The following is a 72089-nucleotide window of genomic DNA, read 5'->3' on the forward strand; positions in this document are numbered from 1 at the left end:
AAAAATAAACACTAAAATTGATTTTCTTTGAATTTCTAATAGGAGAGTTCAGTTTGACTGCTCAGTCATGTCCAACTTTGTGACCCCATGAACCGCAGCACGCCACGCCTCCCTGTCCATCACCAACTCCCGGAGTTCACCCAAACCCATGTCCATTGTGTTGGTGATGCCATCCAACCACCTCATCCTCTGTTGTCCCCTCTCCTCCTGCCCTCAATCTTTCCCAGCATCAGGGTCTTTTCAAATGACTCAGCTCTCCACATCAGGTGGCCAATGTATTGGAGTATCAGCTTCAAAATCAGTCCTTCCAATGAACACCCAGGACTGATCTCCTTTAGGATGGACTGGTTGGATCTTCTTGCAGTCCAAGGGACTCTCAAGAGCCTTCTCCAACACCACAGTTCAAAAGCATCAATTCTTCGGTGCCCAGCTTTCTTTATAGTCCAACTCTCACACCCATACAGGACGACTGGAAAAACCATATCCTTGACTAGATGACCCTTTGTTGGCAAAGTAATGTCTCTGCTTTTTAATATGCTGTCTAAGTTGGTCATAACTTTCCTACCAAGGAGCAAGTGTCTTTTAATTTCATGGCTGCAATCACCATCTACAGTGATTTTGAAGCCCAGAAAAATAAAGTCAGCCACTGCTTCCATTGTTTCCCCATCTATTTCCCCTGAACTGATGGTAGTGGATACCATGATCTTAGTTTTCTGAATGTTGAGCTTTAAGCCAACTTTTTCACTCTCTTCTTTCACTTTCATCAAGAGTCTCTTTAGTCCTTCTTCACTTTCTGCCATAAGGGTGGTGTCATCTGCATATCTGAGGTAATTGATATTTCTCCCAACAATCTTGATTCCAGCTTGTGCTTCCTCCAGTTCAGCGTTTCTCATGATGTACCCTGCATATAAGTTAAATAAGCAGGGTGACAATATGCAGCCTTGACGTACTCCTTTTCCTATTTGGAACCAATCTGTTGTTCCATGTCCAGTTCTAACTGTTGCTTCCTGACCTGCATACAGGTTTCTCAACAGGCAGGTCAGGTGGTCTGGTATTCCTATCTCTTTCAGAATTTTCCACAGTTTATTGTGATCCACACAGTGAAAGGCTTTGGCATAGTCAATAAAGCAGAAATAGATGTTTTTCTGGAACTCTCTTGCTTTTTTGATGATCCAGCAGATGTTGTCAATTTGATCTCTGGTTCCTCTGCCTTTTCTAAAACCAGCTTGAACATCTGTAAGTTCATGTTTCACATATTGCTGAAGCCTGGCTTGGAGAATTTTGAGCATTGTTTTACTAGCATGTGAGATGAGTGCAATTGTGCGGTAGTTTGAGCATTCTTTGGCATTACCTTTCTTTAGGATTGGAATGAAAACTGACCTTTTCCAGTCTTGTGGCCACTGCTGAGTTTTCCAAACTTGCTGACATATTGAGTGCGCACTTTCACAGCATCACCTTTTAGAATTTGAAATAGCTCAACTGGAATTCCACTGCCTCCACTAGCTTTGTTCATAGTGATGCTTCCTAAGGCCCACCTGACTTCACATTCCAGGATGTATGGCTCTAGGTGAGTGGGAGTGATTGCACCTTTGTGATTATCTGGGTTGTGAAGATCTTTTTTGTACAGTTCTTCTGTGCATTCTTGCCACCTCTTCTTAATATCTTCTGCTTCTATTAGGTCCATACCATTTCTGTCTTTTATTGAGCCCATCTTTGCATGAAATGTTCCCTTGGTATCTCTAATTTTCTTGAAGAGATCTCTAGTCTTTCCAATTCTATTGTTTTCCTCTATTTCTTTGCGTTAATTGCTGAGGAAGCCCTTCTTATCTCTCCTGGCTATTCTTTGGAACTCTACGTTTAAATGGATATATCTTTCCTTTCCTCCTTTGCTTTTTGCTTCTCTTTTTTTCACAGCTATTTGTAAGGCCTCCTCAGACAGCCATTTTGCTTTCTTGCATTTCTTTTTCTTTGGGATGGTCTTGCTCCCTGTCTCTTGTACAATGTCATGAACCTCTGTCTGAACGATGATGATGAACGATGGTTCATCAGGCACTCTGTCTAGCATATCTAGTCCCTTAAATCTACTTCTCACTTCCACTGTATAGTCATAAGGGATTTGATTTAGGTCATACCTGAGTGGTCTAGTGGTTTCCCCCACTTTCTTCAATTTAAGTCTGAATTTGGCAATAAGGAGTTCATGATCTGAGCCACAGTCAGCTCCCAGTCTTGTTTTTGCTTACTGTATAGAGCTTCTCCATCTTTGGCTGCAAAGAATATAGTCAACCTGATTTTGGTGTTGACCATATGGTGATGTCCATGTGTAGAGTCTTCTCCTGTGTTGTTGGAAGAGGGTGTTTGCTATGACCAGTGCATTCTCTTGGCAGAACTCTGTTAGCTTTTGCTTCATTCTGTACTCCAAGGTCAAATATGCCTATTACTCCAGGTGTCTCTTGACTTCCTACTTTTGAATAACGGGCTTCCCTGGTGGCTCAGTGGTAAAGAATTCACCTGCCAATGCAGCAGACATAGGAGACATGGGTTCAATTCCTGGGTTGGGAAGATCCCCCTGGAGTAGGAAGTGGCAACCCACTACAGTATTCTTGCCTGGAAAATTTTATGGACAGAGGAGCCTGGTGGGTTGTGGACCATGGGGTTGCAAAGAGTCAGATGTGAATGAGCACTCATGCGAAGTATCATTGAATACACCTACTGCTGTGGCCCAGATTCGATCTCTGGTTGAAAAAATGAGATCCCAAAAGTCACATCATACAGTCAAATGGGGGAAAAAAAAAGGAAGAAGGTCCTGGGTCCAAAAATTTGACAGTAGCTGATCTAAATTGTAAATCAAACAAAGTACATCTTCTAGTTAATTAAATGAAGCCTTTTAAAAGGGGCCTTTTCAATGAAGCTTCAGTATGATGCTACAAAATCTTTGTGACCCTTTTGTCTTTCCCAGTTATACATAATTATTCATAGCAGTAGTAAATCCAGAATTTGAATCCAGGCAATTTGGCTTTAGAATGCATGCTTTTAGCCACTAAATCATTTTATTTGTAGAGTAACATGTAAATATAAATAAACTGAAATATAAATTGCTGCTTTCTTGGAAAACATAGAGCAAACAAAAAGGTAAGATTTAAAAGAATGAAACGTTCTTGCCCATGCATCCAACCTTACTGTGGATCAAATGGGTCAATTGGGGCTGCTTAATTTTTAACTCCCTGGAATTTTCCTAATCTTATTAAGCAAACTCATGAATAAAACTCTAACTGGTGACCCAAACCCTCAAAAAGAGAGTACTTCTGTTAGCAATCAAGTTTTTTTTTTTTTTTTTTTTCAGAAGGAGCAGTAGGGTTCTTAGAAATATTAAAAGATAGTGGAGGGTCCTGGTAGAAAGCACGTTTTCCCCCCAGGGAGCTTGCTTTCATAGTGGTGTAGCATAGGTGCTTAACTGGAGAGGTTGTATTCATTTGAAGGAGTGAGAAATCTTTTGACCTGTTTTGTGAGGCTGTTCTGTGCAACTGCAATGGGATGGGGGCAGACTGGTGCACAGCATGGTCTTTCTTGACCTCTTTGGCGTTAAGCTTACAACCTGAAACAGAAGAATCCACTGCACTTAATATGTGTTAACATCTGAACATACAGGTCACTAAGTTGCTTGTCTTTTAAATGGAATTAACATATGGAAAATCATGGGTCATGAAATGGTGTCCTCTTTCACAAAGACAAGGCCAGAGCATTTGACACTGAAACTTCTCAGATGAGTGAATTCCATGTCCCCCTTCCTCCCAGGAGGTAGTCAAACAAGAAAAGACTTCCTGAAATCTGTATATTCTCAGGGTTATTGAGCTTTGCAAAGCAGCAAAAGAGATCCAGGATGTTATCAACTTAGTCATCAAAATAAAAACAACAAATTAAGAGTGTTGAATGCGCTAGAATGGGTGTTGAAATCAAAGGAACACTATAGACCAAATAACAGAAACAAATGCATTCCAGTATTTAAAGAATGATAACAATGGCATTTTCAACTGAATGAGGAGTGTTGGAGTTGTTACTACTTTCTTGAAAAAAATGTTTTATCTTTACCTCAAGACAAATAATAACACAAATGGGTTAGAGGCCTAAATTTATAAACAATATTTAAGTGAATATTTATATTCTTAGGATTGAGGGGCTTTTCTAGGCGTGAATTCTAAAATATAACATAAAGCAAATGCTTGATGTAATTCACTTTATTACAGAAAGAAAGAAAAGGAAGGAAGGGAAGAAAGGGAGGGAAGGAGGGGAACATTTAAATCAAACCGAGAAAACTACTGATGTATTTTGTATTCTAGTACAGTTATAACAACATTACTCTTATTAACAAATGCTATAAAGAAATGATACACAAAAGAAATGAAAATAACCGGTGGATACACGAATATAGCATCAATCTCATTAGCAGTCAAAGAAATGCAAACTAAAATAACAAGATACCAATTTTGTTCTTTTAGATTGACAGATATTTATTTTAATTTTAAGTACATAATCTTAAATTTTGGAGAGTATAAAGAAAAGTCCACACCTTTATACTGCTGAGAGGCATATAAAATTGCATGGCCATTCTATAAGGAAATGTATCAATATGTATACAGAATATGTATACAGAGCCTTTAAACAGAACCTACAGTTTAACTGAACAAATCCACTTTCATGATTTCACCCTACGAAAATTCATTAATATGCTTACAAAGTGTTTGAAGGAAAATCTTTTATCTTAAATGACCTTTCAATAGGGGAATTGGTTAAATGAATTATAATACAAAAGCATAACAGAAGACATTGTCACATATAAAAATCATAGCAAAGTTGTCTATTTTTATCATTTGAATTGATAGTCAAAATATACTTTTATGTGGATAAAGAAGTTCAAAATGGTACATACTTTATGGTTGTAATTTTGGAAAAAATATACGTATAAGTCAAAAAAAACACTACTCCAAAATGTTAATAGTGGTTATTTTTGAGTAACTTTTAGTGATTATTTTCTTTTGACCTAAAAATCATTTTATACCTTTTCTTCAGTGACTATGAACTACTTCTATTTCAAAACACTTCAAAGACAAAGTATAGCTCCAATAGTAATTTATAAAAATAAACTTGGTTTTAAAGAAGTTTCAGATTTACAAAAAATTGTGAAGATAATCTGTGAAGTTTCCATATGCCTCACATCCATTCCCTGCATGGTCAAAGATTAAAACAACAACAACAAAAACACTCCTTTTTTTTAGTATTTGTTGGGTTTCTCCACTGTTCTCTTCTTTATTCCCCTTTCTGTAGTCTTTGCAAGGAAATTAAGCACAACCCACCCTTGAGCAGGGGAGTTGTGCTCACTTCTGTGAGTGTAGAACATCTACGTAAATTATGTGGAGTTCTTCTGAATGGAAGATTTGTGTTTTCATTTTTTGTCATTTATTTATATCAGTATTGACTAGAAAATTATTCTATACTTTGGGTTATAATCCAAACCTTTTTTTCTTTTTTGCTTAATTTATTTCAGTTTTGTCAGTTGGGAGGTTTTTCAGTTGGCGCTTGGTCTTCTTGACATACTACCATCCTGTGTGTGTGTGTGTGTGTGTGTGTGTGTGTTCGTGTGCATGAGCACTTTCCTACTTTCTGACACAGCAGAGTGCTCTGGGCTCCTTTGCATTTCTTACTCCAGTTCTATAATTGCCATTTCTTTAAGGAACCTGGCTCTTCTTATAGGGAATTGATATCAGAAGCCATGCAAGCCCTAGGTGTGCTTGTTGCTATTGGTATATTATTGTAAGTCATCTCCTTTGACAGAACAAGGAAATGCATGAGTGTGGCAACTCCTGTAAATACACAAATCTGTATCTCCTTATATAACTCATATGATGAATTCATATGATGGTTCCCTAACCATTACCACTGCATGAATTATTTTAGCCTCCTCCACTTACCATAACCTCCCACTACAACCATGAGACCCCCATCCCCAACTCCAGCCATCCACAATCCAATTTCTATGAGAAACAATGTTATCAACTACAACACTTACATACTGTTCTTTTGGCCTTTATTCTAACCGACTCTACCCATTTCCAGAGTTACTTAGGTCAGCATCTTTTTCTTCTTTTAAGAATTTTTCTCCTTCTTTGTTTTTGTCTGTGCTGAGTCTTTGTTGCTGTTCTGGCTTTCCTCTAACTGTGGTAAATGGGAGTCACTCTCCAGTTGTGGTGCTCAGACTTTTCACGGCGGTGGCTTCTCTCTTTGTGGAGCACGGACTCTAGAGTGCTTGGTCTTCAGTAGTTGGGGTGTGCGGGCTCAGTAGTTACAGTTTCCAGGCTCTAGAGCACAGGCTCAATAGTTGTGGTGCATGGGCTTAGTTCTGCAGCAAGTGGAATCTTCCCAGATTAAGGACTGAACCCATGTCTCCTGCATTGGCAGGTGGATTCTTTACCACTGAGTCACCAGCAAAGCCTAGCATCTTTTTATTCCTCTGCCTTCAGTTCAGTTCAGTTCAGTTACTCATTTGTATCCAACTCTTTGCAACCCCATGGACTGCAGCATGCCAGGCTTCCCTGCCCATCACCACCTCTGGAGCTTGCTCAAACTCATGTCCATTGAGTCAGTGATGCCATCCAACCATCTCATCCTCTGTCATCCCCTTCTCCTCCTTCCTTCAAGCTTCCGCAGTATCAAGATCTTTTCCAATGAGTCAGTTCTTAACATCAGGTGACCAAAGTATTGGATATTCAGCTCCAGCATCAGTCCTTCCAATGAATATTCAGGCCTGATTTCCTTTAGGATTGACTGGTTAGATCACAGTTCAAAAGCATCAATTCTTTGGCACTCAGCTTTCTTTATGGTCCAACTATCACATCCATACATGACTACTGGAAAAATCATAGCTTTGATTAGACAAACCTTTGTAGGCAAAGTAAGGTCTGTGCTTTTTAATATACTGTCTAGGTTGGTCATAGCTTTTCTTCCAAGGGGCAAGCCTCTTTCAGTTTCATGGCTGCAGTCACCATCTGCAGTGATTTTGGAGCCCAAGAAAATAAAGTCTGTTACCACTTCCATTGTTTCCCCATCTATTTCCATTGTTTCCCCAACTATTTGCCATGAAGTGATGGGACAAGATGCCATGATCTTAGTTTTTTGAATGTTGAGTTTTAAGCCAACTTTTTCACTCTCCTCTTTCACCTTCATCAAGAGGCTCTTTAGTTCCTCTTTGCTTTCTGCCATAAGGATAATGTCATCTGCAAATCTGAGATTATTGATATTTCTCCAGCAATCTTGATTCCAGCTTGTGCTTCATCCAGTCCCACATTTCACATGGTGTACTTTGCATATAAGTTAAATAAGCAGGGTGACGATATATAGTGTTGACATACTCTTTTCTGCCTCAGTGACTGTCATTAATATCTTTGTAATGCAGTTAGATTTATCTTTTACAAGCTGCATTCCACTCTGAGATTTCTCAGCCTCCTAAGTGATTTTTTAATTTGTATACATTAAAGCTCACGATGTACTATGAAATCTGAGTTTTGATAAATGCAACAAATGATTTGATTACCATCTTGATACTTTTGCATTTTCCAAGGCTACTCAAATTATCTGTTTCCTCTTGTATGAGTTTTGACCAAAGAATTGACTATTTCATCTAAGTTATTTGATATATTTAAAATTACAAATTTACCACTTTTCACTGCTTTTGCTTTATTCCACAAATTCTGATAACCTGTATCTTCACTTTTATTTGATTAAAAACATTTAAAAATTTATCTTGAGATTTACTTTTTGATCCATCTGTTATTTAACTGTGTGTTTCGAGAACTTCCACGGTGGTCCAGTGTCTAAGACTCTGCTCTCAGAGCAGGGAGCCTATAGGTTTGATGCCTGGTTGGGGAACTAGATCCCACACGCTGCAACCAAGGATTCTGCATGCTGCAATGAAGAAGATCCTGTGTGCCACAACTAAGACTTGTTGCAGCCAAATAAATAAGTAAATATTTAAAACTGTGTTTTTAAATTTCCAAACATTTTGGAGTTTTCCAGTTATCTTTCTGTTATTGATTTCTATTTTAGTTCCATTTGTATGATTTCTATTCTTTTGAACTTGCTAAGCTGTATTTTATGGACCAAAGTGTAGTCCTGGCAAATGTTTTAAGTGAATTTAAGGAAAATATTTATTATGACTCTGTTGGTAGAGTATTCCATAAATGTTAATTATATCAAATTGGTTGATAGTGCTTTTCAGGTCAATTATGTTATTATTGATTTTCTGCCTGTTCGACATATCAGTTACTGACAGAGGGGAGATTTAAGGCTCTAACTATAAGAGTGGATTTGTCTATTTCTCCATTCAGTTCTATGTTTCTGCTTCACTTATCCTGATGTTCCCTGTTACATTTATATACATTTATAATTGTTATGTCTTTTTGGACATTATTACTATGTAATGTTTCCTTATCATTATGTAATTTCCCTTCTTATCCCTGAAAATGTTCCTTGTTCTGAAGCCAGTTTTGTCTGGAATTAGCATAGCTGGAGAAGGCAATGGACCCCACTCCAGTACTCTTGCCTGGAAAATCCCATGGACGGTGGAGCCTGGTAGGCTGCAGTTCATGGGGTCACTAAAAGTCGGGCATGGCTGAGCGACTTCACTTTCCCTTTTCGCTTTCATGCACTGGAGAAGGAAATGGCAACCCACTCCAGTGTTCTTGCCTGGAGAATCCCAGGGACGGGGGAGCCTGGTTGGCTTCCATCTATGGGGTTGCACAGAATTGGAAATGACTAACGCAACTTAGCAGCAGCAGCATAGCTACTTCAGATTTCTTTTAATTACTATTCGTATGGTATATATTTATTCATTCCTCTCTGAGTCATAGGGCTCCCCAAGTGGCACTAGTGGTTAAGAACCTGCCTGCCAATGTGGGAGACATGAGAGACACAGGTTCTATTCCTGGATTGGGAAGATCCCCTGGATGAGGGCATGGCAACCCACTCCAGTATTCTTGCCTAGAGAATCCCATGGACAGAGGAGCCTGGCAGGCTATGGTCTGTAGAGTCTCAATGAGTCGGACACAACTGAAGCGACTTAGTAAGCACTCACGCATCTGAGTCACATTTATTCCTTTCTTTGTCTTTATTTCCCTGTGATTTGAAAGAAAGATTTCTTTCTTCTTGAAGAATACGTGTGGGGTTAAATCTCTTGCTCAGCTTGCTTGGGAGTCCATTGTCTTGCCTTTGCTGAAAAAAAAAAAACCAAATCAATATAATGGTTCTCACTTCAGAGTTGGAGTCAAGATTAGGTCGGAGGGAAAAGGAAGTAGAGAGTATGTCTGCATTTGCCCACTCCACAAAGGCCGGTATTCCTGGAGTTCCATATTCAGACACTAATGAGTCTTTGTGATTGAATAGTTTTGGCTCCGATTACCCTTTCCTTTGTGTCTGTCCAGAAAGACAGTTGGAAAGCTTGCCAACAACCACCACCACCACTCCAAAACTGGCATTTCTTTTGTAACCATTACCTGTGGTCTTCCATGTCACCATCTCTGGAAAAAAACACAGAAATAAGTATCATTTTTAGGCACATAAGAATTTGCCTTTAAAAAAGCCATTTATTAATACTCATGATCTTATTTAGTCCAATAAGATGGGAGGTTTTTGTTGTTGTTTTCTTTTTGTTTATTTCCTTTCTCTCCTTCCTTCCATTTTCTTCATTTAATATCAGAATGATTCAGATAATTGTGAAGTTAGTTCTTTTAATTATACCATTATTTCACTTTTTTTTTTTTTTTGGTGAAACTTGAGAAACAATGAGCTAATTAATACCAAATTTGTGGGATAATCAAGAGGAAGAATGTAATTCTAAGACAATATTTTCCATAGTTGGACTGCCTAAAATGTGAAAGCATATTTAAAACAAACATATCTATTTCTGTTCCTTCACTTTGCTCTGTTGTTACATTATAACATTTTTAAAAGAAATGTGCAATTCCTGACATTTTCAAGAGACCACCTAGCCTGCAGGTATTGCTGTGGAGTCTCCATTCCGCTCATACTATTACAAATATCCCGTGAGGTGAACGTTGCGTATTCCTCACATTTTGGTTACTGCTTTTTACAAAAGTGTCCGTAATGAGGAAATCTGGATGTTCTCTTGCAATTTCTGTGTGCGTGTTTGTGTATGACAGGGAAAGAAATTAGAGGTTAGATATCCCTGCCTTGAATACTTACTCTAATGAAGTTACAACTGTGTATGTTTGGCACACATGGGAAGCAATCATGCTGAATAAGAGGCTATACAAATTATAGTTTTGCATAAATGAATAATTTCATATATGTTGATAATTCATGCACTGTCAACTGATCCAAAGAACACTGATGCTTTCCAAAGTTTTTTTCCTCCCCTTGCTTAGAGGGATACGATTAGAGCCTTTTGTTGATATGAGAGGAGAATAAAACAAATGCCCCTCCTCACACACTACCCACAACTTGACAGACTGTAAAGTTGACCTCAGTGTGTGCCTGCTCATGTGTCTCGGCAGACCAGCACAACACCTACTAGTTCTTCTCCTCGTGGGAAGACTGGGAAATGTTACCAGATGAAAGCATATTCTATTAAATGTGGTCTTTAGCTAATTTCACCAGATAGCATTATGGTGTGTTATTGTTCATGGTTCTGTTAGGGAACCATTGCCTGCAACCACCTACCCTAACCAGGTGGGATAATAACCACTGGCAGTTACCTCACAAGAGGTTCTGGAAAAGAACATGGAATTGGCAAGTTACTGCCAGCTGGAAGAATTCAGGAAGGGCCAAAAAGAGGAAGGAGTCCAGCTCATAATATGCACTGCCACTTTTCCAGAAAACTTTGTGCTGGAATCCATCTTGTCTGAGAGATGTGCATGCCACCAGGAGGTATCCTGAGTCAGACCAATATGGCACAAGCAAGATGATTGACCAGAGACCAATTTATAGTAACCCTATTACCATAAATCTGAGACTGCAAGTCACATGGCAGAGCTGTTCTCCTGAGAAGTATTTCATTATATATCATCACAAAACACTGATATTCACTTTTAGCTCATTTTTGAGGGCGCTAAGACATGGAATATTGGCTGTTGGCCACTCTTCATTTTTGTGAGCAGTGTCCCCTGAGGACACCTAAAAATATGTGGAAGTGACTTTACAGAGGTCTAGAAGACCCTAATGCTAGGAAAGATTGAGGGCAGGAAGAGAAGGGGACAACAGAGCATGAGATGGTTGGATGGCATCACCGATCCAATGGACATGGGTTTGAGTGGACTCTGGGAGTTGGTGATGGACAGGGAGGCCTGGCGTGCTGCGTGCGGTTCATGGGGTCGCAAGAGTCGGATACGACTGAGCAACTGAACTGAATTGAACTGAGAAGTCTCACATTAGTAAAGACAGTAATGATTGAATTATTGCTGTGAATCTGAGTTCATTCATTCCTACAGAAGGGTAAACACTGAGAAAAGGTAGGTTATACTTTTATGTTTGAGCTGCTCCTAATCATATCCTCTAATTTCAGTGCCACCTTCAATGTTCCCCATAGGCTGAGGGATATCAACCTGTGTGCACATGTTTAAATAAGGTTACCTCTTAGTCCTGATATATATAAGCTGGAAACATGATAATGGAAAATTTTAAAAATGAATTGAAGACAGGAAGCACAAAATATTAAGGAAGATAAGTGATCTATTTATAAACAATATATTTTTCTTACATTGATCTGTGTGATTTGGACTAGCCTATGGTATTTTAGAATCATGGTCAGTATTTTTAATATAAATTGTGCCCTGACAAGCAATACAGCAGAGCTTTTGAAGAAGAATTTAAGCATCATTTGCAAAGTCCTTGACCCTATAAGAATTAATCAGCTAATTAATCAATTAGCTAATAGCTACTATGTATCTTTCAAGAGCCCTGTTCTGCTCTTCCATATTCCATTAAGAGATCATACTGGTTTCTCCCTTGATTTCATTTTTGCCTTTCATCTCTGTAGTAACTTGCATGAGGCATCTATGCATAACCTGTCCAGCTATGATTGAATATCTGGTTTCAATGTTTTGCATTTTTTTTTCCAAGTTAAAAATTAAAGGCAAATTCCTGAGGATGGAAATATTGGGAAATGACTACAAAAATAAATAGCTCCCATGGGGCAAATCTTTAAAATCATACTTTTAATTAGGGGCCCAATCATTCATAGCCTCTTTCTTGCAGTCCACTAGTAAATATTACTTTTACAACCTGATTAAATACATGACTCTCATGAATGAGTCTAATTCTTCCTCAGATTTCAAGTGAGAGGGGTCTGAAGGTCGTTCTCACAGATGAAAATAGCTTCCACTTGCCCAACTTGTTGTATTGCACTATGTTGCTGCAGTGAGAGAAGGGACCAGTAACATATTAATAGCAAAGCTTTTCCCACATCCCTGGAAATCAAGACAACCCACCAGATTTTTGCACCCAAGATGAAATTTGGCTTAAAAATTGAAATAAGAATCACTGAGGCAAATTTGTTCCCTCCTATCTGAACAGTCCTATAATTAACAAGGAGAAGAGAGATAAATACATATTCTCCCAGTTCAGCCCCCAAATATAGGCTTTTCTCACAATTGGTTTGCTTGTGTAACTGCCAGACCACAATCTAAGAAGGGCCTCCATCCTGCCATGGAATAGTTTCGTGTATTTAAATCCATTTTTCCATAAATAACGCTTCATTTTACCAGATTCGTTCCTTGTACCCTTTCCACTGTGAATCACAGAATTGGATTTAAATATGTTTCAAGGTTTATCTTGGTGTATTTCTTATTCACAAAGCCGAAGAGCACATAAGAGGCAAAACAGAGCATTTTGGCTGAATCTCCACAACAAAAATACATAAAGGTTTATTGTAGCAACTGACTAAATAACATGGGCCAAAGACTCAAACTTTAAGTGCTAATTGTAAGTGCTTTAACATATTTTTCCCTCACTAACAATTAACACTTACTTCAGTATATCCTTCCCTGCTTTAAACATATGAATGGGCGTAACTGTTCCTTTTCAACTGGCAGCTGTAACACCAATTTAAAAATCTAACAAGTGTTTCCAATACCACTTCCAGTCTTACCATTACCAGCTGGATCTTGAACTGGAGCTTGTGCCAAATGTTTAATTTAAATAAGGATGTCTATCAAATCTGGAGTGTTTGAACTTGGAGTGTGCATTCTCCTTTCTTATGAAAAGTCCTAAGGCCTGGGGCCCCAGCTCTTCTTGTGAAACTGCTGTCTGAAATGTGCAGTGAGATGAGATATTTGAATAGCATCCTGTCCATCATGCTGTGTGGACTCATACTCTCAGTCCTGCATTGGTATCTCTGACAGCCTACTGCTTTCCCTTTCCAGTCCAATAATATTTATTTAAGTGTTGGAACTGACTGAACAGTTGAGGCTTGGAGACCAGTTCTATTGGGATTAAATAACCAGTAAAAGATTTCAGCAAAGGGAAAGGAAATATAAAGGGTGAAAATTATTTTACAAAGAAAAAAGCATTAATGAAAGACAGACTTGCTTTCCAGATCATACTTTTTTCTAAACCCATTTGTAAACTATCTTTTCTGTTAATAGTTCTTAGATTGTATTGTCTACTACTGTTGAAACCTGCAGATTTTTCAAGTTCATAGAAGTCACTTTACAGTGGAATAGTATTTGACATATATTTTTATATAATATAATAATATATTTATTACTAATAATTTATTATTTATAACAATCTATATTTCATAGTTTTTATACTACCATATTTTTATAAGATATACTTTATAATTTTTTATACTGTAATATCTCCAATATTTAAGATCTGAGAAAGTTAGGATGCTTTCTTTGATTTTTTTACCTAAAAATCTTTTGGGAAAGATAAGGAAAATGTTGGCTCTGATAATTGGAGATTTTGATGCTGGATGAAAAGGATAAGTCTAGTTCTGGAATCAGACTGTGTAGCCTGAAGCCTGTTTCTGTCATAGGCACTAGATGTGTGACTCAGAACGAGTCACTACATTCCCCTTTGCTTCATGTATAACACGCATACCTACCACTAAGAGTATGTAAAGATCTAAAGAGTGATATATTAAAACCTTAAGTATGGCATTTGGTATTAGCTAAGTGCTTAACGTGTGTGTGTGTGTGTTTAATCGCTAAGTCCTGTCTGACTCTTTGTGACCCCATGAACTGTAGCCAGCCAGGCTCCTTTGTCCATGAGATGTCCCAGGCCAGAATACTGTAGTGGGTTGCCATTCTCCTTCTCCAGGGGATCTTCCTGACCCAGGGATGGAAACTGTACCTCCTGTGTTGCAGATGTTACAGGCAGATTTTTTTTTACTACTGAACCACCAGGGAAACCCAAATGCTTAATAAATACTAGCTATTGCTCTGATTATGTCAAGTTATGAAACATGATGATTCTTTCACCTTGAGAGAAGCCCATGCTGAACTGGTCGTACCTGTAGGACTTGATATATCTGGAGATGAAGGAAGGCAAGAGAAACAAATGGATAGTCAAAATACCAAGTACTATAAACTAGAATTGACAATGCATCTTGGGCACCAAAGTAAAAAAGCTCATTTAAGCATATATCATGATAATTAAGCTTAGTGTATCCTTTCACTAAAAATTCATTGACCTTTAGGCAAAGATGTAGGCATATTAACTTTAAATATGTGCACGGGGGCATACATAGAAAAATAGAGAAGGAAGGCAGACTGGAAGTTTCCCAGTGTATTAATGCTGGATTTTATTTTCTATATAAAGGCATAGTACTAGATCGCCAGATCTTATAGAAGCAATAAAATTTTTTTGTGTGTAATAATTCAGTGATGCAGCCATTAGCTCAGTCTATCCTGAACCAAACTGATTTTGGGCATGAGATTTTAGAAGAATTACTGAACCATTAAGAAACTAGAGACTATCAACACACGGTTAAGTTGTAAGGGTGATGAAGACTATCCTCTTGTCTCCATTTTTTACTACTAACTACTCTTTTGTAGTTTTCTTCACTATTTCCTGTCTCCTCTTTATTTCTTTATTTTCAAGTCTTCCAGGAAGTTCTCAACCCTCATATGTCTATCAATTCTGTTTCAGTAATTTAATCCACACTCACAGCTTCATTAGCAATAACCACTCTAAAATCTAGATATGAATTGACAAATGCCTGATAGATTCAGACCTTTCTTATGGAGTAATGGCATTTTATCTTTATCATAACTAATATCCAAATACACTAGCTTCCCTGGCAAACTAGAGCCTTTGTCTAAATTTCCTGTTTCTGCAAATGGCACAGGCTTGTTGCCTTAGGAACTAACTATAACCTTTGATTTTTAATTTTTCTATCCTTTCCCCATCCAATCCATTGTCAAACCTATAGAATTTTTCACAATATCTTCTCCCATCTCCTCCTTTCCATTTAAATGTCATCATTCTAATATAAGTCTTTATGGATACATTGGTAATAGCTTTGCCTCCTGGACAAGCTGCAAATGAGAGAGCTGATAAGACATCTGATTCAATTTTGGTCTTAATCTATTCCCTTGTCCCCAATCTTATTATCAAACTCATACTCTTGAGGCAGTTACAGGAACTGCCACAGTCACGGTGGTTAAAATTCTGCCCTTCCTTTGCTTAAAATCTTTTATAACTTATTGCTTATCTTAGAAGTCCTAAATATTTTGCACATCACACACATGATACTGCAAGTTTACTCAAGTAATAAATTTCCATGTGTTATTAAAGGAATGGAGTGATAAATTCTTCCCTTTCTTCCCCACTCAGGAAAACATAGCAAAATGCCATTCAAGGATGGGAAGGATGGAACTGTCTGTGAATCCTCCCTTAGAAAAATAACAATTTAACTGATGAAAGTTTTTCGGAAAATAAATAAAGGCATATAGCAAATGGAGAAACATTCATTCACGAAAATCTATTAACCCTCAATTAGAACAGCAAGAATTTGTAGCATTTGAGCTATAATCCAAAACATATAGGAAAATAGGAGTAGAAAAGAATTACTTCAGCTTAATAAAGAACATCTTCAAGAATCATACAGGTAACAAACATCATGTATAATGTGAATGAGTCAATGCTTTCCTCTAAAATCAGAAACAAGACAAGATATTCATTTATACCTTTCTTATTCAACATAATACTAAAATTCTGGCAAAAACATCAAGATAAGAAAAGGACATAAAAAGCTTATGGATCAGATTTAGCAAATCTCAAAGTATGTGTGCATGTGTATATAACTTCTATGTGTATATACATGTGTATGTATATATACGTGTGTGTATCTTCTAAAACCATGTATATACACCTCCTCCAACTAATAAATTAGTTGAGCAATGTCTCAAGATATATGACTAACATACAAAAATCAATTATATTTCTGTATATTAGCAATGAGTTTACAGGCACCAATATTAAAAATACAGTTAGTAACTCAGAAGGAGAAAAACAAACATATTTGTGTATTAATGCATACACGTGGAATCTAGAAAAATGGTATAGATGATCTTGTTTGCAAAGAAGAAATAGAGGCACAGACATAGAGAACAAATATATGAATACCAAAGCGGAAGGGAAGATGAGTAGGAGATTAGGACTGACACATACTCACTACTGATGTTATTTATAGAATAGATAACTAATATGAATCATGGTATAGCACAGGGAATTCTACCTAATACAGCGTGGTGACCTAAATGAAAAGGCAAGTCCAAAAGGGAGGGGATATATGTATATGTGCTTCACTGGTGGCTCAGCTGTAAGAAATCTGCCTGCAATGCATGAGACAAGCAGACGCAGGTTTGATCCGTGGGTCAGGAAGATCCTCTGGAGGAGGCCGTGGAAACTCACTCCAGTATATTTGCCTGGAGAATCCCATGGACAGAGGAGCCTGGCTAGCTACCGTCCATAAGGTTGCAAAGAGTCAGACACTACTGGAGAGACCGAGCGTGCATGCACAGAGCTGATTCACTTTTCTGTAGAATAGAAACTAACCCAATACTGTAAAGCAACTGTACACCAGTAAAGTTAATTTTTTAAATTTGCATAAAAGTAAATATAAGAGTTTTGGGAAAAAATGAAATTAAACAATACACTGTTATTTACAGTCACTCAAAAATAATGGAATAAAGTGCAAACATAACAATACATGTACAAATATTGTAGCTGAAAACTGCAAAATGCTAATGAAAGAAATCAAAGATCTAAATAGATCTCATCTGACCACATTCATGCTTGTGTTCATGGACTGGAAAAACTCAACCAAATGCTGGCGAAGGATGCGGAGAAACTTGGTTATTTGTATATTGCTTATGGGACGTAAAATGGAATAGTCCCTTGGAAGAATATTGCAGCTTTAAAAAAAAAACAAACTTGCAACTACCTATGACTCAGCAATTCCGCTCCTTGCCTTTTATCTCAGAGAAATGAAAATTTATGGTCACACAAAAACTTGTACATGAATGTTTATAACAGCTTTATTCATTATAGCTCCAAACTAGTGACAACCTGAAACTCTTTTAGTGGGTGAATGATTAAAGTGTGGCATATTTCTACCATAGAATTGTATATACCAATAAAAAGAAATAGACTATAATACACAACAACCTGGATTATTCTTCAGAGAGTTATGATGAGTAAAAAAAAAAAAGCCAATGCCAAAAGGTTATGTACTGGGTGATACCATTTCCATAACATCCTTGAAATGATAAAGTTATTGGAATGGAGAACAGATTTGTGTTTGCCAGGGTTGATAAGAAAGAGTCAGGGGTGAAGGGAAGTGGGTACGAGTGCAAAAGGACACCATGAAGGATCCTTGTGGTGATAGAAGTGTTCTATTTGACTATTAATGTCAATAACCTTGTTGAGATATCACATTGTAGTTTTGAGAGATGTTACTATTGGCTGAACCTGTGTAAATGAAACATAGGATCTCTACATTATCTCCTACAGTTGCATGTGGATCTATGATCATTTCAGAATAAGAAGTCTGTTGTTAGCATTATTTACTCTGGCCCCACTGGGTCTTAGCTGTGGCATGCAGGGGCTTATCTCCAGTTGCGGCCTGGGGCCTTCTTGTTGCAGTGCATGGGCTGCGCTTGTTGTGGAGCACGGGGGTCTAGAGTGTAAGCGTTTCCATAGCTGTGCTGTTGGGACTGTAGTTGTGGCACACAGGTTTAGTTGCCCCAAGGCGTGAGCAACCCTAGTTTCCCAACCAGGGACTGAACCTGTGTCCCCTGCATTCTTAAACACAACTACCAGGGAAGCCTCAGAATGAGAAGTGTATTAAAAACATTTCACCTAATCCAGGTAGGGCTTTCCTGGTGGCTCAGACAGTAAAGCATCTGCCTGCAGTGTGGAAGACCTGGGTTTGATCCCTGGGTCAGAAAGATCCCCTAGAGAAGGAAACAGCAATCCGCTCCAGTATTCTTGCCTGGAGAATTTCATGGACAGAGGAGCCTGGCAGGCTATAGTTCACGTGATCGCAGTCACACAAGATTGAGTAACTAACACTAAATCCAGGTACGTAACCAGGGGCCTGTAAACCATGAATAAAATTACAACTTTCATTCGTTAGAAACTGTAATCATTAAAACTGAGAAAGAATTGAAAAAAAGAATTGGCAGTTGAAATGAAAATGAATAAAATGTCTTATAGTCAAAGATAAAGTAACACAACTTTTTTTTTCTTTGTTACTTGCTTGCTCTATGTGCATGTGTATTTGTATGTATGACCTCATGTGTATGGTTGAGTGCGCTGTATGAATTTCTTCCAACACCACCAACAACAAAAAATTAAGAAATAGAGGAGAAGAAATACAAAGTTAGAAAATGAGCTTGAAATTGTCACCTCTTGAAGACTAAGGCACTCATTCTTTCAGTAGCTAGGAATGTAGGTTGATTGCTCCCAGCTGTGTCCCCTCATTGAGCATTCTCTTTGGTCTAAGGAAGATGCTTCTTCCAAGGTTATGCCTGGGTAAGCCCACATCCAGTAACTAGCTGATGCCTGGATTTAGGACAACTCTGAGATGGTAGCCCAGCATGAAGTGCCCATTTTTTCCCAGGGAATCCGAACTAAAACAATTGATGCCAGATCTGCTCCAAGAAAGCCAACTGTAAAATGGGCTTTGAGGTCTCCATCACCTACCAGTTGACTGACAATAAAAACTCCATCACTGATAGCCCTTGCCTTCTATCAGGATGCAATTATGAGCTGGAATGTGATACTGATGGAAGGAGATGGACTGAATGGTCCAATATCTAAGGTATATATGAGGTAGAGAAGTACTAATTGCATGTATTAAGGAATTAAATTATAGTTGCTGAGTGCTATCAATTAATTGGAGAAAGATAATGACAGGTTGAGAATGATTAATCAAAATTTAAGCAGAAGTGTGAAAGACCAAAGGCCTCTTGGACAGCAGAGACAGCATATGCTCTTGTAGCCAAAGGATAAAAAATGATTATGAAAAGCTTCAGTATTTAATTATTTAGATAGTATGTAGAACTCTAAAGAAGGCTGTTCAAACCCAAGCATTACTATAAGTCAAGTCCTGATTAGGAAGGAATAGAATTCTGAGACTTGAACTGTGAAGATCTGAGTTTGATGCACACCAAAATAATGAAATCTTATTTCTCTGGGCACTTAAAGGCTCCTAGTTAGAACTGACCTATTCTTTCTCCTTATAGACTGGCAAGGGATGTGTGTGTTCAATCGCTCAGTCATGTCTGCCTCTTTGTGGCCCTTTGGACTATAGGCCACCAGGCTCCTCTGTCCATGGAATTTTCAAGGCAAGAATACTGGAGCAGGTTGCCACTTCCTACTCCAGGGGATCTTCCAGCTCAGGGATCAAACTCAGGTCTCTTGCATCTCCTGCATTGGCAGGTGGATTCTTTACCACTGTGCCACCTGGGGAGCCTGGCGAAGAGGGTATCAACATGGTTTAGGAACTCAGTTATGGTGGTCTCCACAGTCATATTCCAGGACTGACTATTGGAGATGCTGTTACAGGCCTGGGTTCTCTAGTAGCATTGAGATGATTAAAACACAAATAACTGAGGACAGCTGGTTCCATCTAATACTTAACTATCAGAAGATAAGTGTCACAATTATAATAAATGGCAAGTTCACAAAGTATGGAGATGGTTCATAAAACACTGTGCTTCAAGTGGCAAAATAGATGGGTCACCAACAAGGATGTTGTTTAAACAATATGTAATTGTTTAGGCAGTTGGAATCAAAGATGAAGGATCAGGAGGCTGAGCACAGTCTCCCCAAGCAAAAGTCACAGACCCCTTGCTTAGTTTCCAGACCTTAGCCAATGATAATATCTGAACTCCATTGAGAGAGGGAGGCTCGGTATAAATGAAGAAGGATCTTGAATGTTAGGGCAAGTATAGATGGAAAGGATTTCCCAGTTTGTACAAAGGAGCTTATAGCTATTTAGTCCGATAACTACTTACTGGGAAAGGGAAATATTCAAACATTTTGAAGATAGTTAAACTCAATACCCAAGTAGACACTGATATTCAAGAAACTACAGTGTCATCCTGGCCCCTCTGTTAGAGTGGGGTCCTGAAACAGCCGGATAATAATGGAGCCCTGGCACCAGATTTATAAAAAGTAAACCTACTTGGTCCATAGAATTACCTGGTAGACATTTCCTTTGTTCCAAAGTGTTTAATTAGAAATAACATTCTGATGGGCCCTCCCTGGTGATTCAGTGGCTAAGAATCTGCCTTGCTGTTAGGAGGTGTGGATTTGATTCCTGGTTGGAGAACTAACACCCCACATGTTTCAGGGCAACTAAGCCTGTGTGCTGCAGCTACAGCACTGATGCAGCTAAGACAGCCAAGACCTGCCCCATCCAAGAGTGAAATAAAATAAATATTTTTTAAAAGAAATAACATATTGGTAATGGCAAAACCCACATGTTGGCCCATAAGTTGAAGAGCTATTAAAGTGCGGAAGACTAAGCAGAAGTCCTGAAACTAACCCCATCCCAACCAAGATATCAAATCCCAAACAATATTTTATCCCAAGGACATGACAAAGATGAGTGCAACCTATAAAATACCTAAAGAATGCAGACATGATGGTCACCATAATTCCTTGATATGATCCAGCATTCTGGCCTCTACAGAAACCTGTAGTTGGATCCTGGAGATTACTATAGACACTTAGACAAATAGCAGCCCCATTTAAAGCTGATGTGCCAGATGTGGAACCATTGCTAAAACAGATTAAAATGGCTTTAGGAGCATTATATGTGGTCATTGACTGAGTAAATACATTCTTCCATCCATATCAGCAGAGGGTTAGAAGCAATTTATAGGAACACATTTAGACATAGCATTATAATGTCATTTTGGTCCACACCATTTCAATCACGCAAAATGGGCATGAAATGATAGGCACCTGGAGGCCTTGATAAGATCTATGATACTCCAGTAGGAGATAATCCCTAATATTCAGTGAAGATTTTAAGAGTTCAGATTTTAAGAGTCTGGGACATGCTAGAATATTCTGTCCAAAGTAAAAGACTATGCAATGCATCTTACAACACCCAATAAAAAGAAAAAACACACAACACAATGACATAACACAGTATTTGTGGTTGGGAACACTGCTGCAGCCTACTTAGAGAGTGACACGAGAAATGTCCAGAATTCAGTGGGTAGTAGACCCAGAGAGAGAAAGGCTCTGCCCCTGGGTTGTAAACAGCCCTATCACTTGTTTCCTATAAACAGGCAGGTGTTCGTATGAGATAACATGCTGTGTGAGGTTTATGGCAAGCAACCCAAAGGTTCTGGAAGAAGGCCATGCCATCTGAAGCCCAGAACTATATACCATTTAAAAATCCATTCTTGATGTGTTATTAGGTCCAGGTATTATTGGGTCATGAGAGATTAACGGAACATATTGCCAGGACCATATATCATGAGTTGGCTTTTGCCAGATTCACCAAGTCATAAAAGGTGGGCCCTGCAGCATTTCAAGATAGAAATGGTGCATCCATGATTAACAGGAGCAGGACCAAAAGGCCTACATAAGTTGTATCAGCAGGTGGTACAGCCCCAAGTCATCTACCCCCATTGCACTGGTTCTTCACCATCAGATGCTCCATTCATACAAGGAGTCCCATAGGAGTAGCTGACAGAGGAAGAAAGTGGTAGTTTGGTTTAAAGATGGTTCAACTCAGTGTGTGCAAGCTGAAAATGAACTGCTTCTAATCTGCAGTGCCACTTAAGGATGACGTTGAAAGAGCAGTGAGAGAAATCCTCATGATAAACAGCTTTCGGTGGGGGATTTTTCCTGATTATATATGGAAAAAGAAGTGGCCCAAGGTAAGAAAATACATGGCTCATTGGTTGAGGTCCTTGAAGAAGAAAGATTAAAAGACTGGAGACAAGCAGATATTGGGTAGGATCATTTAGATGAACTTATGGGAGTGGGTATGAAGTGTGAGTATCTTTAGAGCTCTTATTAACACCTACCAAAAAGAATCCACCAAAGAAGGGGCCCTGGACCACAAAGTGGATGGCCTCTACCCTCTGCCTGCAACAGTGAGTTTGTGAGTGGAGTAGCACAGTAGAAGACATGGAGGCTGCACAGAGGCCAGTGGCATGGACTCCCACTAAGTAGAGCTCACAAAGGCTTTGCTTCTGTCTAATGTTCAATTTGTCAGCAACAGAGGCCGCTGCTAAACCTTGGTCATGGCACCATCCATCAAGAACAATCAGCTACTTGGTGGCAGGTTGATGACACTGAACTCCTTTCATTCTGCCAGAAGGCAGCAATTTATCTTTACTGAGATGATCACATATTTGCCCTTCCTGCCCACAAGAGCTTAGCCAGCACCATTATCTGAGGTCTTGGAGATTGTTTGAGCTACCAACATAGATTCTCATATAATATTGCCTCAAAAGAAAAGACCCACAAAGCAGTAAAGAGGTACAGAAGTGGACACTGACTATGCAATCCACTGGTCCCATCACAGGCTGCATCACTCAGAAGTTGCCAGCATGAAGTATGAAAATATCTTTTGAAGATGCATTTAAAATGCCAATTTGAAGATGATACTTTGAATGACATAATGTCTTTCAGTACAGGATTTTTACCCCAAATCAGTGATGATTTTATGATGTTGGGCCACTAACAGGTAGAAAATATGGGTCTGGGAACCTAGAGCCACAAGTATGAGAGAGCCTGCTTGTCATCATTCACTTCTACCCATGTGAGGGTTGGTGTTTCCTGCCCCAAGTCCTTAGTCTCCTGTGGATCTACAGTTCCTTGTTCCCAGGTGGGAAATATTTCCATCATGCCATACTTTTATTACAAAGGGAGAAATCACAATTAGGTGAATGTTTCAGTATCTTTAAATGACTGCTCAAGGCTACTTTATCCATTAATGAATCTATCTGATTCTCCCTCCAGGTCCCCAAATGTAAAATAACCATTAACCATAGTGAATATTGGGCTTCCCTGGTGAGTCAGATGGTAAAGAATCTGCCTACAATGTGGGAAACCTAGGTTTGATCCCTGGGTTGGGAAGAAGCCCTGGAGGAGGGCATCATGACCTACTCCAATATTCTTGCCTGCAGAATCCCCATGGACAGAGGGACCTGGTGGGCTATTGTCCACAGGGTTGCAAAGAGTTGGACATGACTGAGCCAGTAAACACATTGAGAATATTGAGAAAATTCTGAAAAATTATTCACTATAGAACCCAATTTCTAGGAAAGTCCCTAGCATATCATAGATTCTCAGTGCTTGATGAATGAATGGATAAATGAATGACTCATTGGCAGCAAACATCAAGCAACTGAAATATACAATGATAGAATTGTGTAATATAGTCTTTTGGAAACTTGAACTTGTACTAGAACTAAAAAACATGAGTTGCTACTTCATGATTATGAAAAGTAGTTACTTCAGTAATAAAAGCCAGTGTTACAATTGAACTTTTGGTTGAAAAATGCTGAATCCATTAAATATCCTCATAGCATGTCATAAAAAGAAAATAAAGAAATGAGATAGATGTTAAGGGTATAGCTGTAATAAATTCACATTTGATGATATTATATGATGTAAGGACAAAAAAAGTAGAAATACTCATTATATACTAGGTATGGGACCATAACTTGGATTTTAATCAACACACTGTTCTTGATTTAAAAATTGTGAAGTATGTAATTTTTTTTGTAGTATTTCAGTCAGGTTTTACCATTTTTTCCTTCTAAAAGGTAATATAAAGTAAATATTTACTATGACTATCAAGATCTTTAACTGAGATTCTAAATCTTGCTCATTTCTGGCAGAAAAAAAATTTTTTTTATAAAATTTTTTATAAAATTTTTATTTATAAAAATTTATTCTACTATGTGTGAAAGACATCCTACTACAGTGTCTATTAGTGTTTACTTATTTATTTAATAAATATTGAAGTAGCACTTACTAAATACCAAGCAATGTTCTAAGCACTTTGCCAAGATAAATTCATGTAATTCTCATAGCATTTGGTGGTTATTATCTCCACTTCACAGAGAGAACTGGAAATGCAGAGAGATGGAGTGCCCAAGGCCAAAAGGCAATAAGTGGGGCTGGGGTTTGAACCAAGACAGTCTCCTGAGGCCATGCTCTTTGAGGCCATGCTCTTTAAGTCCACGTTGTGTTTCCTCTCTAAGTATTTGATCCCAAGGTAAACAGGAACGAATTATACAAATAATTAAGTAATCAATAACTTCCTGTGGTTTTCCCTCCTAAGCATCCATTATTTTAACTAGTTCTGTCAATGAGTTCAATAGGAGGTCCATTTCTAGTCCCTGGATGAATATATACCTGCTGGCAGGAAGACAGAAGGCATTGTAGGAGGGTGAGAAAGAGAAGAACATTAGGAATTCCTCTGCACTGTACATTTCTCGATCCATATGCATATCACATTCTTAACAGAAAATAGCAAGAAATACCCCCGTCCACCAAGCATATACATACCTGGTACTGTGCTCACCCTTTAGATTGACGTTCATTATCTCTTTAGTCTCACAGAAATTCTGCAATGTAAGGGCTACTATTCCCTCTATTTGATAAACAAGACAACTGGGGCTCTGAGAGCACAAGCAACTCCCTGTAGTCACTGAGGTGTGTGTAACTTCAAAGCTATGTCTGCTCATGGTGGCTGCCACTTACACCACTGAGAAAATTGATCTGACTGATGTGCTTTTTGTAACTGTCTCTTTGCGGCTCAGCTCAGCTTTTGTTGGAGTCATGCTTTGGTTTTGGTTTCCCTTTTGCTCTGTGGCTTTGGCGCAATCCCTAAACATGCCCTATTTATTCTATCCATATGGCCGTTTTTGATGCCACACAGTTTGCTACGTTAGAAGATGGCTCATGTTTGTTTTTTCAGTTTAGCCTCAGGGCTCTGATAGCCACTGCTTTGTCATCCAGGTCAGGGAATAATCCAGGAGCCTTGGGGAAAACAGATTCTCACCACTGGCCTCTATGGCTTTGGCTACTTCCTACATGATGAGGATATAGGGCTGGATTTGATAATGTAGTTTTCTGTGTGTTCTCTCATTGTTTATGCCACATCTGCCTCTTGGAATTTGTGTCATTGAATCACTGTAATTACAGCCATTGGATAATTCCCTCCCTTTTGCAAGACATCTCCGACTGCGTGAGTCATCAGAGAAAAACGACCTAACATCCTTGGGGTACCATCAGGCGGCAAAGTCCACTGCTCATTCAGAAGTGGTTATCAGCCATGTCCAAAGACGTGGCTTCTGTTCCCACTCACTGGACGGAATGCGAGACGTAAGTAGCTCTCTAACTGAAAAGCCACAAATGATAGGAATATCTTTGTCAACACGAAAGCCAGAATTGGGACCCAGAACCTGCTTTAAGATGTTCACAGAATAAACCATGAAGCTATCCCTCAAAAGGAGGGGCGGGAGTGAACCAAGGGAAACCTTCCCGTACTTTTTCTGCTTTCTCATCCTCCAGCCTGGGCAAAGAAGCAACTCCCTACCACCTAGTGAAATGATGAAATATTGTAAGGCAAATATCTGATTTAATATGTGAAAAGAGTTCTCGAAAGAGTGAAAATGAAACAGAAGAGTACCCTAAAGGTGACAAAGTTCTGTGTGTCTTCAGCTCCTCCTATTTCTCTGCTGCTCCTTCATCACGTTGCTGCCTCGTCACCGGGCCTGGGGGGAGAGCTTCGCTTTGCCAGTGACAGCCCCTCTGGTGTTTCCAACACTGCATTAGCGAAGGGAAAGGACCGTGCCTTACGGTTTTCCTTCCTGACTCACGCTCTGGGTGTTTAGTGACTGAAGAGAAAGTCGCTCAGTCGCGTCCGACTCACTGTGACCCCACGGGCTGTAGAGTCCATGGAATTCTCCAGACCAAAATACTGGAGTGGGTAGCCTTTCCCTTCTTCAAGGGATCTTCCCAAACCAGGGATTGAACCCAGGTCTCCCGCATGGCAGGCGGATTCTTTACCAGCCGAGCCACAAGGGAAACCCAGGTGAAGTAGGAGATATTATAAATGAGGTTTTATTCAACTGTTTTTTTTTTTTTTTCCCAAGAAAAATACGAGTTCCCATTTGTACCCTTGCTGCTGCCGCTAAGTCACTTCAGTCGTGTCCGACTCTGCGCGACCCTATAGACAGCAGCCCACCAGGCTCCCCTGTCCCTGGGATTCTCCAGGTAAGAACACTGGACTGGGTTGCCATTGCCTTCTCCAATGCATGAAAGTGAAAAGTGAAAGTGAAGTCGCTCAGTCATGTCTGACTCTTTGCGACCCCATGGACTGCAGCCTACCAGGCTCCTCTGTCCATGGGGTTTTCCAGGCAAGAGTACTGGAGTGGGGTGCCATTGTTTTGTATCCCTACTAATGCAACGATTGCAAAACAAACACGGACCCAAAGAAATGGGAAAGGAGAAAAACGTTATATATTTTCTGAAATATACAGAGAGAATGTTTTCCTTATTACTACAATGGGAGCCACGTTGGCTTCCTTTCCTCTTGAGATGGGCAGGCTGACTGTCCCTGTGATTTGAGATCACATAGAGATGATCTGTCTGTGAATGTCCATCCTTCACTTCCACTCTGTTGTGGGTCCACAAGGTTAGGGCATTGCCTCTAGAAAGTCATAGTGAAAATTCAACCTAGGAGGATTCACAGACTAATCCCTCCACTTCCATTAATATGGATAATTTCTTGATTTTCCAAAGCAAAATACTCTCAAAAATAAAGTCTATGGTAGAACTCTAGAATTAAAAAATAAAGAGGAATTGAGTTGCTCTGTTTGCAAAGGAAAGGTAGGACTGGAATTTTCTCAGATACTCTGAAGAAATACTTTCCAGCAGTGACCCCGAGACCCATCTATGAGATGTTACACCCCTGTGGAACATTCTTTGAGAAGCACTCAATTGTTGATCAGATTTTAAAAAGGACACCTGAGCCCTGTGGGGATGCAACCTAACTGGTTTTCTTGTGGTGACGTGAAAAGTCAGCTATGAAGGAAGGAAGGAAGGGCAGTGGGTGCCACAGTGGGGTAACTGGAATTCAACCATCAAAGCAAGTGTTAGCAGTGGAATTTCACTCAATTAATGTCATAGGGGTCTTTAAGTGTTTCCAACTCTTAATGTCACATCCAAGTTTTGGACAAAGGTCTCTGGCCTATACATGATCATTTTCTCAGGGTCCTATGTAGTCTTTTTTTGATGTGCTGTGCTTGGAGAAACTGAGAAAGCAACTCAAAGAACCTACACATAGGGAAGTGTATTATAGATCAATTTGAATGTGAGTTTATTCCACTATCAGGATGTATATACCTCACACAGAGAAGCAGAAAAATCAAGAGAGATATAAGACTTTAGGTCATACCCAGACAACTTTATGATTGAGATAAGAATAAAGCCTTAGCAAGAGTACCCAAAACCTTAAGCAACTCACAGCATAAACTTGACATCTAAAGACCAAAATCTTTATTTGTTCAGTAAAGGATATCAGTAATATTTAAATTATTAGTAAATGAAAACAGTAAACTTTTTTTTTTTTTCAAAATTGGTTTGGCTATCCTTGTTTAGAGCTGATTAAAAAAAAAAAAGCTTCCTTGTGATCATCTTGTTTTAGGCAAGGATTATTTTTCATGGTTAAAAAGTAAAACCTCTTTTAACTGGGGTGGTGTTGACAAGAGCTGCTCCAAGCAATTTCATATAATAGAATTTCACAGTAAAAGATTAACTACAAACCACTGACCTGGCCTGTTGTCTTTCTCAATACTACAATTTTGCTACTGAAAAAGGGTTTGCTATTCAAGAATGTAAAAGTGGGATTCAAGAATCAAGCCTTTTCATCTCTCATGGGATATTGTCCTTTATCAGAACATTCTTGGTGGATAAATATGTAAATTATTATGCAAAGCAGGATGGAGTAATTCAAATTGACAGTTGCCCTATTTAAAAAAAATTAAAATATGGAAGGCTTGAAAACGTGTCTCCTGACAACAATAGAAGTTCTTGTGAAGATCAACGTTATTTGGTATCATTTTCATATATTTTTCATGCAGATGAATTCTTCTTGCTTTACTTTCTATTCTGAGATTTTTTTCCTCCACCACTGTATTTGATAAAAATAGTTTCAATGGGATTATTTAAATTTTAGTTGATATATATATCATAGAAAATACAGAGTATTTTCTTTACCACTCTCCTAACAACTGTAAATCTGCTGTATTGGATTTTTAAAAAAGAGCATCTACAGCTAGCAATTATTTACAGAAGAATTAATTGCTGTATCTGAGTGAGCATACCATTACAATTTGCTGTTGAGCTGCTACCAAGTCAGCTTTTTTTCCCCCCTTGCATTCATGCACTGCCTTTCCTGCCATGACACCAGGTAAGGTACCCAACCCTGTTCATACCCCCAACAATCCCTTCACTTAGGCTCTGGATCCTTTGCCTCATAATTTCTCTTGGTCTTTGCTCTTTCATCATTCCCTTTTTCCTTTGGTATCATTTCTTTCTCCTTACTTTTTGGATCATTCCCACCATCATGGGTCTAACATCACTCATCTTGAAGCAAAACACTGCCTCAGCTCCAAAGCATTATCGCACTTCTCCACTTCCTTCTGCTGCCAGACTCCTAGCTATAAAGTTCTATATATGGTTGCTCTTTCTATTTTACCTCCCATTCTCTCTTCCATCCAATCAAAATTGGCCTCCAGTGTCATGGCTCAATTTATTAAGATCTCCGAGGACCCACATCTTGCTAAAGCTATTGGTTAATTTTCATCTTCCTGTTATCTGATTTGTTAGCAGCTCTTGATACTTTCTTCTTCAACAGGTTCTTCTCCAGGTTTAGAGGAAGTTTTGTTTTCCTTCAACTTCAGGGTCTTTCCAAGCTGTCTAAATACTGCTGTCCCCAAACATCTCCTCTATAACAGCAATTACTCTTTAAGAGATTTAATCTAGTATCATGACTTTGAAAATGATCTCCATAATTCCCAAATGAATATTTCTAGCCCCGACTTCTTTGATGAATTACAGAACCATGCTTAACTGTGTACCTGACATCATCAGCTGTAAGTCCAGTAGTCACCAGAAGCTTAAAACAGAGCCAATAGCCAAAGTTTGCTCATCCCTAACACAAACCCTAGAGCCCTCAGCATACCAAGTCTTCAACTTTTAAGTATATGGTAATACTATCCATCTAGCTACAAGGGTCAAGATCCTATCTCTAATCTGTCAGTTTCTTTACACGGCACATTGAGCTCACCAGTGTAACTTCTTGCTCCAAGGACAATATTTATCTTGAATTTGATCTCTGCCACTATAACCAGAGTCAAAAATATCATCTCTAATCTGGCCATCTGTAACAGGGTTTCCATGACCACAATCTTTCCACCTCATTGTAATCAGAATAATATTTTATCTATTTGTATACCCTGCATCATCTGGCACTTGCCTACCTCTCAATGAAGCTGAAAGCTGAAACTCTAATACTTTGGCCTCCTGATGCAAAGAACTGACTCATTGGAAAAGACCCTGATGTTGGGAAAGATTGAAGGCAGGAGGAGAAGGGGATGACAGAAGATGAGCTGGTTGGATGGCATCACCGACTCAATGGACATGAGTTTGAGTAAACTCCAGGAGTTGGTAATGGACAGGGAGGCTGGCATGCTGCAGTCCATGGGGTCACAAAGAGTCGGACTTGACTGAGTGACTGAACTGAACTGAACTGAACTACCTCTCAAGCACATCCCACTGTACTCTCTCCCATGTCTGTTACTCTTCAGCCATAGTAGCTGGGAATATTTATTCCCCAACACACAACTGTTACTTTCCCATATTCAGGTCTCAAATTAAATTTTACCTCCTCAGACCAAAATTTCCCAGAACAAAGTGGCTAAATAGGGCCTTCTGCAGGCCCCTCACTTTCCACGCAGTTTCTCTCTTTCATATTATTTTCTTTTATTTGTGGCACTTAACATTACCGTTGGGTACACTTTTCAATATTTCACTTCTTTCATTTTTCCATTATTTATCTCCTCATCTATGGATACAAGTTTTTTGGAAGCAGAAACTTTGCTTCATTTTTTGAAATCTAGACTAGTTTCCAGCACATAGAATGTACTTATAAAATGCAAAAAATACATGGTAACGGATATTGACTGACTTAAGAATTCAATAGGAATTTCACCTCTGTGGTTGTGTCTTTTGTATCTGAATAAAATCTATAAAGGCTTGCTAAGCCAAAGATGGTAGTTAGATTCTGTGTGTGTGTATGTGTGTAATTCTAAGCAGAGCTAGAGAGAACTGGCTTTAAGCACAATCTTAAAAACCAATATTAAATTGCCCTAATATATGTGAGATCTTGAGATGATGTTTATCTATGTAATAAATGAAAGAGAACTCAATAGATGAATGGAAAAAAAGAACAGCTCTTATTAAGTTTCAGAGATGTTGGATGTAGTGTGTTAGTTGTGTCCAACTCTTTTTGACTCCATGGACCGTAGCCCATCACACTTCACTGTCCATGGAATTTTTCCAGGCAAGAATACTGGAATGGGTTGCCATTCCCTTCTCTATGGATTCAGTAAATAACAACTCAATAATGTACATTCTTGGTGTTAGGTCATGTGAGCCTGGGTCCTGTGGCAGACACTGAATGAATATATAATTGACTGGTAGGTGAGCTCCTAGTGAGCACATTGCCTTTACATCTCTTATTCTTACTCTTCTTCAAGTACATACTTTCTACAAAATGTTTCTGATTTTCATTGTCACTGACAGAGAATTCAGTGGGTACAGCTGGTGTCAAGAAATATATCTTATTGCTATAAGATAAGCCATTATTACTCAAGCTATATTATAAGAACACAGTACCCTGAGAGAATTCAGAAAACAATACCTACCACCTACCAAGAATGTCTTCCCTGGTGGCTCAGAGCTCAAAGCATCTGCGTGCAATGCAGGAGACCCAGGTTCGATCCCTGGGTCGGGAAGATCCCCTGGAGAAGGAAATGGCAGCCCACTCCAGTATTCTTGCCTGGAGAATCCCATGGACAGAGAAGCCATGGGGTCGCATAGAGTCGGACATGACTGAGTGACTTCACTTACTTACTTACCAAGAGTGACCACAGAAAAATGATGGCAGTAAACATGTTTTGCTTAAACTTGTTTACCTCTTATAAAATGCAATTGTAAAATTAACAGTGCCTCTATTATTAAAGGTTGAGGAAAAAAACATATATGTCTGTGGGGGGGGGTGTTTATGCATAGTTTTTTTAAAAAATCAAGATAGCTCTTTTATATATATCACTATTGATTTGGAGACAAACCTCAAGAGATGTTTACTGTCTCTGAAGAAGAAAAGAATTTTAGGAGGTAAAAGATGGATTTTCAGTGCTTCTTGAAGCAGTTTTCAGGGATGAAATTGGATTCATTTATCCACATTATGTTGAGACATCTCTTTCTCAAAGGTTTCTCTTTGTGTTTAATTTTTTTCTCCCTCTTCTGCCCAATATTGATGACTAATCCTGCCATTTTCTGAGAATCAGTTTTTAATTGCAGAAAGCAGGAACATTCACAGGAAATATGGGCAAGGGCTCCATCGTATTAGGATTTTGCAGAGCATTTAAGTTCACATGGTTCTCTTCTGTGAGTGTGACAGCAAAGCCCACATGTGGACTGCACAGCTGAGTTAGGATCCATTATGCCTGGTGATTTGAATAAATCCTAACAATCATAAAATGGTGGCTATTTTGATTTTCTCCTCTTTCCCCATATGAATAAAATAAGATGTATCAAGTGTGGGGACAGGCTACAAAGGATGACAGAATTAGTTGCTGGGTAAGCCAACACCACTTACTTTTTAAATAAAAATGTCAACCTGTTAGTCAGCTTTGCTGTAAATGAACAAATAATAGAAGTGTGTGTTGTGCGGGATAGAGGTCTTCCAGGCGCTCTGCGGGACATAAAGGTGGCAGAAAACAAAATTCCATCTCATGAGTTCAATTTGGAGGGTGGGAGGCAGGTGGAGAAGAGATACATACTTAAACAATCAGAATGAATATTTATGAATCATTTTAGATTTTGAAAGCATTTCTACATGTTATTTTATGAAAACATTAAGAACACAAAGCATTACCCAATTAAAAGCTAAACTTTATGATACAGGCAGCATATTTTAAAGTGATCAGAGAGGCAGAGAATGAACTGAGATTGAGAATAAATGGAAAATGAAATAGTTGAGGGATATGGGGCTTAAGCATTATAGTCAGGAATGTAGTCAGCATAAAGCTGAGAGAAGGGTATGGTGCCTCAAGGCAGGTGCAGGGTAAAATTAGGATATCACGTCATGCTAAGCAGGGCTGCCAATGGTGAAAAGTGACTTAGAAGATCTCTCAACTCTGAAGGGGAAGAAAGCTTGAGATCAACACTGATTTCAATAGTGATGATTAAAGAGCATGCAATTGTGCAGAGAAATCTATGCCAGTTTTGTTACTCAAAATACTGCTTGCATTTTTTGTTGAAATACATGTTATTTCCCCCAGAAAATTTGGCAGCTGAATACCTTGTATTCAGATAGTATTTAATATCTTAATGCAGATTGTATTTAATATCTTAAAATGGGAGACATCTTAGAATTGAGAAGTATGTAATATTTGTTAATTTGAAATAACTAATCAAAATTCCTGCTTTTTCAGTTTTGCACAGTGAAGCATCCACCAGATACTGAATGATATGTTTGGTCTTTTTGATATTATTTATTGTTCTTGAAAAGAACACCATATACTCTAAAGGTGAATGTTTGCAGTAACACGGCCCCGTTGGGAGAAAAGTCACACTTACTCTGGTTACCTGATGTGTGTATCTGAATTTAGGGACAACCTCAAGGGACCCAGAGGGTCAGATTCACACCCAGATTTGGACTTTGGTTGTCTTTTAACAATAACAATGGTTTACGGGGGTGGCTGTGTGTGTGTTTGTAGCTCAGTCTCGTCCAACTCTTGGCAACCAAGATCAAGTCCATGGTGACCTCATGGACTGTAACCCACCAGGTTCCTCTGTCCATGGGATTCTCCAGGGAAGAATATTGGAGTGGGTGGCCATTCCTTTCTCCAGGGGATCATCCCAACCCAGGGATCGAGCCTGGGTCTCCCGGATTGCAGGGAGATTCTTTACCAGCTGCGCCACCAGAACTATATTTTCCACATTAACTGAAGCCACCAACTCATTGCTTAAGATATCATATTTGGAAAAGGTGACATTTTATTTGCCACATTAAAATATTTTCTTTTCCAAACTAAGCTGCAAACTAAGCTCCATTATATGTTTTTACCATAATGTGCAGTAACAGAAAAATGCAGTCTCAACTGTATGGTTAATAAAAAATACACAGTGAGTCTCCTGATGAAAACAGGGGATTGGGTTATTCCTCAAAGGATCTGGGAAATATTTGTGAACTAGACTTTATCCATTTAAATTTAGAGTGGAATGTTTTGAATTTGGTTTAGCATGAGAGGAATTCCTAAGCAGAAATTTGGCATTCCTAAGAAAAGTAGAGAATAAATCAATGTTAGGTGTATTCTGCCTGTGGTAGGCAGTATAGTTACTTATTTCTCTTTTGTTGTAAATAAGTCGTGGTTGTGTTTGTTTTTACCTAACTGCTGTTTTTGTGCTCTAATGAGTAGTAATTCTGAGGGTATGCAGCTGAAATCAGGCCCACAAGACACCTGGCACACCATACAGCAGGAAATTGATCAATTATGTGTGTTTCGTCATTTAATTCCACAACAAAATTAGCAACTAGCACCCACATTTTTGGGGCTTCCTGGGTGACTCAGACAGTAAAGGATCTGCCTGCAATGCAGGAGACCTAGGTTTATTCCCTGGGTCAGGAAGATCCCCTGGAGAAGGAAAGGCCACCCACTCCAGTATTCTTGTCTGGAAAATCCCATGGACAGAGGAGCCTGGCAAGCTACAGTCCATTGGGTCACAGAGTCAAATGCAACTGAGAGAGCCATTTGACAAAAGGGATGCTAAGGCTCAGGAGCTAAAATATCTTGCTTGTGATGATGTGACCAATGAGTGGCAGAACTGAGGTTCAAGTACAGTTTTCTCCAGTACCATGACTCACAGACCTCAGAGAACAGATTTGAAAGTCTATGGGATCCAGTTTGAGAAAGCCTGTGTTATTATATGCATCTTTATTGTATCATAATAAAATATCTATTTTTCTATTTCTGCCTGTAAATTCCTAGGTCCTTGAGGGATAAGTATTCTGGTTCTTTGTCTGTATCTCTAGAGTTCAGTACAACATTATTGATTTAATACATTAAAGGGGTCTAGCAGAGAATTCCTCTATATTGTCCTAGAAAGTGATTCATTACCCCATTCCTAGCAGATGAAAAAGCAACTGAGACATAACAAATAAACAGAATACGAAGTAATTGAAAGTCAATGACCCAAAGTCTATACGACAAGAGGGTGTTGTATGGTAGAGAAATGTGTAGTCTTCCTAGAGACACCAGTCAAATGCTTCCTTGACTCTCTGAGCCTTGAGTAGCTGTTCTCTCTGGGAGGAAGCTACAGGGTGATAAATAACTCTGCCAATCCCTCCTCACTCTTCTCTCCACTCTCTGAAGCACACTTCCTGACAGATAAAGAACACTGAGTGATGTTTCTTAGTGAATATAATAATAAAACAGATGACACTCCACCTGTAAGTTAAGCGCATGGGACTGGCACCCAGCATCTGAGAGCAGAACCTAGGGATCACACACCTGTGGACTGTCAGACTAGGGTGCAGACTGGAGTGACTGGGTCATTCCGGAGTCCTCGTGGGTGGACCACCTGGGTGACTACAGCAGCCTTGAGCAGAGGCCCTGGTCTGGTCTGGGGGGTCAACACAAATGTCCAACATGTCTACCCAATAGGCACAATGTCAAAGCCAGATCACTGGAAATTCTTTCATGAGGAAGGCTTTAGGATGTCTAGGGACTTAGGCTATTTTCTGGGTTTTGGGTAGAGTTCTGAGAGGTGTGATATACTCCAGGAGATGGCTCAGGTCTTTTGTTTTATGGTTGCTTCCAGCATTATAATTAAGAAGGGAGACTTTTAGAATTACAAAGGGTAAATTCTACCACGTGAAAAGTTTTATTGTTTGCCTCCAGTGACATTACAGAAATGAAATTGACTCCCTTTCCCTGCCTAGAGTTCCACACACGAGGCTAGACAAATGTGACAGATATTGTAATTTATTCAAATTGTTCACTTAGCAACCCCCTGGAAACCTGTCTCCTGCAACTTGGCTTTTTGAGTAGAGCTCTTGAGATGTCCTCTAAAAGAACAAAGCCCAACAAGGTTTGAGAACAGGAAATTATAATAGTCTCATCAAACCTGTCTTCTCCAAACTTCCCTTCTGCCCAGCACTGTTATCCCAGGTTCAGAATCCTGCTTCAACAAAGTCAGAATCCAGAAGCTTACCTGTGCACAAGGAGATGCTCCAAACTCTGTCTTCTGGAATTAAGGAAAGTATGCACACTTTGTCCATTTTTCATTCTTAAATCTGTGTATTGTATACAGGAGAACCATTATTTCTTGCTATTGAATTAACTGTCCTCTTTATCATGCATTTAGCAGAGCTTCTTGGTAGATATCACAGAGATCTCTGGAAAAAGAAAACAGTCATTGTAAGTATTATTCTTTTGTCTTCATGAGAATACTCTTGTGTTTGATTTGCTTAATCCTTTGCCTAAATAGAAAACAAAGCTATGTGTGAATGCTAAGTCACTTCAGTCCTGTCCAACTATGTGCATCCCTATGGGCTGTAGTTCACCAGGCTCCTTTGTCTGTGGGATTCTGCAAGCAAGAATACTGGAGTGGGCTGCCATGCTCTTCTCCAGGGGATCTTCCAGACCCAGAGATGGAACCCACCTCTCTTACTTCTACCTGAACTGGCAGGTAAGTTCTTTACAACTAGTGCCACCTGGGGAGCCCCAGAAAACAAGGTTACTTTCTCAAAACTTGTCCTTTTCAGATGGCCTAGGAGTAGAAAGAGAGAGAAGGCAATGGCACCCAACTCCAGTACTCTTGCCTGAAAAATCCCAAGGATGGAGGAGCCTGGTAGGCTGCAGTCCATGGGGTCGCAAAGAGTCGGACACGACTGAGCGACTTCACTTTCACTTTTCACTTTTATGCATTGGAGAAGGAAATGCAACCCACTCCAGTGTTCTTTCCTGGAGAATCCCAGGGATGGGGTCGCACAGAGTCGGACATGACTGAAGTGACTTAGCAGCAGCGGGAGTAGCATAGAGGGTGCGGCTGACCAAATGAGGAGGGCTGAGCTCCGCCCAGGGCTTTGAGTTTTGCAGGTGCTGAGGCTGGACATACTCCCTGGAAACTTGGATCGAAGTCCTTCGGTCATTCCCGAAGACTCTCACTGAAAGGGTTTGTAGCTTCCATTAAAGGAATTTATGTGCATACAATAAGCTGTCCTTTTCGTGGAGAATTTCAGAAGCTTGATTACTTTTCATAATCTGAAAAAGGTGAAATACATTGGGGATCTTGTGTCCTCAACTTGCCTTGATTTGTGTTTGAAGAATGTATGGTTTTAAATGACAGATAAAACCGATTCCTGCTTCCCTGTAAGATGGTCTCCGTCTTCATGCCTGTGAAGCTTTCCACATGTACTACACATTCTTTCCCAGTCCCCTCTGATCTCTAGACACTAGGAAGGCTCAGTTGCTATTTCACACATCTTTATCTTGGAAAGTTTCAAATCAGAGCCTAGAGTGTAATGCAAATGAAGACCTAAACAGCATTAAGGAAAGCAATTTGACACTTTATGAATTTCATCTCCTCCAAGCCAGCTCACAGAGAGATTATGTACAGAGCGGAACAGGTTACTGCTTGCATAACTGATTGAAAACTGGTGCTAATTGGCTTGAGGTTTAAATGAGGGAGCTCCGTCAGACAGCTGGCCCAGTTGAGGGTTCTGTATCTGAAAGCGCTACATGGAAATAGAATTCATCTCTATGTGACTATGTTTATTCTCTGAATTAGGTTAAAATGGAAGCCATCATTTCCCTCATCCTCAATTAAAACAAATAGCTCACGTTTAACTCAGCTGTAGCATCCGTGGGCCTTGGGGATAAATTTCCTCTATTTTACAAGTAAGTCACTGCCTGCATTTTCCTGTGACAAGAGGCCTAGAGGATCAGAGTATTTCAGAAAAGGTTAAAAGAAATTGTACCACATCCAGGAAGGCTAATTTTCATGCATCAAGGTTCTTTGAGCTGAATTTGTGTAATGAGTGCACTGGAAATTGAAAGACGAGATTAAAGCGCTGTTTGTCCTGTTCAGAGATTTCAGAAATGCTTATCGGCCCTGCGCAGCTGAACACAGCCCAGATTAAAACCCGATCTGACAGAAAGCGAGGCTGACGGCAAATGCCGGGCTTTACATCCATGCTAATTAGAAAGTGCATATTAAACATGAGGCTGGCGAGAAGAGCAGCTGCAAAGGTCTTTATCTGTATTAAGAGACTGTCCACCTACATAATAAGAGTAATTACCAATGAGAGAATTCTTAAAAAGAAATTGCATGCTGTTCTCCTGAAACATCCCACCCTCGCCTTCTCCCAGAGTCCACAAGTCTGTTCCATACATCTGAGTCTCTTTTTTTGTTTTGCATATAGGGTTATCGTTACCATCTTTCTAAAGTCCATATATATGTGTTAGTATACTGTAATGGTCTTTATCTTTCTGGCTTACTTCGCTCTGTATAATGGGCTCCAGTTTCATCCATCTCATTAGAAGTGATTCAAATGAATTCTTTTTAATGGCTGAGTAATATTCCATGGTGTATATGTACCACAGCTTCCTCATCCATTCGTCTGCTGATGGGCATCTGGGTTGCTTCCATGTCCTGGCTATTATAAACAGTGCTGCGATGAACATTGGGGTGCATGTGGCTCTTTCAGATCTGGTTTCCTTGGTGTGTATGCCCAGAAGTGGGATTGCTGGGTCATATGGCAGTTCTATTTCCAGCTTTTTAAGAAATCTCCACACTGTTTTCCATAGTGGCTGTACTAATTTGCATTCCCACCAACAGTGTAAGAGGGTTCCCTTTTCTCCACACCCTCTCCGAACAGCATTGAAACATGTGTATTATCTAGGGTGAAATGGATAACCAGCTCAGGTTGGGTACATGAGACAAGTGCTCGGGCCTGGTGCACTGGGAAGACCCAGAGGGATCGGGTGGAGAGGGAGGTGGGAGGGGGGACTGGGATGGGGAATACATGTAAATCCATGGCTAATTCATATCAATGTATAACAAAAACTACTGTAATGATGTAAAGTAATTAGCCTCCAACTAATAAAAATTAAAAAAAAAAATTAAAAAAAAACAAACAAACAAACAAAAAAAAAAAAAAAAAAAAAAGAAATTGCATTTAATGGCACATCATACAATTTCTCCTTATTTCAAAAGTCTAGTACATCATCCCCCGAGAAGGTGTGACTTTATTTTCTCTCTGGAACTAGGTGACAGATGAGATTTTGAAGACAAGATCCATTCACTTATATTTCTATTAAGGCAAGCCCTTTACTTGGAGAACTGTCAGCGTGGAAACTCTATGGAGTCCACAATTCTTGTTTCTAATGAACTGATAGGGAAAACAACTAAAAGTTTTCCAACCTACAGGGATTATTTGAGAGAGATGGCACCTAAGAGCACTTTTATTGAAAAGTTGTCAGTATCACTAGAACTGGACTCCATTACTTTTTAAATTTTAAACTTAATTTATTTATTATTTTTGGCTGTGCTGGGTCTTCATTGCTATGTGGGCTACTCTCTAACTGTGGTGCGTGAGCTTCTCACTGCAGTGGCTTCTATTGTTGTGGAACATGGACTCTAGGATTTGTGGGCTTCAGTAGTTGTGGCTCATGGGATTTGTTGCTCCGTGGAAGTTGGGATCCTTCTGGATCAGTGATCGAACCCATGTCCCATACATTGGCAGGCAGACACCTTACCACTAAGCCACCAGGGAAGCCCCTGTATTAATAATTTTTTAATTTCCTATTAATAACTGGTAACATTAGAGCTGTGATTTGGCCACTATAGTGTTGAAGGGCTACAAGAAATTCTCTTGGAGTCTCTTTGCTTCTTTTAAAAAGAAAACAACCCCCTGTGGTCCTTGAGAAGTAAACGGAATACTCTGAATGAAAGCATCTAGCATGCACTGGGCACTCCACAGTCATTTCATGTCCATCAGCCTTTCTCTTCTTCCTTCCTTTCATTTTTCTTCATATTTTTAGGTTGATATAAACCTAAGTTATCCAACTGTTACTCAACCTGAACAATTCTTTCTGATAACTCATTTTCAAAATAAAATAGTTACACTTTTTTCTTTGCTTGTAGTAGTTGTGTGCTGAAAACCTAGACACACAATAAATAACCAAAATCTAATAAATGATCATTGCTGTTTAATCGCTCAGTCATGTCCGACTCTTCTGCAACCCCATGGACTGTAGTCCACCAGGCTCCTCTGTCCATGGGATCTCCAAGGCAAGAATACTGGAGTGGGTTGCCATTTCCTTTCTCCAGGGGCTCTTCCCCACCCAAGGATCGAACCTGCATCTCCTGCATTGCAGGAGAATTCTTCACCACTGAGCCACCTGGGGAATCCCAAATGATCATTGTGAGCTATTAAATAGAGCACCCAAGAAATTCAGCCTGTTGGGGAAGGCAAAGTAAGAAATCAAAGGTCATAAAAACTACATACATGTGCTATTGAAAGACATGCTGTTTTGCCTTTATTATCATTAATATAATTCAATCGAATTCTTCAAGATTTCAGATGGAAATTCTAAATATCTAATAGCCATTTAGATATTTAGAAGCCATTTAACACCTGGCTTCCCAGGTAGCGCTAGTGGTAAAGAACCTGCCTGCCAATGCGGGTAGAAATAAGAGACGTAGATTCGATCCCTGGGTCTGGAAGATCCCCTGGAGAAGGGCATAGCAACCCACTCCAGTATTCTTGCCTGGGAAATCCCATGGACAGAGGAGCCTTGCAGGCTATGGTCCATAGGGTTGCACAGAGTCAGACACGGCTGAAGTGACTTAGCATGCACGCAACAGCCATTTAATCTCTGTTGCAAGGCTCTACAAAATATTATGAAATATAATGACCATGAAAAAAAAGTTTATAAAAGCACATATATCATTTGCCAATAGTTGTAATACAAATCCTGATGCAACCCCACCCAGGATAAGAAATGAAGCTTAGTGACACCTATGAAGCTGCATCTTTCATGTGTGCGCCTTTCTATGAGTCCCTTCCCCTTTTCAAGAGTCACCCTCTCAAAACCTAATCATTTCCTTGCTTTGATAAGGCTCTCTGTACAGCAAAATGTACTGTTTCATCCCATAATCTAAACCAATTTATTTCCTGTTTACACCTGTAATTAATGGAAATCATTATTTATTTATTATTACATAATAATAAAAATAATACAAAAGAGAGCCCTCTTTTCTTGAGGCCTCTTGACATCAATTCCCGTGTTAACTGTGTGTTAGTTTCTCAGTCATGTCCGACTCTTTCTGATCCCATGGACTCTACCCCGCCAGGCTGCTCTGTCCATGGGGTTTTCCAGGCAAGGATATTGGAGTGGGTTGCCATTCCCTTCTCCAGGAGATCTTTCCAACCCAGGGATTGAACCTGAGTCTCCTGCACTGCAGGCTGATTCTTCACCATCTGAGCCACCTGGAAGCCGTTATGTTAGTCAGCCGGGGCTGCTTTAAAAATCACCACAGACTGGGGTTGGGGAGCAGTGGAGGAGCTTAAACACCCGGGGCTTATGTATTATAGTTCTGAAGGCTGAGAAATCCAACATCAAAGTCCCAGAAGATTCCGTGGTGGGTGACAAACCTCTTCCTCACTCTCTGAGGGTCTTCCACTGTTGTTTCCTCATATAGTGGAGAGCAGAGAGGAAGACCTGGTGTCTCTTCTTTTTATTTTATTAATCCCATCATGAGGGCTCCACCCCATGATCTTGTCTTACTAATTATTTCCCAAAGACCTCAGCTCCAAATCCATAACACTGAGAATTAGGATTCTAATATGTGAATTTGGGAGGACATAACTGTGAAGAAAGCTGAGTGCCAAAAAATTGATGCTTTTGAACTATGATGTTGGAGAAGACTCTTGAGAGTCCCTTGGACTGCAAGGAGATCCAACCAGTCCATCCTAAAGGAGATCAGTCCTGGGTATTCATTGGAAGGACTGATGCTGAAGCTGAAACTCCAGTACTTTGGCCACCTCATGCGAAGAGTTGACTCATTGGAAAAGACCCTGATGCTGGGAAGGATTGGGGGCAGGAGGAGAGGGGACGACAGAGGATGAGGTGGTTGGATGGCATCACCAACACAATGGACATGGGTTTGGGTGGACTCCAGGAGCTGGTGATGGACAGGGAGGCCTGGCGTGCTGCGATTCATGGGGTCGCAAAGAGTCGGACACGACTGAGCGACTGAACTGAACTGAACTGATAGTCTGCTGCTGCTGCTGCGTTGCTTCAGTCGTGTCCGACTCTGTGCGACCCCATAGATGGCAGCCTACCAGGCTCCCCCGTCCCTGGGATTCTCTAGGCAAGAACACTGGAGTGGGTTGCCATTTCCTTCTCCAATGCGTGAAAGGGAAAAGTGAAAGTGAAGTCGCTCAGTTGTGACTGAGTGACTGAACTGAACTGACTGAAACATTTGGTCCGTAATAGTCACTTAACCTTTTCCCTTGATGGCAGTAAGGGTCAATATTTCCAGACTGGACTTTGCTCCATTCTTGGATGGATTCAATAATATCTTAAATAAGATCCCAGAAAAAGGGGAAACAGAAACATTGGAAGGTCTTTCTTGTCTACTAAAGTCTGAGATTCCTGTCTCTCATTTCCTTGCTCTAAAAAAAAGAGACAAAATAACTCCAACACAAGTGAAGAGAAATTAAAGAGCCTAAAAAGTGAATTAGGGGTGAAAGAGGAGAGTGAAAAAGCTAGCTTAAAACTCAGCATTCAAAAAACTAAGATCATGGCATCCAGTCCCATCACTTCATGGCAAATAGAAGGGGAAAACATGGAAACAGTGATAGATTTTGTTTTCTTGGGCTCCAAAATCACTGTGGACAGTGACTGCAGCCATGAAATTAAAAGACACTTGCTCCTTGGAAGGAAAGCTATGACAAACCTAGACAGTGTATTAAAAAGCAGAGACATCATTTTGCCAACAAAAGCCCACATAGTCAAAGTTATAGTTTTTGCAGTAGTCATGTACGGATGTGAGAGTTGGACCACAAAGAAGGCTGAGAGCTGAAGAATCAATGCTTTTGAATTGTGGTGCTAGAGAAGACTCTTGAGAGTCCCTTGGACTGCAAGGAGATCAAACCAGTCAATCCTAAGGGAAATCAACCCTGAATATTCATTGGAAGGACTGATGCTGTAGGTGATGTTCCAATACTTTGGCCAGCTGATGTAAAGCGCCAACTCTTTGGAAAAGACCCTGATTCTTGGAAAGATTGAGGGCAGGAGGAGAAGAGGGTGACAGAAGATGAGATGGTGGGATGCTATCACTGACTCAATGAACATGAATTTGAACAAACTCTGGGAGATAGGGAAGGACAGGGAAGCCTGGTGTGCTGCAGTCCATGGGGTCACAAGGAGTCGGACACAACTGAGTGACTGAACAACAACAACTCCACTACACCACAAAAGGAGTATGCTAGGAGACAAGGAAATTTGGCACAGGAGTATTGCAAGGAATCTCTGGAAGGTCTCTAGCCCTTGGAGGACCCTTTATTCCAAGGCAGCTTCATATAGAAATGTTTGGAAAGAAAGTCATAGTACAGCTCAACATTATTCAAAAAAGAGATCCTGTACTTAATGGTGACAAGGGAAATGGTAAGAGTGAATGTTATTCATTTTTTTGAGCCTAAGGAGAGGTTGTGGGTCTGAGCCAGTGGACACAGCCCTGCTACCCTCCCTTCCCTGCTGATCTCATCACTGGGGTCTGGGCATCACAGGCTGTGGCTACCAGAACACCACTTCCTACAGACTGAAGGGAAGATGCCATCATTGTTTGGCAACAAGAGGCCAAACAGAAGCTTGGAGAAGGCATGGTGAGGGTGGTGGTCCACAGGAGGGGCCTTCACCTGAGCACCTGCCTCAGGAGGCTGACCCACCTTCCCTGTCCCAGTAGGAGTGAATGTTTCCCTTTCCCAGGTTCTCAGAGGCCTTCTCAGTTACCCCCTAGGGACCAGGTTTGTTTTCCACACCTACTACAGATGGGTCTCCCCATTTTTAATCCAACACACCCAGTGATTAGAAACACTAACAACTTCCTGCCACGCCTGCCCCATAAGAGGCCCTGGAGAAGCCTCATGCAGTTAGCTCACCTCTCTTTCCTGTTTAAAATTTAAAATGTATTAAATTTTATTATTTAATAAAAATATTGCTAAATAGTAAGAAAAAAAAGCTCCCAAATTCTCTTCTATTTGTAAACAGTGGATATCAGGATCCCATATTAGAGATTTTGTTTTTATATGAATTTCATATTCAATATTTATGTGAGGGATGAAAAACATAATAAAAAGAGCGATCAGGTTATTTTTTATAAGAATGGAAACTTTAGGAATAATCAAATCACAGTGACCAAACAAAAACAAGCAAGCAAGCAAACAAAAAACCCTTTGTATAGATCTATATCTGCATTTTTGTCATGTATGGATTATTTGTGTTAGTCACTCAGTCATGTCCAACTCTTTGTGACCCCATGGACTGAAGTCCACCAGACTCCTCTGTCCATGGGATTCTCCAGGCAAGAATACTGGAGTGAGCTGCCATTCCCTTCTCCAGGGGATCTTCTTGACCCAGGGATTGAACACAGGTCTCCTGCACTGCAGGCAGATTCTTTACCATCTGAGCCATCAGGAAACCCATGGATTATTTAGGTAGTCCTAAATATTTCAGAGCTGTAAATTGATGCAGGATTGGGAATAAGCCTTTTTTGAGCAAATATTTCTTGCCAGGAACGTGCCCAGAGCATTCCTCTTGACAGTAAGACTGTAAAGATAATGGCATTCCCTTTAGAGACCAACAAACTCAAGCATAGCAAGTTGAAACAAATTACCCTGTGATCCATAGTGCCAAGACCCAACCTCAGCATCTTTGATACCACCTAGAAATGTGATAGAATTGCAAATTCTCAGGCCTCACTCAGACCTACTGAGACAGAGAGACTCCAGCTGGGTGGCGCAGAGATGAGATTTAACAAGCCCTCCAACTATAAAGCTTCAGAACTTCTGATCAAGTGAGTTAAAAAACAAGGAATCAATCCCAGTCCTGATATCCAAACCTGAACTCTTCCCATCACCTACAACTGTTACAGAATTCCAACTTGCCTGAATTATTTCTGACTGCTTTTCTTCAATTTGTTTCAGATGTATTTTCCAGGCAGGGAATATTACAATCACAACTTTACCAAGTCAACCAAAGACAAATGAGAGCGTTAAAGCAGGACAATTTCAAGTTTGAGAGACAAAAGGAAAAGTGAGAATTTTCAAGAAGATTCATGACAATAACTTTTATTTAATTGTATTATATAGATATAATGCATAATGCAACATTTTGCCTCTGTACATTAGAGGCAAAAATGAGCAGACATGATGATCTATGAGATCTTCGTCATCCTGTGAGTTTTCTGATTTGATATTGGAGGTGATTCACCACTCTTTATAAATTTATAATAGCATGTTTTATTCAAGAAATGGATTTGATGGACACAGGCAGCGGGGAGGAAGGAGAACGTAAGACAAATGGAGAGAGTAGCATGGAAGCATATACACTACCGCATGTAAAATAGACTCAGGGAACTCAAACCGGGGCTCTATGACAACTTAAAGAGATGGGGAAGGGTGGGTCGTGGGAGGGAGGTTCAAGAAGGAAGGGACATATGTACGCCTATGGCTAATTCATGTTGATGTATGGCAGAAATCAAACCAATATTGTAAAGCAATTATCCTTCAATTAAAAATAAATAATTTTTTAAAAAGTAAAACAATACAATCATTTAAAAATATCATGTATAGAATTAAAGCAAGACCAGATTTTACTTATTTTACTCACTTTCCAAACTCCAGTCCCCTGTCAATGTTTATCTGTAGATGCTTAACAAAATATTTACTGAACAAATAAAGTTAGGCTCTACAATTAGCTTTGAATTTTATATCTGCTGGTATAAAATTAGTCTAATTATGAAATTAAAGTCATGAGGCAGTTTGTAATGACTTTGCCATACAATTATATGTGCAAACAAGGAAACTGTGACCCAAAGCTTCAGTTCTTGCCAGGGTTAAGAGAATAATTTACTTTTCCCTCCTCTCCTGCTTTTAGAATATAAGTCTGTGTGTTTTGTATATCATTATTTGTCTTTTTCTTATGCAACAAATCGTTTGGAGAGAACATCTAATATTGACCAAATCCATCAGTCCCATAGATGCCACATCTGGAAGCTGTAGAGAAGGGAGTGGTGGTATGAAGTTCGAAGTCTTATGTGTTTATACTACGGCTGCATACACGGCAGTAATGAAGATTTCCTCATTGCCTTAAGGTGTCACACAATTCCCACTGCCTTTGCAAGAACCAAAGTCCAGGTGGGTGTAGGCTACAAGTGCAGATCATGTGCACATTTTCAGAAATCATGAAATTTGCTATTTTTCTTACATGCATTTCTTCATAAGGTGAAACATTTAAACTTCTGCCTGACATCATCTTTTCTTTACTGAAATATGTTACTTGACTTGCAAGTGTCATTTAGATTAATGCATACTCTCAGTCTTGAGACTGAGTTCACCAACTGCTAGTTTCTTTTCTGTTCTTGGTTATCAAGAATATTAGCGGAATATGGGCATTTGGATTTAAGGAGGAGGTCTCATTACATGATAAGTAAATTTATACAGAATGTTTAAATTACTGATTTGTAATTCAAAGTTTGCAGACTCAGATTGCTGCAAGATATTTATCCCAATCATATGCTTCCTCTGTGCAAGCACAGCAAATAAATATTTTCATTATTCAAGCTTTTTTGTTTCTTGTACTATGTATACGTGAAATTTGTTTTAGAGGGTTTAACAAGATATTCATTAAATAGAAATTGCAAGTAAACTAAGACATAATAAGCCAGTATCTTTATGGATTATAATGAAAACTGCCCCCAAACACTTAGCTTTGGCTGATTGGCTTATTGGGTAGACAGACATAGGCTCAAATCCCAATTTAACCACTTACCAGCTATTGAGTTTAAGTTATTCAACCTCTGAACCCCACTCTTTGACTCTGATAAAGTGGAGATGTAAATAAAACCTATGCATGCATAGCATTTGTGAGGGAATTAATTTAGACGATCCATGTAATTCACTAGCCCAGTGCTCACAAATAGTTAGACCTCAATAAATGATAGTAATTATTCTTACAAGTTTGCATATAGTGTGAAATAAGTCACCATTAGAACAATAAAATATTGTTCTAATATTTTCCTTAATTTCCACTAAATTCCTAGCACAATAATTTCCGCTAAATTCCTAGCACAAATTAAAAATAATCCCAGGAATATCAATCAGAATGGTCCTTAAAAGAAATCCCTCTAACTGGTTCTGCAGTTCCATGGTTTCTGTCTACCAAGAGCTAATCCTCAAATAAGAGAACCCCAAAGAAGCATTATTGTTGTTTCTGGACTGTTGTTGTTTCTTTAAGTAAAGGAACACTTTAAAAAAGAACACAGTAACTGAAGCTTTCTGGCTGTGAGGAATTCCCTCCCTGTTTATAAAGGTTGCTGATTGTTTGCAAAGGGAGTTGTTAGATATTGCTTGTGTAGTGAAAATCAAAAGGAGTTGGGAGGAAGCCTATAGGTTAATGAGAATATTAGGCAGGCTTATTATGTGAGGTGGAAAATATACTTTCCTTCTCTATTCTAAATTTTCCAACAGCTTTCTTGTAAAGAAGTAGCTTAGGTAGACAAGGAGTCTGAAAAGAGGCAGATGGGCAGAAAAAAATCATATCTTGGATTTTCCAAGGAGTTTCCATTGCACTATTAAAATTAATACTATTTCTTGGTGAGGCCAATTTAATGCATCATTGCTTCTAATTGTGTGCTTAACATACACTGCTTTGTACATTTAGCCTGGGATGTAAATAAATGTTAGCATTCACACATTCACACATCTAATTAATTTCCACCAAAAAATTCATTACAGTATTACACCACATGAACTTATCTTCATTAACTGTAATGGAACCCTTTAAAAATAAAATGTTTCCTGAAATATTGTATGTTGGGAAATGGTAATACAGCAGACTTTAAAATATAATAAAAAGCATAGTGTCCCTCACTATGTCCCCACATTTTTTTAAAGAGCTGAATGGTGACATTTTATTCTAATTTTTTTCTATTACCTTTATATAATTTTTTTAAACAATATCTCATTGGTTACTCATTAGAAGATGAAGAGCTTAAATAGAACCCAGGAATGTCTTAGAATCGTAAGAATACATATAATTTAGGATTTATTTAAGACTAATCCATAATATTGAACTTGTACAACTCCTTTGGATAAAGAACTAAACTCTATTTGATAAAGGCTCCATTAAATTATGGATGTGAAGAATATACAACACAATGAAAATAGTGCAACTTAATGCTATGGCTCAGCCAAAAGGAAGGAGAGTGTCTTAAATTCAGGCTTCTCTAAAACATTATAGAAGATGTTCTTTAAAAAAATTTAATTCTTAATTAAATTTTGAAAGATTTTCACTGAAGGTAGCTTATGTAATTGATCTTAAATTGTTTCCTTTTCTTAAGTCATGGTCATCTTTTTCTGTCAAAATTCAAATTTTCTGCTGCACACATAGTTTAGAAAAATTTCAAGATATTCCTTAAGCATCATCTTTAAGTCTTTTATCAAACATTTATTAATAAAGATAATTTTATATTATTTTGTACTTTTTATATTAAAGCATTTCATATCTATTAGTTTTCATTAAGTTTAATACAGAGTCAAGCACAGGGAAAGAAAAATAAAAGAACCAACATCTTTCACTGTCAGTGTTTATGTATGGGGAAATAAAATACACCTCTTCCTAGATAATTCTAGACCATTTGTAATCCAGGTAGACCGTGCACAATAATCCTGTTTGCTCTGTAGAAATTGAAAACATCCTTCTTTGTTTACCAGAAGTACATGAGGTCCCATGTTTGGCACTGCCCTAGTACAATACTGAGCACATTACAGTCCTCACATGCCAAAGACTGGCTACTCCTTGCAGGCTGATCAGTTGACAGAAGGATTAAAGATCATAGTGCACATGACTGGCTTATGGTAAGTTGTTAAGTGTTTGTGTTCACATATGGCATCACCAACTCGATGGACATGAATTTGAGTAAACTCCGGGAGTTGGTGATGGACAGGGAGGCCTGGCTTGCTGTGATTAATGGGGTCGCAATGAGTCGGATACGACTGAGTGACTGAAATGAACTGAACTGAACTGATTCATTTCATAAATCTTCATGGTCCAGCAAGTTTTCCCTGAGAAAGAGGGATTTGAGCAGAGATTTGAAGGGTGAGTTAGGATCAAACCTGGGTCTCCTGCACTGCAGATGGATTCTTTACTCTCTGAGCCACCAGGGAGACCATCAAGAGAAAAGCTCAAATTCATGAAAGAATATGAGGAGAACTCCCATTTGCTGTGGATTTTCCCTTCTTTATTTCTAAATTTATTAAATGAAATAGCATAAATACAGTCCCCAGAACAGTACCTGGCCCGTAGCAGGTACCTTCTCTCTGACAACCTGTATTTATCTGGGTTCCTTAGAATTACCTCCTTAAGTGTTTCCACTGCCAACTCAAATTGTTTTGGAAAACATAACAACTGTACAGTGACAGGAATCAGCAAACTTTAGGTTTAAGTTAAACAAATTACTATTATAAAAATTAGAGAGTTAAGATATGGTTTATATTGTTTTATTTAATGTCAAAAAAAATAGTATTTAGCCTGTGGAGAGTTGATTCATTATGATCTTTTTATTCGCCAAGCAATTTAGTTTTCCAATATTTTCAGCAATACACTTCCGCTTGTCAGTATACAAGAGCCCGATTTACACAATAAAAGATATTTTCAGAATTGCAGAAATATGAATTGTAACTTTCTTAAAGCTTGGCTGTAAAACAAGCTTATACTTTACACGTGCACTAACAGCTTTAAAAATAATTTTAGGAGATGATTTTTATTACAGTAACAGCAGCAATGGCTTTCAAAGGATACTTGAGGCTCTTCCCGGCTGGGAGGGGAGTTTGGGGGAGAATGGATACCTGTGTAGTATTGTTGAGTCCCTGTGACATTAACCTGAAACTATCACAACATTGTTTGTTAATTGACTGTGCCCCAATACAAAATAAAAAGCTTAAAACAATAAACAAAACCAATGGAGGAACATAGAATTTATACACACACACACACACATACATATATATATTTAAGGCTCTTTATGTAATAGGCCATGGCCAATGGAAAGAAGGATGCCTTCAAGACTAACCAGGCATGTGAACAATAGTAAATCAAAAACTGTCTGCCCCAAGGAAAGTGTTGTCAAAATCTGAAGTAAATTTTGTATAACTCTTATGGTAATCTTAGCACATCAAAGGCTGCCAACTTGCTATTAGAGGCATCATCTTGACAAAGTTGTCAGCAGCATCAGCCTTACAAGAAACTTGCTAGAAATGCAAATACTCAGACCATACCTCTGAGCAATTCTGGTCTGGGGTCCAACAAATTGTGTATTAATAGACATTCCAGGTTCTCGTGTTTGAGAACCACTGGTTTGAGAGAAACAGCATCCTTCAGAAATGATATCATCTGCCAATCAAGTTCCACATTACTGAAATAGCTTTCAGTGTTAGGGCAGATAATGAGGAAAAGGATATAATTCAGAACTATTCTTCTCTTGCCTATTAGAAGCCCTTTCCCACACAGCCAACATGACTCAAGGAAATCTGATGGGTCCCGGATGCAGAGGTGGACCATGACTAGGCTAAGTCAATTATACTATATATCATTAAGTGATAGTGCAGATCTGAATCTATTTGGGCCAGTGAAATACATAAAGGATGGTTTAGGTTTTGTGGCAAGGGATTTTATTATTCTTAAGAGCTAAAGGAGATTATTTCTTCCACTTCATGTAAACATCATGCTACCAGCAGGCTGTCAAGAACTTTAGGACAACCAGCCAGAAGACGAAGTGGATTTACCATGGGCTGTGCAGAATGGAAAGTCAGAAAGGATTTGAGTTCTTGATGACATTGAATCAGCCCACCATGAAGCCTACCCTATGCCTGGCTTTTCTGTTATATATCCCAATGCCCTTTAAATAAGCTAAAAACATTCAGTTCAGTTCAGTTCAGTCGCTCAGTTGTGTCCGACTCTTTGCGACCCCATGAACCGCAGCACGCCAGGCCTCCCTGTCCATCACCAACTCCCGGAGTCCACCCAAACCCATGTCCATCCAACCATCTCATCCTCTGTTGTCCCCTTTTCCTCCTGGCCTCAATCCTGTAACCAAAATTATCCGAACTTTTGTAGGATACCCAATAAACCATGAACCACCCTGAGGCAGGGGTCTTGGCCTTAATCAGCTAAATATCCTGAGGGCCCAGTTTGATGCCTGGTAGATAGTGACCGATTAATAGATTTTTGTTGAATGAATGAAAAACTAAATGCATTTATGTTTTATAAGTATATTCTATGGACCATAGCATCCAAAGAGGTAGAACTGCAATGCAAGTACCTTAAAAATTTTTTCATTCAGAATGATGTCATCCTGTGCAGTTTTTCAACCTGATTGACATAGTGAGAAATCCTTTTATTAGGGACAGAAAGAATCTCTAACTACACTTTTTTAAAAAAAATATTACTTTAATATTTTAACACTGCTCTTGAAGATGAAACATAACTGCTGCTTTTAATGATTGAGCATGTGTTCCTAAATCTATAGATTAAAAACATGAAAAAGTCCCTGCTCCATCATCAGTTTCATTACTCACTTTTATTTCATCTTTATAGTGTTGGCAGATGCTCTTAATTGCTCATGAGCATGAGTGGGAAGTGATTATAAACTTCAAATTTAATAAGAACACCAGAAGAGGGTGAAATATTGATAGATCAAACTGCTCTATCATTTAGAGGGATTTTCTGGCTTCAGTCTTTATTTCCTCTCCCCACATCTGTAAAATTTCCAAACAAAAGTGATCGCTGCCTTTGCACCCGTGTGTGATTTAGGTTTTTCTCAAGACAGAAGAGACTTCAGCTCTCCCCAGTGAGACCACCATGAGGCCACACAGGGGCAGGACTAAGGCTGAGACCCGCCTCCCCATCTCCTGAGAACCAGACTCTCTGCACAGAGGTGGCACGGAAGACTCTGGCACGTATATATGAAGCACCTGAAATGCCACAGCCATGATTTTTAGGCACTTTTGCCCCCCTGTTGGTGCCCAAGATGCTAAGTTTTCCCCATTTGATCAGACATACTTCTGATTCTTCCTAAGGTGAAATTTCAACTCTGTTTCCAGCTACAAATGGCAAATGTTATCATCTTAGTACTTTCACTCCTCACTTCTCCTGAATCACATATAATTTTAACACCACTAAGCAGCAAAATGATTCCTTAAATGCATTTGGCATCATCAACAATTGTTTTTTGTTTTAAATTAGACTAATCAGTAAATGAAGCAAACCATAGTACTTGAGAGTGATGGCACATGACATTTGAGGGGGGTGACCCCAGTACCTTGAGCTGTTTTTCCTATTTAGGCCTGCCTGTTGTCCCCGTCTGTTGGGAGCAACCCAAGAGCATATCCTTCATGTTCTTTCCTGGCATTTAAACTCAAGCATGCTGCTGCTGCTGTTAAGTCGCTTCAGTGGTGTCCGACTCTGTGCGACCCCATAGACGGCAGCCCACCAGGCTCTGCTGTCCCTGGGAATCTCCAGGCAAGAACACTGGAGTGGGTTGCCATTTCCTTCTCCAATGCATGAAAGTGAAAAGTGAAAGTGAAGTCGCTCAGGCGTGTGTGACTCTTCACGACCCCATGGACTGCAGCCTACCAGGCTCCTCCGTCCATGGGATTTTCCAGGCTGGAGTACTGGAGTGGGGTGCCTTCTCCCAAACTCAAGCATATTAGGATATAAATGTCTAAAAGTTCACCTGGCCTCTTTGGGAATTTTTATTTTAAGAAGGGACGAACCCCTTTCTCTGGAACTTCTAGCATCTGCAAGCAAGGAGAAGCATTCATGAAGGGCGGTGGTGGCAGTATTCCCCTTGGCTCTGATTTCACCCACCACCAGGCTATCCTTTGGGATGACACCCCTGACTACAAGCAAAATTAAAAGATTCAATATCAATGGAGAGAGGGTCCAAGTTTTTGTCTCTGGATCATGAAAAAATAGGATGGTGGTTTTATTTCTGCAGGTGCTTTTAAACTTATTGTTAGCCATAGAAAAAAGCAAAACCACGTTCTGTCCATTGCGAATAGAACTGTCCTGTAAGCAAGCAAGTGCTTTCTTGCTCACAGATCGATCTGGAAATTAGCCCATGGGCCCTCTAAATGGAATTATTTACCTTGGATGGTTATGTGAAGAGTTGTTACCTTAGATCAATCAGAGGGGGCTTCTAATCCCCTCCACTCTCCACTCCTCCATAACACGTGAGGACTCACTCATGGACACCAACAGCCTTGTTCTCTGTGCTACACATGGACCACAAAATATGTAAGGCTATAGGTTCCCCCAGTAAATCCAGTCCTCTGATAACATACCAACAGCACCGTGGGCTTGTTAGCCTTAAGCCAATTAAGGCAATTAGTGTTATTTAATATGAAATGTTCCCCAATACACACACTGGCAGGAATATTGAAAAATACAAGCCTCAAGAATTCTGATTTATCTTCCCGTTGCCAGAGCCAGCTGCTGGTGCCAAATAGCACTGCATGTGCTCCTGGCATAACTTTATTAATAATCTTGGCAAACAAAGAATCCTTCAACAAATAGCAGTCACTTTTTGATTATATTGTGCCACAGATAATAATTGCTTCAAATTGAGTGTATTTGCTTATGCATAATGAAAAAAAAGATCACATAACAGCTTGATTATGAAAACTAACGGCATGTTGGAATGCTACCAAGAATTCACTCAAATTGGACATTTTAATTGTTTTACCTCAGTTGCTGACCCAGGCCAAATTCATTTAAAACAAATTTTGCATACCAAAATCTCTATAAAACAAGGGGATTTCCAACCTACTGGCAATGATTCATTTAGAGTTAATGAATGTGAAAATGTTTTTTAAAGCTTCATAAAATATACTATTATTATTATTGGAATAAGATTGAATTCAGCAGAATTCCAGTATACAGAAAAATTTAAATTGGCTCTTGCAGGTCTGGGAAAGGAGATTTGACCTGAACTGTACATTAGAAATCCAAATTGTTCAGGCTAGAGCTTTGCATGCAGGTGTTCTACAATTATTTCTATTTAAAAATGGATTGTGCTTTTTCAGAACAATGTGGAAGTTTCTTTGATTATTGGTTAACATAATGGCTACCATTTATAGAGCAATTACTGTGTTTCAGACACTGGGCTAAATAGTTTACAAGCATTATCCAGTTTAATACCCACAACAGCCCTATTGGGTATATATCCTTGTCCCACCTCTCACTTAGTAGGTACAGGGCAAAGATTCATTGCATGAATAGAGAAGTTAGGTAACAGGCTCCACATTCACAGATAGGAAACCAGCATTTAGACTTCAGGGGTGACTTCCAGTAGCTGTTTTCTTAGATTCTGTATTGATGTTTCTTTCCTGTTTTTAGGAGTGATGCTCTGAAGTTCCCAAATTCTGAGTCCCCAGACAAGGTTATGTGTAGGTATTCCTCTAGGTAACACTATTTAGGAGTCCAGGCAATGTGACACCAATCAGTTATGGCACCAATCTGTTGTCCCCAGAGCTCCAGGTGAGGCTGCTGACACCACCAAGGACTGGGTGGTTAAGGAAGTTAAGTTGGCAGGACACAGTTTGAATTTAGCCAAGGACTGAACAGTCTTGCCCAAACTATTTTCCTGTTGAACATTCCACTTAGTTGGTCACTGACTTTTCAATATCAGTGACGGGTTGACGCACATTATTAATATGGTCATGGCCAGTGCTAGGCAACATTTTGACATGGATTAATTTCCCCAAGGCACCCTCTCTACATCCTTTCAGGATCCTGTTCCATCTTTATCTGCTCCAGGTGTCACCTCCCTCCAGTCCATTACTTAGCCAGCTCACCTTTATTAAAAATAAAATTAAGATGGTTATCTTATGATTTTAGCCAAGGGACCCTTCTCCAAATGCACTCTTAGTTGGAAGTACAAAAAGGAACCAGTCTAATCTTCTCTCAAGGGTGTGGGGCTAAAGGTCTAGAATCAATTAACTCAATGACACTTACACCTGAGTGAGGAATCTCTAGATCTTGTCCCAGGGTCCACTTCATTTCAAAAATTTCTCAGATAACTACAATGACTTAACTGATCTCCTCTCTGATTTCCCCTCTGTTAACAGCTGGCAACTGTCCAAGTTGTATCCCTCTGTTTTTCACACACAGATTAATTTCTCAGCTTAGTTGAATTGTAAACTCCACCATGGCAGGGACCTCACTTTACAATTCTTTAGTGTTTTTCATTTAAACAGAATATTCCCATCTACTGTAGCTAATTCATCAGAAGTGGACTTTGGAAACAATTCTCGTCAAGTTAAAGCAAAACAGAAAGAAAAATTAAGGCAGGAGGCATTCAGTTTTATGAAACCCCCTGCCTGCTTTTTTTTACACCTCCAGCTTTGGGTGACAGAACACTGGTTAGTAGTCAGAGAACCAGAGTTCAACCAGCCTCAGCTTACTGTGTGACTGTGGTCAATTTTATTTACCTCTGTGTGCTTCAGTGTCCTAATCTGTTAAAGGAGATAAGGGCCTCATCAGCTATTTTGTGAGGATTTAGCAATATTTTCTGTAAAAAGCACATGGTAGACCCACAGTAACTTTCAGCCTCATTCTACTTTCCTTTGTGTTTTGAATCCTTTGGAACATTTGACCTAGTTAACCAGTCCACAAATTCCTAGCTATATGTTTATTGGGTTAAGAAACTTGTTACCAATACTGCCTTGGAGGCACCTCTACTGAGATTTAATCTCACCTATTACACTGTCCTGGATATAAATCTTACAGACGTCACTATTCTGTGTAGCTGTGTATTCATCCTAAGATTTGACTGTATCCTTGGGTGGTGATTTGGGTCCAAAGGAGGGTCCTGGAAGAGCAGGCAAGGAACAGAGTCTTGTTTATATCTCTTCACCCAGGCACCCTTCCTGCCTCCCACTTCCCACTTCCTCCGCAGAGATGACTGGCTTTGATTTTGCCTCCATTTGTTTAGTTTTAAAAATTTTAAAAGAAGACATTAGTCATTAGGGAAGGATTTCAACATGGTTTTGCAGACAAGTGCTTCTCAGACTTTCGTATACATAAGCAATCTCCTGGCATCTTGTTAGATGACAGATTCCAAGTCAGTAGGGGGTGGGGCTGGGGCCCAAGAATCTGCATTTGTCCTAAGTGCCTGGGAGATGTGAGTGCTGCTGACCCACGGCCCACACCTGGAGGAGCTAACCTCTAGATGATTGCATCAAAACAATGGAAGCTAGTCATAAGAAACACAGGGAGGAGTATAACTACAAAGGAAAGACGAAGCAAAAACTCGGTCTCAAAATTCAGTTAGTGATGTCACATGTCCATCATGAGAATAGAGAGAATGCATGTCTACATTTATGCATTTGACATTTTTTCACCGTCTCTTTGCTTAAACACCAGCCTCAGATACTCACTCTTGATTGCACTTACCACTGGGAAAAGCTCTACTCTCCATTATATACCCCCCTTGCCCCCAATGTGGCTCAGTGGTGAAGAATCTGCTTGCAGTGCAGGAGACACAGGAGATGTGGGTTCGATCTCTGGGTTGAGAAGATCCCCTGGAAGAGGGCATGGCAACCTACTCCAGTATAGTCCATGGGGTTGCAAAGAGTGAGACATGACTGAAGTGATTGAGTAGGGTATGAGCACATATACATATGTATATTTCCTGGAAAACAAATAAATTGGAGCAAGCATGTATTTTAGAAGATTTTTAAATTTATCTTCCATTTCCACACAGTCCGATAACAAATATATGAAAACTGCTGTGAAGGTTGGTGTAACATGGAATTACCAGCCTTGATCTGGAGTCTGCTGCTGCTGTTAAGTCACTTCAGTCGTGTCTAACTCTGTGCAACCCGACAGATGGCAGAGTCAGGACTGTCTAAATCCTGGCTCCAGCACTTATTAGCCTTGGGCTGGTTATTTAACATTTCTGTATGTCAGAATGAGGCTTACCATAGTTTTTATCTTGGGAAAGTTGTGAGGATAAATTGAATTACTATAAGCAAAGGGCTTAGAACAGTGCCTCACACACAGAAAACACCAAACAAGTATAGAGTATTATGTAAGCACATTTATGTAATTCTTCACATTATGGAATGGTTTTGACTTTAAGAAATGATCATATGCCTATGTGATCTGTGTGTGATGCAAATAAGCATTTTGGGTGTTGGTCAACCACTTCAGAGAATATTCTGTATGAATAATCACATGCCATGGAACCTGCTCCTTTATTTGAATGTGTACTTGTGATTTTTCTCAATGTTACTCTAATAGTATCAATCAAATTTTTAATTTTTTTCTTTTGGTAATAAATGTATCTATGAGATAGTCATTTTTGTGTACTCTAAGACAAATTGTATCTCACAAGTTCTTGGTGGAGAAAATCAATATTACACATTAAAAAATATTCTAAGGTCAAATAACTTGAGAGGCATAGACTAAGGTAGTTGAGTATGGATGGGCTTTGCATTCAATTCTTATATGTATAAGACTTAGTTCTATTATCTTTAAGTTGTGTTATCTTGACCAAGTCATTTTATTTTCACTTCCAAAGTGTAAATTCCACTCATATTACTATCTTGTAAGATTGTAATGAGGTATTTTTTGTTGTTTAGTCACTAAGTCATACCTAAATCTTAGTGACCCCTTGGAGTGCAGCACGCCAGGCCTCCCTGTCCTTCATTATCCCCCAAAGTTTGCTCAAATTAATGTCCATTGAGTCGGTGATACCATCCAACTATCTCATCTTCTGTCAACCCCTTCTCCCCTTGCCCTCAATCTTTCCCAGCATCAGGATCTTTTCCAATGAGTCAACTCTTTGCATCAGGTGGCCAAAGTATTAGAGCTTCAGCTTCAGCATCAGTCCTTCTAATGAATATTCAGGATTGATTTCCTTCGAGTGACTGGTTTGATCTCCTTGCAGTTATCAGGTATAAGTGAGACAATACAAATTAAGTCCTCAGTACTGTGCCAGTTCAATAGTAATTTCCCAATAAATGAAATGATAATAGCAACAATAATAAATTCACTTGGGGGTGGTGAGACTAGGGAATGAACAGAACTAGAGACAATACAAACATGTATAATATAAATTTTAACATGTCCAGTGTCAAGAGAAAAAGTCACATATGTTTCCCAACAGTCATCTTTGTGCCTCTTTACAGTCTTTATAGGTAGGATAATCAGTTAACCCATACTGCCCAACACAGTCCCATCTCTTGCTTGTGGTCCTCACATCATTGCTAAGAGCACAGCCTTTGACTCCACAGAAGTGTACCAGTTAGGACAACAAATTTCATGGTCACCCACCTAAAGAAATCTCTCATGTGACCCTCTGCCTCATTAAGATGCACGGTTTTCAGATGATGAAAAAAAAAAAAAAGGACTATTTCCCCCAAGCATTACAAACCTCCAATTTTCCTGAAAATAAAATTGAAATTCCAAAAATGTATTTCCCTTGTGACAAACCTCAATGTATCTTCTCTGCCTCTGTCCCCAAGATGGATATTTGGGATTGTTTGATTTCTCTGACCTGAAGATTGTTGGGAGGTGGGGAATTAAGCATGAGGAGAAGCAAGATCGTGTTGTAGAGAATCTATGATAGAAAACATAGGTGGAGCCAGGAAACAGCATCACAGGGCAAAGGATGGACTAAAAATAAGGGGAGAGAAATACTCCAGCAGTGGATCCATTTTCTGGCATTGATTTTCATTTTTACCTCCTGCTTCTCCTCCCAGTATAATGATTAGTACACAGTGCAGCCTGTGTGGTTGTACAAAATGCAGACTATAGCCAGGCAGCCTCAGTTCATGTTCAGGCTCCAACTGCATAACTTTGAGCAGGTTACTTCACTTCTCTGAGCATCATTTTCTCCCTGGGGCAAAATAGGACTAATCACCTACCTCATGGGATTGATACTAAGATTAAATAAGGTAATACATATAAAGTTCTTTCTCAGAACAGCGCCCAGTGCTTAGTAAATTCTTTAGTGCTAACTTTTGTCTTATTTCAGGACTATGGTTATAATAATAGAGTCAATCTAAGATTCATCCTGATTCTACTTTAGATCAAATTCACTGATCCATCTTCTACAGCAATAGTAATATTATTACTATCATTCTCTTCAGATTCATTCTAGTCAACTATTTTTTAATGTCAATGTGTTTATGTTAATTTTCATCTTTCAGTGTTTACTTTCAAACATGTGATAACAATAGCTCAAAAAGAAAAACTATATGCCCAAGAAAAGTTAAGGATGAGCCCTGGATTTAATTGTAAGAAAAATCAAAGTAGCCAACAGCAATAAAAACCCTTTAATGGATTCTATTGTTTAAAGGGAATGGTATTTTGATCACTACTATAGGAAGACATTCAATTACTATCATAGACTGTTTTAGATTTATCTGCAACGTACACATTTTGGTGGGCAGAAGAAGAAATGAGATAGACTATTTAAAAGAAATGAAATGATTCACAGAAAAACAAATAACCCAATCAAAAAGTGGGAAAAAGACCTAAACAGACATTTCTCCAAAGAAGATACACAGATGGCTAACAAACACATGAAAAGATGTTCAATATCATGCATTATTAGAGAAATGCAAATTAAAACCACAATGAGATATCATCTCACACCAGTCAGAATAGCCCTCATCAAAAAGTCTACAAATATTAAATGCTGGAGAGGGTGTGGAGAAAAGAATGTTCTTGCACTGTTGATGGGAATGTAAATTGATATAGCCACTATGGGAGATGGTATGGAGATTCCTTAAAAAACTAGGAATAAAACCACCATATGACCTAGCAATTTCACTCATAGGCATATATCCTGAGGAAACCAAAATTGAAAGAGACACATGTATCCCATTGTTCATTGCAGCACTATTTACAATAGCTAGAACATGGAAGCAACCTAGATGTCCACCGACAGATGAATGGATAAAGAAGTTTTGGTACACATACACAATGGAATATTACTCAGCCATAAAAAGGAATGTATTTGAGTCAGTTCTAATGAGGTGGATGAACCTAGAACCTAATATACAGAGTGAAGTGAGTCAGAAAGAGAAAGATAAATACCATATTCTAATGCATATATACGGAATCTAGAAAAGTAGTACTGAAGAATTTATTTACCGGGCAATAATGGAGAAACAGACTTAGAGAATAGAAATATGGACATGGGGAGAGGGAAGGAGAGGGTGAGATGTACAGAAAGAGTGACATGGAAACTTACATTACCATGTGTAAAATAGATAGCCAATGGGAATTTGCTGTATGGCTCAGGAAACTCAAACAGGGGCTCTGTATCAACCTAGAGGGGTGGGATGGGGAGGGAGATGGGAGGGAGGTTCAAAAGGGAGGGGATATATGTATACCTGTGGCTGATTCATGTTGAGGTTCGACAGAATACAGCACAATTCTGTAAAGCAATTATCCTTCAATAAAAAATAAATTAATTAAAAAAAATAGAAGAAATGAGATGGTTTAGAAATAACCTCATGTCATGGATAGAATAATGTCCCCTTTTCCCAAAGAGAACAGTATGAGGAAATAATTGTTTTAAAATGTAAGATCCAAACAAGACATCTGATTTAAATTGTGCAAAGCACCATTAGCACCACTGACATAAATTAGAGGAGAAAGACTTGCTGGGTCAGGCATGGGTCCTTTTAACCAGGTACCATGGAGACAGGCACCATAGAAACAGGTAAATCATGTTTTCCTTTTTCTAAGCTCTTGAACTTATGACGCAGTTGCTTCAGCTTTGTTTGTATATATAGATCTATAGCAAGACTATGAGACAAGCATTTAGATAATTCAAAAATTTAAAGGCACACTTCTTTTTCTCTTTAGAGAGAACATGAATTTTAACTCAGTTTAATGGCAATTGTCTCAGTTACTCAAATAAACTGTAAAAAAGATGCTGGCAGATGTTAAAATCAGGTCGTTTCTGTTGATTAGTCTTTAGGGACTCTTATGATGGAGGATATTCAAAATGAATAAACCACAGTAGTTAATATGCCCATTCCCTCTTTAAGGCCTTATCTAATGTAGAAAGTGACTCTAAAACATTAAAAAAGCCCATTTTTTTCCAGAAATATAAGATGGCAATTATAGAATACAGAAAAGAAAATACAAGATCAAAAGTGCCACCTAAATAATCAAAAAGGATGAAAGAAAATTTAGTGTTTCCATAATGTTAAGTACAGAGTTCAGTTTCTTGAAAAGTGGCAGTCCACACACCATGCTTGTCTAACCACCAGGGAGTGTTTGTCACAAAGAGGAGTTGTTTTGTATTTCCTCAGGTTTCCCATTTGGCTAGCTTTTTATCTTACTCTGGACTACAATCATATCAAAGCAGTTCTGAGATTCATTCTGATTCTACTTTTTGATCAAATTAATCAATGGATTAGGGTTAGGGTTAGGGTTAGGGTTAGAATCAATGGATTCATCTAACAATGTATGCCTGGTCCTCCTGGGACTCTCCTGACTGTGCTATCAGGCAGTGGTTGAATCTGAAGAGTCTGAAGGTTAGCACCCAAAGAATTCTTACAATCCTTTCACGCCACAGCTGCTGCCTCCATCCCAAGGATGGGCTCTATGTACGTACAATCAGTTCTAGTTCTTCCTGGCAGAGGTCTGTTGAGAAGTAGCAGAGACCAATTTACTTTAAGGGCTAGGACTTTGGTTTTGCTAACCTATGTACACTGCACATATACATAACCTGAATACCCCTTAGTCTTATAAACATGAGAGTTTTATGAAGGAATAGTAACATTAATAGAGTTAAAGTAGTTAACAATACAGTCCAAATTATGATGGGTTCTATCCCCCATTCCCGGCCCTTAATTTTCCCAGCTGCTGTATCTGAGTCCTCTCAACGTGTTTCTTTATAAGAAGATATCAGGAAATACTTCTTTATACAAGGCTTTAGCCGTGTAGTGATTTATCCTTATTACAAAAAAGCAGAGCACCGAGACAGTAGCCGTCAGGTCTGAGGCAAGTTGGCTGAGGGTCACTGCATCCTTCCCTTTAAAATCCCTGCTTTGTTTGCACTGAAGGGAAAAAAATAACTCTGCTTGGAGCTCCTTTGTTCAAAAAGCCTGCTTGCTTGATATATGTCCTCTAATCTATTTAGGGAGGGACTTGTTCTTTGTTTAAGATCTAATGGGATTTCCCCTGGGTGAAGTTTAATGGGATTAGGCAACAGAAGGTTGTGAGAAGATTTCATCAACCTCTTTCAATCTCTGCTCCAGAAAAGGTTCTAAAAAGGATAAAGATGTATCCTCCTTTTGCTATAAACACTCAATTGAGTGTCCCCACAGATGACCAGCTACAGGTTATGGATCAAATCCATCTTTGTCCCCTCCCATCATCAAACAAGCTATTCCAGGTCAGACCACTTGACAGGACCACTTGAACCAAGAATGCTACTTTTGTGGAAAAAACAAACAACCAAGCAAAACAAAAAGCCTTGAAAGAAAACAGTGTAAGGAATATTTTTGGAGTGTTGAAGCTGATAGGAAAACAAAGTACATGAAATTGTTTAATCCACTTCTATCTCTTCTTATTGCAGTGAAATATTTGTCTTTATGAGATTTAAGTAAGAGAAATGATCAATCCTTGATGAATGGATCTTTCCTAATTTTCCAAGAAAAAGTTGTCTATTTGTGTTCTTCTTGCTGGTGAATTACTAAAGTTACTGTTTATTGCCTTTTCCAGTTATTTATCTCTAGGAAAATTTCCACTTCAGTGATCTCTAGTTTGACAGAGAAAAGAATGAAATTGTTTTTTGTCACTATTGCCTCTGAAACTCAATAAAATGAACAAAGAGGACAAAAAATAAAGAATAAAAGAAAGAGACTGTCTTCAATAAAGGTGGGAAATGCCTACAACCACATACACAAAATTATAAGGCTAGCTGACAGATCCGACAGGACAATCCTAAGGGCAGACTCACACCCTGTAGACTTGTGACAATGTCTCAGCTATGGCAGACACTGTAAGTTGTCCACTTGATAGACATTTCTTATACACACTACCTCCCTCTTCATGTCTCTGCCCCTGGCTTTATTCTTTGTCAATAGATCCTGGATTTGTGTGTGTGTGGGGTCATCATGAATTTCAGATGTTAATTATGATTAGTCTTGGGCCATCGACATAATTTGTCTTTGTCACTAAGTTGAGATTGATAAGTGACACACACGTCTAGAAAATGGGTATGACAGAGTTCTCCTGGAAGACTTTTGTTCACCTTGAAAAGGAACACAGACAGGTGAATCCCTTTACTGCCTCTGAATATTACTATCTGCATGTGATTTCTGAAAATACAGCAACAGTCTGAAGACCTCAAAAGGAGTCAGCCTGAAGGGAAAGTGAACAAGTCAAATTTGGCAGTAGGAAAAGATGCAGTGGATTTGACCCACTGAGAACCACCCTGCAAATGTCTACCTGTTGATTCTTCATTACACAGACAATGTATGTCATGGTCATTTAACCTCTCTTATCTGTAGCTAAAGTACCATCCTGAGGTACATAATAATTCAAGAGGCATTTATTCAGTCAGATTTACTGAATCTTGGTTAAAAAAAAATACCTCTGATGGACCCATTGCTCCTTTATTATAATGACAAGGTGTGGGGGCTGAGGCCAATCAATGAAAGCATCCCTCAGCTCTGGTCCATCAGAGGGGGATGTTGTGGGAAAAAGCTGAGCATAAATAATCTATTCAGATCCATCATTAACAATAGGCAAATATAGAGACTTAGTTTTAGATCAGAATTTAAATGTTTAAAGCTTTGAAAATGTAGATGTAGGAATATATCTTGATGTGGAACATTTTTAGAGTTTACTGAATTATTTTATGTTTTGGCTTTTTGGCCAGAAGGCAAGAGGAATCTTAGCTCCTCGATCCTCAAACGCACACCCCCTGCATTGGAAGGCAAAGTCTTAACCTCCGGACCACTGAGGAAATTCATGTTAACAAAACTCTAGAAGGAGGAGAATGGTGGAAAAAATGTAATTGGACTAAATTTCCAACCTTACATATTAGAGAGTTGATTAATATAGCTTAAAGCAGACAAATCAAGAAATAGATCTTGGAATTTCCCTGGTGGTCCAGTGGTTGAGACTTCACCTTTCAATGCAGGAGGTGTGGGTTCAATCCCTGGTCAGGGAGCTAAGATTCCCCCATGCCATGGACAAACAAAGAAACAAAATAAAACAGAAGCAGTGTTATAACAAATTCAATAAAGACTTTTTTTTAAAAAAAAGTAGAAATAGATCTTTAAATACATTATTTCAAGATATAATGAGATCCATAAGAAAAATTTAAATTAAGAACAGCACAACTAAAATAAAGAAACAGAGTGGAGGAGGAAAGAGGAAGAAAATACGAGTGTTTCAATTTACTCAAGGAGAAAATCAATATGTACTCTCTAAAACTGAAAGAGACAGAGACAGAGAGAGAGAGAGAGAGAAATTAAGATTATTGTTAAAATGTGTAAACATCGTCTTCAAGATCTAGGAGCAGAGTACATACCTTCCAAGCCATTGGTGGGAAACATACCCAAAGCAAAACATTTGGGCCGCAGATTTAAAAAATAGATAATTTAGAAAACAGTGACAACAAATCATATAAAAATTAAGAACAAATATATTGATCATGCCAATAAATGCAAATAAAATGAACTGAACCATTAAAAGAACAAGACTCTCAGATTGGAGAGAAACCTTAAGATCTCAGGGCACTAGTGAAGTGCTGTCCAGGTGTAAGTGGGGAAGATAGCCTTTCCATTCCCTGTTTTAAGCTGCAATTTTTCATTTACTCGCCAAAGTTTCACTGCTTACAATGTTTTTGCTCACAGAGTGTTTCATGAAAACATTTTCTTCAGCTTAAGGCTCTACCCTTTCTGTTGAGAATCAAGACTATTTCAAACTGGTGTAGAGAGATGCCATGTCATCTTTTTCAATTGCTTTGAGTTTCCTAGTTTTTTTTCCTGGAACCAATTCAAAAATTTCTTTCCCTTTTTTCACACCCTCAAAGAAAAGTCCAGGCACACATCAGTTCAGCTCAGTCAGTTCAGTTGCTCAGTCGTGTTTGACTCTTTGTGACCCCATGAACCACAGCACGCCAGGCCTCCCTGTCCATCACCAGCTCCCGGAGTCCACCCAAACCCACGTCCATTGTGTTGGTGATGCCATCCAACCATCTCATCCTCTGTTGTCCCCTTCTCCTCCTGCCCTCAATTGTTCCCAGCATCAAGGTCTTTTCAAATGAGTCAGCTCTCTGCATCAGGTGGCCAAAGTACTGGAGTTTTAGCTTCAACATCAGTCCCTCCAGTGAACACCCAGGACTGATCTCCTTTAGGATGGACTGGTTGGATCTCCTTGCAGTCCAAGAGACTCTCAAGAGTCTTCTCCAATACCACAGTTCAAAAACATCAACAACAAAGCTCTCAGCTTTCTTTATAGTCCAACTCTCACATCCATACATGACTACTGGAAAAACCATAGCCTTGACTGGACGGACCTTTGTTGACAAAGTAATGTCTCTGCTTTTTAATATGCTGTCTAGATTGATCACAACTTTCCTTCCAAGGAGCAAGTGTCTTTTAATTTCATTGCTGCAATCACCATCTGCAGTGATTTTGCAGCCCAGAAAAGTAAAGTCAGCCACTGCTTCCACTGTTTCCCCATCTATTTGCCATGAAGTGATGGGACGGGATGCCATGATCTTAGTTTTCTGAATGTTGAGCTTTAAGCCAACTTTTTCACTCTCCTCTTTCACTTTCATCAAGAGGCTCTTTAGTTCTTCTTCACTTTCTGCCATAAGGGTGGTACCATCTGCATAACTAAGGTTATTGCTATTTCTCCCAGTTGATTCCAGCTTGTGCACACATCAAGCTGTAAGCTATCAACTTATCAAGAACATAAAGACTTTGTTTTTAAAATGGAGCAGTTGGGATACTCTGTCACACTAGTATCATAACTTGTTTGAGTTAATTTATCCCCAATGTGGTAGGCAATGAACTAGTAAGTCATGAAGATGGTGCAGGCTGCATGTTATAGGCTATGAGATTTACAGTTAGGTTAAAAAATAGCAAACATATTCCATGAGTATAGAAATGAAGGTCACCGCATTCATATGGACACATCAGCTTCAGTGTTTCAACAGAATGAATGGGTAAAATTCGTTAAAGTAACACACTTCTAAAGAGCAAAGCAGTTTGAATGGTTATGAGATATATTTATTAATAAAGGCTTGTGCATGCAAAGTTGCTTCAGTTGTGTCTGACTCTTTGCAACCCTATGGACCATCGTCTGCCAGGCTCTTCTGTCCATGGGATTCTCCAGGCAAGAGTGCTGGAGTGGGTTGCCATGCCTTCCTCCAGAGGATCAACCAAGGGGTTGAACCTGTGTCTCTTATGTCTCCTACATTGGCAGGCAGGTTCTTTACCACTAGCACCACCTAGGAAGCCTAAATAAAGGTTTGGTGCATAAATTTTTTCAAATTGGGAAACCACAGATGGGCAGGTCAAATTCCATTCTAGCTTTGAAAGAGTGGTTCTCCACCTCAGTGAGGACATCTGGATGAGGCAATCAGATGCCAGATATGTTGCAATTCCTTAGCAATAATAGTTAAAGTGTAGACATTTAAGAATGATTTACTGAACAAAAACCAGAACAGGTTCAAGGTTATCTATATAACTTCACTCTTCTTACATTTTGATATGCCTTATTGAGCTTAAATAAAAGGGATTTAGGTATAGCTACTCCTTAGAGAATTCCAAATAAATCTGTATGTACCCATGGGCATGTGTAAAAACCATCAGTTTAAATACTGATGCTTGGAAAACAACCTAAAAGAACAATTTAAAAGGCACTGAAACCAAATGAGAGAGGCGTATCAGAGGGATCCACTGAGACACTGCCCCAGGAATGCTTGGATTTCCCAAGAAAATCTAAAGTAGCTATGAATATTTTTTAAAGAAAATAAACACCTGGGAAAATTACTGGGAACAACTTGTAAATCCTCTTCCTTCGTTTGTCTAAGTAACTGAGCTGGCCCACCCCAAGAGGCATAAAATTTGTGGAATTTGCATTCCCTAGGAGGTGGAATACAAACCCTGAGTAAGCTAGGACTGCAGTCTTTTGTAACCAACTATAATTTTATTGATTTTCGTCTGTTACCCAAGTCTTGTTAAGAGAAATGAGAGGTCTGCCAAAGCAAATAGAAAGACATGTCTACTGCCATCTGAGTTTTATGTTATGTAGGTTACGCCTATTGATGGAATTTGAAATTGGAGGTTGCCAGGAAGCCAGAAGGAAAGTTCAGAATGATATATGCTCTCAGAGAACAAACAGTACTCCTTTTTCTAATTTCTACTTTTTTGCCCCATGGAACTTTATCCATCTTTTGGTAATAAAAGACAACACATGAGTCATTTATCAATGCAAATAATTTTAGTATTGTGGGTAATGGTTAAATATGATCAGTCTTTGACATAAGCTTTTTTCCCCTATGAATTCCAGTGAAATAGTTGAGGTTTTATTATACTGAAGTTTTCCTTAGTGAAATAGTTGAGGTTTTATTATACTAAAGTTTTCCTTTTAAGATATATAGAAAACAGTCAAGACTTTTAAAAGTTAAAATCATTTAGCATTTCATTGAAAAAAGCTAAATTTCTATGGAGGATAAAAACTGAACCATTTGCTTTTTATTAGTTTTTAGTATTTCATAGAAGATTAGAGTTCACAGTATAGGAAGTCTCCATAAACCAGTCTTAACTGGTGATCACCAGCTTCTCTATCTCTGTCTACTCCTTTTATTCACGCATTTACAATTCAATATAAATCATATTTTTACATAAAATGTCTCAGGTATTTTAAAACATTTATTCCCTTGACATTTTCTTCCCTAGTCTAAATCTTTAGAGCACCTAAACACTCCTCTATTTTTACAAATCTGAACATTGTTTTACAGAGAAATAATTTGCCTTAACAAATGTCTACTTGAAACAATGTACATGAAAATGTGTAAGAAATTGTCTCTATGTAAATGATATATATTTATTGACTTTCACTCTCTAACTCTAATAGACCCATGCTTACCATATAGATGGTAATAGAGAAGATAAGGTTATTTTAGCAATAAAAATAGAAGCTCCATAAGTTTGTTGAGAAAGTATTTTGTTCCTGATGCTTGCTGGGAATGCAAAGATGAAAAGACACAGTCTCTGTCATCAAAGTGCTTAGAGACAAATGTGAGAGGGCCCCATCAACCGACAATTGCAATGGCCTAAAACCGTGTCAACGTCTTCAGTCCTACGAGGTCACAGAGAGGCCCCACACCAAACAAGGAATCAGAAGCACAGCTCTGAAGGTACGATGCCTTATTCTGAGTTTTGAATGCTGGTTATAAAGCATCAGACAGAAGAGCTAGGGTGGACAGGGTGCTCCAGGAAAAGAGAGAGAACCACGACCAAGGCCTCCAGGCCAGAACCAGTGTGCCTTAGGGGAACCCTCAGCAGTTCTGGATTGCTGAACAGAATCATGGAAGGCAGTTAGGTTGGGAGATGACACTGAAAATAAAGGAAGACCTTAAAGAGTGGCAAAAAGCTTATACTTTATTTTGTAGAGGAGAATGAGCTATGAAAAAGTTTAATCCTGAAAGGGTCACCATTAGGATTGTATTCTCAAGTTTATTAGACAAGTCCCTTAACTATCTGGAGTGTTGGTTTTCTTATCTATAGAGTTTGTCAGGAGAAAGGTGGAGTAGATAATTTCTAAGAGCTTTCTGGCTTGAAGATTTGGAAGAAGAATTCAAACAAGAAAAAACTTACACTTTTATAGTTGGCCATAAAAGTTAAAACCAGAGAGAGCTTTATGTTATTACATTCTTATATAGGATCATAATTCCATGGGCCCGCCATCTCCTCAGTAGGAAACTCTGTTTAAACAAAGTGGGCTTCCAGGGCTCTATGTATGTGTATATGTTGGGGAGGAGAATTAGGGGTGGAGAGAAAAGGAAGGGTGAGAGTGAAGTCTGTTTACTGTTGAGAGTGAAGTCATATATATCAGGAATGCTAAAGGAAATTCAAGGAAAATTACTTCTAATGGTAAAAGATTTGATAATCCGTGAGTACTGCTATCATCATTGGCATAGGAAAAAATAGCTAGAGATGTTCTATACATACATACATATATATACATAAAAAATAAATGCATTTTTTATGTACTGTCTTTGCTTCCAGAATATTTTTCCTGTTTGAATGGTCAGAAAATAATCACCTCTCTCTGTTGAATTTATGTGCCGATCAACATTCTTAGATTGTTTCTCCTTTCTTCTGCTGCTGCTTGAAAAGGTGAAGAACTGTCATAAGTATTCATCTTCATATATACCTTCGTCCTTCAGGGCAAGTTTTCACCAAAGTCTTGAAAATCAGGCTTCAACCAAGCCTCCTATGCCTTAATAAATGTATGTTCAAAAACACCAAAGAGGGGGCTTCCCTGGTGGCTCGGTGATAAAGAATCCATCTGCCAATTCAGGAGACATGAGTTTGATCCCTGATCCGGGAAGATCCCACATGCTACAGAGCAACGAAGCCCCTGCTGCGCAACTACTGAGCCTGCTTGCTGCAACTACTGAAGCCCATGCATTCAAGAGTCCTCATACCACAGCTAGACAGCAGCCCTGCCTGCTACAGCTAGAGAAAACCCTGTCCAGCAAGGAAGACCCAACACAGCCAAAAATAAATAAATCAACGAAAAATTATTAAAAAAAAGAAACACCAAAGACTCACTCTGTCTCTCTCTCTCACACACACACACACACACACACACACACACACACACACACACTTACTTCCCCAAGCACACTGTGGACTTGCCCGCCCCACTCACAGCATCTGACCTTGTTTTAAAGTATAATGTAGTGGTTTATAATGTTGATAATGAATGCCTTGAGGTATGAATTGGTGTTCTTTATAAACAAATCAAAGTGATTCAAAATCAGGTGTGAGTTGTCTGGCCTCTTGAGATCTTCCCTGTAGCTCAGATGGTAAAGAATCTGCCTGCCATGCAGGAGACCTGGGTTTGATCCCTGGGTCAGGATCCTCTGAAGAAGGGAATGGCAACCCACTCCAGTATTCTTCTCTGGAGAATCCCATGGACAGAGGAGCCTGACGAGCTGCAGTTCGTGGGGTCACAAAGAGTCAGACATGACTGAGCGACTAACCCACACAAACCTGCTCATTTTGTCCTTTTGCTTAGTATCTGTTTTTGTGAGAATTTTTGGTGAGTTTACTGGAAATTAGTTGAAATTGTCTACTCTTAATCCTATGTTGACCTATGTAATGCTAGTTGAAATGGCTTATGCATATACTGTGAAGGAAAATGCCACTTCTGCTGAAATTGGCAATAAAAACACTCATTCTCTATTTTCTCCCTATCTATTTGAACACATTCCTGTGCATAAATATCTATAATGGATTTAATAGCAACAAGAACTAAAGAGCCTCTTGATGAAAATGAAAGAGGAGAGTGAAGAAGTTGGCTTAATGCTCAACATTCAGAAAACTAAGATCATGACATCTGGCCCCATCACTTCATGGCAAATAAGATGGAGAAACAGTGGCTGACTTTATTTTTCTGGGCTCTAAAATCACTATAGATGGTGATTGCAGCCAGTAAATTAAAAGACACTCCTTGGAAGGAAAGTTTTGAACAACCTAGACAGCATATTAAAAAGCAGAGACATTACTTTGTCAACAAAGGTCCGTCCAGTCAAGGCTATGGTTTTTCCAGCGGTCATGTATGGATGTGAGAGTTGGACTATAAAGAAAGCTGAGCACCAAAGAATTGATGCTTTTGAACTGTGGTGTTGGAGAAGGCTCTTGAGAGTCCCTTGGACTGCAAGGAGATCCAACCAGTCCATCCTAAAGGAGATCAGTCCTGGGTGTTCATTGGAAGGACTGATGCTGAAGCTGAAACTCCAATACTTTGGCCACATCATGCAAAGAGTTGACTCATTGGAAAAGACCCTGATGCTAGAAGGGATTGGAGGCAGGAGAAGAAGGGGACGACAGAGGATGAGGTGGTTGGATGGCATCACCGACCCGATGGACATGGGTTTGGGTGGACTCTGGGAGTTGGTGATGGACAGGGAGGCATGGTGTGCTGCGGTTCATGGGGTCGCAAAGAGTTGGACATGACTGAGTGACTGAACTGAACTAACTAAGCCATATATGTTCCCATATCATTGAAACATTATGCATCTGCCTATTATCTATGGTTCATAATTTTATCTATAGAACCAGACCTGAAAACCAGAGTGCCCAAGATTGAAGAACCTGTTTAGATGTACTTTTGCAATGGAGGCACTGTGATGTCCAGAAATCACAGTGGTAGAAAGAATACGATGTTGTTTAATCCTTGCCCCGATTGTGTTCTCCAGTATTTCAGTTTCAGTACACACATAGCCTCTTTGTTTGCATCAGAACAATGGCTGTCTGGTTACGAACTCAGTATACAAATTATCAGTTATCCTGGGTCTGCCTTTGATCCATAGCCTTCCACTTCAGACATTCAGCACCGTAGGTGCCAAGTAATATCAATCATTCTATTTTTGCTGTGTCCCTGGTAAGAGATGGCATTTGTTTTCCTGATTCAGATGGTAAATCAGACATAACTGGGGGGGAAAATGTGAAAAAAACTAAAATTTTTCAAAAATTTTTGAACTTAAAATGTAACATGTTAAATGTCTTTTATTAAGTGGAATTATAGAAAAATTTTATTTGAAATGAAAAAGCATGACCAAAAATAATAGAGAATCAAAAAGAAATGTGAATTTTACTCTAAAGCCAAGTGTGTCATTTTGTATAAGTAGCTGAATTAATTGCCAGATTG

The 72089-nt window shown here is 39.2% G+C and overlaps 1 long non-coding RNA gene across 1 annotated transcript; it reads right to left on the minus strand.

The window, feature by feature from the left end:
• Positions 1–4216: 4216 nt before the first annotated feature.
• On the minus strand, positions 4217–36250 carry LOC139038064 (uncharacterized). The gene is made up of 3 exons (XR_011490986.1): positions 36070–36250; positions 9540–9563; positions 4217–9258 (listed from the first exon to the last, which is right to left on the minus strand). It is a non-coding gene; the product is annotated as an uncharacterized lncRNA (long non-coding RNA).
• Positions 36251–72089: the final 35839 nt, after the last annotated feature.

This window comes from Odocoileus virginianus, chromosome 13 (assembly GCF_023699985.2).
Source record: "Odocoileus virginianus isolate 20LAN1187 ecotype Illinois chromosome 13, Ovbor_1.2, whole genome shotgun sequence".
In the NCBI taxonomy this organism is placed as follows: domain Eukaryota; kingdom Metazoa; phylum Chordata; class Mammalia; order Artiodactyla; family Cervidae; genus Odocoileus; species Odocoileus virginianus.